At 43.8% G+C, this 72089-nt stretch overlaps 1 protein-coding gene across 1 annotated transcript; it reads left to right on the forward strand.

Annotated features, from left to right (window-relative positions):
* The first annotated feature begins 34026 nt into the window (after nucleotides 1–34026).
* Nucleotides 34027–56449, forward strand: LOC133377635 (alpha-1-antitrypsin-like). Its single transcript, XM_061612044.1, has 5 exons — nucleotides 34027–34146; nucleotides 43491–44146; nucleotides 50728–50998; nucleotides 52895–53042; nucleotides 55585–56449. The coding sequence occupies exons 2-5, from the start codon at nucleotides 43507–43509 to the stop codon at nucleotides 55783–55785; spliced, it is 1260 nt and encodes a 419-aa protein (XP_061468028.1). The 5' UTR covers nucleotides 34027–34146; nucleotides 43491–43506; the 3' UTR covers nucleotides 55786–56449.
* Nucleotides 56450–72089: the final 15640 nt, after the last annotated feature.

A 72089-nucleotide genomic window follows, 5' to 3' on the forward strand; every position in this document is an offset into this window, starting at 1 on the left:
GGCTAATATAAAGTAGGCATTAATGCCCAACAACAAGAACCAGTGATACTGGGAAGAGATGTTATGGGGGCGCAAGGGAAAATATATGTGGTGACCAGACAGCAACTTGGCAGAGAAAAAGAAGCCATGTTAAGGGGGGCAGAAGGAAACAGGGTGGAATCTGTTTGCGAGCCTCAGGTCCCCATAGCAACCCTTGGCAGGTCTGCTGAAGGAGACAAACTGTATCAACTGGTCTCTGGGGAAGAGACAGAGCATTTCAGAGAAGAACTGAATAAGGATACCAGTTTGAATCAAATAAAGGAGCAAGCCCTGGCCCAACAGATTCCTTTCACTGACAAACTGAGGAATCAAGTCGTGTGTGAGAATGGGATTTTATATCGACTGTGGATGCCTGCTGAGAGAAAGGATGAATGTGAACCAGTGAAGCAATTGATAGTACCTAGCAAATACAGAACCAGATTGCTAGAGGTAGCCCACGATGTCCCATGTGCAGGACATCTGGGAATAAAAAAGACCAAGAGGAGATTGGCTGCACACTATTATTGGCCAAACATCTCCAAAGATGTAAAACAACATTGTCTATCTTGTGGAATATGCCGAAAGGTGGGAAAAAGTGGAGTAAAGACTAAGGCACCCTTAAAGCCCCTTCCTATAATTGGACAACCCTTTTATAGAGTGGGAATAGATTTGGTGGGCCCTTTTTCCAAACCCACAAGGCATGGCAAGAAATATCTAGTGGTGGTGGTGGATTTTGCCACCAGGTACCCAGACGCAGAAGCGCTAAGATCTGTAGAAGCCCCTGTGGTGGCAGAGGCTTTATTAAAAATCTTTATGAGGCTGGGTTTCCCTCATGAAGTGCTGACGGATCAAGGCAGTGTATTCATGGGAGAAGTGATGCAATGTATGTGGAAATGTTGTGGTCTAAAACATCTAAAGACCACTACTTGCCATCCCGCCACTAATGGGCTAACTGAGAGATTCAATGGAGTTTTGAAGGGCATGATAAGAAGCTATGTTCAAGATCACCCACAAGACTGGGATGAACGTTTGGGATGCTTCTTATTTGCATACAGAGAAGTCCCTCAGGAGTCAACAGGCTTCTCACCCTTTGAACTGATGTTCACTAGAAAAGTGAGGGGACCTTTGGAACTGTTAAAAAATTCATGGGAAGGAACCCTGGGAGAGTACAAAACATCTGTAGTAGATTTTGTATTGGAATTCCGCAATAAATTAACATCAATGATGGAAGTAGTGAAAGAGAATTTGAGTCAAGCTCAGCAGAAGCAAAGTTACTGGTATGACAGAACAGCCAGGGAACGTGTGTATGATGTGGGAGATATGGTTATGGCATTCATACCCAGGAAACATGACAAATTACAGGCTAACTGGAAAGGACCATATGCCATAAGAGAAAGGCTTGACACAGTGACGTATGTAATCACCACAGACCAATTAAACAAAAGCAAAGTGGTTCATGTAAATATGTTAAAGCCTTACCATACCAGGGATGCAAAGGTGTTGCAAGTTACCTTATTCCCTGAGGGAAGTGGGCCTGAACTTCCAGATTTGGTACAGGAAATCAAAGACAAAGGAGGGGTAGATCAAGTGGAATGGTCAGAGGAGGTGAAGGAGGAAGTAAAAGAAGAGATTCTGAGAGTTTTGAAAAACTATGGGAATCTCTTTAGCAATAAACCTGGCTGAACCAGCATAGCCAGACATTCCATTGATACTGGAGATCATGCCCCAATCAGATCTATGCCGTACCATGTGAATGGGAAAGTTTTGAGTGAGATCAAAAAGGAGGTGGAAGATATGCTGGAACTAGGAGTGATCAGGGAATCCATCAGTCCCTGGGCCTCAAGTATTGTCCTGGTTCTGAAAAAAGATGGAATGACAAGATTTTGCATTGATTATCGGCTAATCAATAAAATTACGGTCCCAGATGCGTATCCTATGCCCAGGGTAGACGCAATGTTAGAGTTATTGGGGGCAGCAACCATTATCTCTACGTTAGACCTCTGTAAAGGATTTTGGCAAATGGAACTAGACGAGCAATCCAGAGCCAAAACTGCCTTCAGTACACCAGATGGGTTATATGAGTTTGTGACCTTACCCATGGGACTGAGGAACTCACCAAGTTCGTTTCAGAGGCTAATCAATACTGTGTTGTGAGGCATGGCAGATTTTGCAGTGGCCTATATCGATGATGTCATTTTTAGCAAGTCGGTGCCTGAGCATGTCCAACACCTAACAACAGTATTGGAGGCATTAAAAAAAGCAGGCCTCACAATAAAAGCGAAGAAATGCCAGTTTGGGTTGAAGGAGGTGGTCTATTTAGGACATAAGGTGGGGAGTCGAAAATCACCCCCTTATGGAGCAAGGTGGAGGCAATACAATCGTGGCCTATCCCCTTAACCAAAAAGCAAGTTAGGGCATTTCTAGGTGTGGGTGGTTTTTATAGAAAGTTTGTGAAAGATTTTGGGGAAATTGCAACCCCCTTGCATGAATTGACAAAGAAAAAGTGTTCTGAGCGTGTGGTATGGACGGATGAATGTCAGAAGGCTTTTGATCTGCTGAACCAAGCCTTGTGCCAAGGACCCATATTAATAGCACCACACTATGAACAACCATTCATCGTGGCTACAGATGCGTCAGACCTCGCGCTGGGAGTCGTCTTGCTGCAGGAGAGAGAAGGCACCAGACATCCAGTGGCGTATCTGAGTCGCAAGCTGACGCCGAGGGAGAAAAACTATTCGTCGGTCCAAAAGGAGTGCCTAGCGGTCGTGTGGGGACTGAACAAGTTGCACCCATACGTGTGGGGACGAAGATTCACGGTAACAATGGATCATCGGGCCTTGTTATGGTTACAGACTATGAAAAACCATAACACTATGCTGCAGAGGTGGTCCTGGGCCCTACAAGACTATCAAGTGGACTTCCAGTTCATAAAAGGCAAGGACAATGTACTGGCCGATGGACTTTCAAGGCAAGTGGCCAGGACTGCAGTGACATGACCCAGACGAACAAAAAAGACATTTTCCCCATAGAGACTTGTTATATTGTTAACGTGATGTATAAATCCTGGAACAGGAATAATACTCTGCTGTTGTTTTAAGGGGGGGGGGAATGTGATGTTCCTCTATTAGTGTATATATGGTAAGTGCTGTTTGTATAGGAGATACATGGTAAGTGGAATGAAAGAGGAGGGGGGAGTGAATGGGCAGTAGAATGCTGTATGATTGGCTGAATGTTTAAAATGGCTGAGAGTATAAATGGAAGGATGTCAGGTAAATCTGTGTGGAAGTTGGGGGATGTGAGGTGGATGTGAGAGGGTTGTTTGGTGGGTTTATGAGAGGAGAGTGTAGAGTTCGGATTAATACTAAGACCAGTACCTCAGGAATAGATGTAACCATATGCTTAAGTGCCTTTTAAAGTAATCTTTGTTATCTTTGTTATTTAATAAATACTTTTGGTTTACCAAAGGCCTGATCCTTGGCTGGGGTTTCACAGACCAGAAGGGAGGGTAAGGTAAATACCAAGGCTGAAGGGTAACAAATGGTGGCAGCGGGGAAGGGAAGAATAACACCACAAGTATTCAGAGCAAACCAGAAATATATGTATCTGCATTGATACAAAGGGAGTGGGACAGCTTGAGCACGCAGTCACAGAGGTAACCTGATTGAGAGAGACTCAGGCAGATTCTCTGGGAATACTGGTTATAGGACGTGACTGGTGGTGCTGCCTAGCAGGGGGATCTGGTGAGGTCTATGCTAGAGCGGGGAGAGAAACCATAAAAAGGGTGGTCTGGACTGGTGGAGTCCCTGGTGGTGCCTAGTGACAGGCAGTAGCCACGAGCAGGTAGTAACCTGACAGGGAGAGCCGGGGAAGGGGCGCCACATGATGCCATCCATCTTCCTTGGTGAGTGAATCACAAAAGTGCAATATTAATGTTGAAGATGGGGGGGACACAAAATCTTGTGGCACTTTAAAAATAAACAAATTGATTTTGTCAGATCCGCAGATTCCTGATACGTAGCTCACATTGTCAGAATGCCCACCAAAGTTTATGGTAAAATGTGTGACATCACTAGGGATGGAGAAGAAATCCGACTCAGTTAACATTTAAGGCGAACCTGCCAAATTCACATATTCCAAAACCATATGTGATCAGAAACACAGTCATCCTTTGTTTACAAGGCACTTTGAGGCTAAAGTTGCTTGCCCCTATAGCAATTTTGATGGCCCATCCACTGCTACTGTAGTCCCCAGTGAGGTGTCCAGTGCAACATTGGGATTAGTTTCAGTTGAGGTGGTCTGATGATGTGGCCAGCAAAGTATCGTATCAACCGTTCCCCTTCTTGGCTTATTAAAACTTGCTGAGGGGTTATGACCAAGTGGATCCAGGCTGTGACCCACACTTCTTTGCGGGAGGGAATGGCCCCAGCTGCCCTGAAATTAGGCAGTGCCCTGATCACTCCTGGAAAAGCCCACCTTGGATCCATTGGTTTGTGACACCTACTACCTGGGCACAAATACCCCCCTTTTAGGGAAAGTGGCCAAGAGGGTTGTGGTGCAGAAATTACAAGTACTCTTAGATGAAACAGATTATCTTGATCTATTCCAAACTGGGTTCAGGCCTGGTTTATGGGACTGAATCAGCCTTGGTTGCTCATAAGGCTGACCTTTGTCAGGAAAATGGCTGGGGGAGTGCAATCCTGTTATTCTTGATCTCTCAGCAGATTTTGATGCCACTGATCATGGTATCCTTCTTAGCGGACTTAGTGAGATGGGTATCGGAGGCATTGTCCTACAGTGGTATCTCTAGTGTCAGTTTCAGAGAATAGCATTGGGTGATTGTCCTTAGCCCTCATGGCAGTTGTGCTGTGGGATGCCACAGGGTACCATCTTGTCCCTGATGCTGTTTTACATCTATATGAAGCCATTAGGAGCAGTCATTAGGAGATTTGGGGTGAGGTGTCAGCGGTACGCAGATGATACCCAGCTCTATTTCTCAGTAACATCTGACTCAGGAGAGGCCGTGGAAGCCCTGGGCCAGTGCCTCGACTTGGAGGTAGGCTGGATGAGTCTAAAAATTGACTTCTGAATCCTATCAAGGCAGAGGTGTGGTGGGTAGATGGTTCTTGAGTCTGGATAATTGGTCTGTTGCCTGCTTCGGATGGGGTTGTACTCCCTCTGAAAGAGCAGGATTGTAGTTTCGGGGTGCTCCTGGATCCATCTTTTTCAGAAGAGGCCGGGTGACCTCAGTGGCTAGAAGTGCCTTTTACCACCTTCAGCTGATATGACAGCTGCAGCCATTTCTGGACTGAGACAGCCTGACCACTGTTGTCCATGCACTGGTAGTCTCCAGGATGGATTATTATAATGCACTCTATGTGGGGCTGCCCTTAAGGTTGGTCCAGAAGCTGCAGCTGGTGCTAAATGTGGCAGTGCAACTTGCTCACTGGAACAGGACATTGCCAACATGTTACCCCACTGCTGAAAGAATTGAACTGGGCTAAGTTCAAGATGCTGGTTTTGTTGCAGCAGTGAGTTTGCGCGTATGCCCAGTGACCGGTTGTACCTGGTCGTGCCCAGCAGCAGCGTTCCCCAGACAGATAGACACAGTCCGTTATAGGTTTAAGAGTCTTTACTGACTTGAAGTTACAGACATAAACGCATTCCCGGCTTCTCCTAACTTCTAACAACATCCCCCACACCTTGTGCTTTCGCTTTCAAGGATATATAGCTTTCACTGCCCTTCGCCAGCCGCATCTGCTGTGAGCTGACCTTGGCAGTCCTGAACACAGATTAATCCCTTTATAGTCAGTTCTGTACTGTCTTTCTGGAAAACTCTACACACATACTTCTAGGCAGCCTACAGCTCCCACCTTTTCCATAAAGACATACATTATCATTAACAATACCTGTTAGATACATTGTTTTACAGAGTTACAATCATTACAGACTTTCATGGTTTCACACAATCTAGATACATTATTATACATTGTTCCAGTCAAGCACACCCAGCATAGTAACCATTTTGCTAAACCGTTCTTCGCAGATGGGCTTGGTTATTATGTCTGCTAACATGTCTGCGGTATTACAGTAAGTCAAGGCAATGAATCCTGTCTGGATGCTATCTCTCACATGATGGTATCTGACGCTTATGTGTTTTGTGTGCTTGGTGTGCGCTTCTGACGTTGCCATCTTTATACACGTTTGATTGTCCTCATAAACTTGGATGGGCTTTCTAATTTCCATGCCCACTTCGTGCATGAGCAGCTCAAACCACCGTAGCTCATTGCATGCACTTGACCAGCCAATGTACTCGGCTTCTGAGCTTGAAGTAGCTACCACTGCTTGTCTTCTGCTGCACCAATCAATCACTGACCCGTGCAGCAGCACAACTATGCCAGTGGTTGATTTTCGGCTTGTGATTTCACCTGCATGGTCTGCATCCACATAACACTCCAATCCACCCTGGTCCTGCACAGAAAGCACCAGCCCGTTTGTTCGTGAGCCCTGGAGGTATCGCAGCACCCTTTTCACGCCTTGCCAGTCCGACTCTGAAGGCTTCCTACTCAAAATGCTTACTGCATTGTATATATCTGGGCATGTGACCTTGACTAGGTATTGTAGCTTGCCCAATATGTGTCTATAGAAAGTCGGATTAGTGTAAGGTGTTTCTTGTGTGTCTTGCTGAAATGTGATGGTCATGGGTGTCTTAACTGGCTTACAGTCTGACATCCCACTTTCTGCAAGGAGCTGCGTTATTTTTCCCTCTTGTCTCAGCATAAAGCCACCATCGTCAGCACGCAATATGTCAGTCCCCAAATAGTGCTTCACTGGCCCCAAGCACTTTGTATCTACATGCGGTCGCAGGCTGTCGTGGAATTCCTGCTCATCTCGTTCATCATGAAACATGTATAAGAACATAAGAAGAGCCTGCTGGATCAGGCCAGTGGCCCATCTAGTCCAGCATCCTGTTCTCACAGTGGCCAACCAGGTGCCTGGGGGAACCCCGCAAGCAGGACCCGAGTGCAAGAACACTCTCCCCTCCTGAGGCTTCCAGCAAGTGGTTTTCAGAAGCATGCTGCCTCTGACTAGGGTGGCAGAGCACAGCTAGTAGCCATTGATAGCCCTGTCCTCCATGAATTTGTCTAATCTTCTTTTAAAGCCGTCCAAGCTGGTGGCCATTACTGCATCTTGTGGGAGCAAATTCCATAGTTTAACTATGCGCTGAGTAAAGAAGTACTTCCTTTTGTCTGTCCTGAATCTTCCAACATTCAGCTTCTTTGAATGTCCACGAGTTCTAGTATTATGAGAGAGGGAGAAGAACTTTTCTCTATCCACTTTCTCAATGCCATGCATAATTTTATACACTTCTATCATGTCTCCTCTGACCCGCCTTTTCTCTAAACTAAAAAGCCCCAAATGCTGCAACCTTTCCTCGTAAGGGAGTCGCTCCATCCCCTTGATCATTCTGGTTGCCCTCTTCTGAACCTTTTCCAACTCTATAATATCCTTTTTGAGATGAGGCGACCAGAACTGTACACAGTATTCCAAATGCGGCCGCACCATAGATTTATACAACGGCATTATGATATCGGCTGTTTTATTTTCAATACCTTTCCTAATTATCGCTAGCATGGAATTTGCCTTTTTCACAGCTGCCGCACACTGGGTCGACATTTTCATTGTGCTGTCCACTACAACCCCGAGGTCTCTCTCCTGGTCGGTCACCGCCAGTTCAGACCCCATGAGCGTATATGTGAAATTAAGATTTTTTGCTCCAATATGCATAATTTTACACTTGTTTATATTGAATTGCATTTGCCATTTTTCTGCCCATTCACTCAGTTTGGAGAGGTCTTTTTGGAGCTCTTCGCAATCCCTTTTTGTTTTAACAACCCTGAACAATTTAGTGTCATCAGCAAACTTGGCCACTTCACTGCTCACTCCTAATTCTAGGTCATTAATGAACAAGTTGAAAGTACGGGTCCCAATACTGATCCTTGAGGGACTCCACTTTCTACAGCCCTCCATTGGGAGAACTGTCCGTTTATTCCTACTCTCTGCTTTCTGCTTCTTAACCAATTCCTTATCCACAAGAGGACCTCTCCTCTTATTCCATGACTGCTAAGCTTCCTCAGTATAGGATATCATCAACATAAACCGCACAATATGTGGTGCTTGTGCCTTTCGTTTTGACATACACACATGTGTCCACTTTACAGCGTCTGAAACCCATTGACTTTAACACTTTGTCGAGCTTTGCATTCCAACACCTCACACTCTGGCAAAGTCCGTATAAAGACTTGTGCAGTTTACATACTAGCCCCGGTTTGGTGACATACCCTGGAGGTTGCTCCATGTATATTTCCTCCCTTAGATCCCCATGCAAGAATGCTGTGCCTATATCATAATGATTGACTTGCATGCGCTTCATTGCTGCTATCTTCAGCAAAATCCGAACAGACTCATGTTTTATGACAGGGGCGAAGACAGCATCGTAGTCTGTCCCATACTGTTGAGTAAAGCCCTTTGCCACCAAGCGCGCTCTGTATCTCTGCACCTCTCCTGAGCCAGTCCTTTTCCTCTTGAAAACCCACTTGCAGCCTATGGCTTTCTTCCCTATTGGAAGACTGCCCAGTGTCCATGTACCATTGTGTTCCATGGCTTTCAGCTCCTCTTGCATGGCTGCCTGCCATTTGACCTGCTCGGTTAATGGTAACCGTCTTATTTCATCGATGGAAGAGGGTTCCTCCTGTATCACCTCAGGTGCTATTATGGCAGCAGTGAATGCCGAAGATGGCTTTATCACCGGGCACGTTACAGATGCACCCTCTGGGCTCTTGCTATTACCCTCCTTGTGCATCACCACATCATTATTCCTCCTCTTACTACATCTGATGACACTCATGTTTACATGAAACAGTGAATTTCTCAGAAACCCCTTCATACAGATTTTGTCTCCTTTCTGTATCTCACACGTCCCTTGTTTAAATGTTACAGTATATCCCATCGCATTCAGTTTCTTTACAGACATTATATAACACTCCAAGCCTGGAACATACAATACATCTGTCATAATTGTATTTAATACACTGAGTTTTACTGTACCTCTTCCCAACACTTCTCTGTGTGTGCCATCCGCCAGCACAACATCCTCTTTCGCGGGAAGTGAAGTTGTGAACAAAGTTCTGTCTTTTATTAAGCTATGGGTAGCTCCAGAATCAACAACCCATACAGCACTGTCTCTGTTCTCACAGCTTTTCGGTTCACTAGTCCCAGCACTCACCAGCTGCACACTTGTCGGCTTCCAGCCTCGTCCTCTACACTTCGTTGCACAGTCTCTCTGTAGATGTGTTTTCGAACCACAATAATAACAAGTTTTAGTCCAAACGATCTTGCTTCTTTGTCTTTGAAGTTTGTCTTCCTGCTTTCACTGTTCTCCACTCTCCTACATCCTTCGGCCTCCTGTCTTCTCTCCCATTCTTGGAGAAGCTTGCCCGAGACGTACTCCGTAGTCAAACCTGCATCTGACATAGCCTCTAATGAACTGACTAACGAATCCCAAGACGAATCCAATGAAGATAGGATACTATAAACTCTCTGCAACCGTGTGTGCTCTACATTCCGCTCCTGCAGCTCTGCAAACAGTCTCTGTAACTCCAATAAATGCTCTGACATTGTCCTGGCCTCAGCCAGCTTCATTTGATAAAGTTTACACGCTAAGTATATTTTGCTACTGGCTGTCTGTCTCACATGTACTTCGTTCAAAGCAGTCCACATTAGCTTCGCTGTTGCCGTTCTTTCACATGCAATAATTGAGAGTCTGCTAAAGCCAATATAATAAATTCTCTTGCCTTTTCATCCATGCGAATCCACGCTGGCTGCGGAGCTCCGGGTGGGTTGTCCTCGATTACCTGCCATAAATCTTCTTTTGTCAGGAAAGCCTGCATTCTAAGTCTCCAGCTGGAATAATTACATTCTGTGAGCCTCTCCAGAGGCATCCCGGCTGAAAGTGAAACTGCCATCTCTGCAGCACACTTCTCCTTCGCCTTTCTCGATCAAGCACTTAGCCACGTTACTGCTTCTCCCAAGCTCCCGGCTTGCTTGCTTCTTTACTGAACTGTATGCACCTGCTCTGGGCTGTTGCCTGGGTTTGTTTGCTGCCTATTCTGGGCCTAATCCTGGGCCCATAACCCCTGTTGCAGTGGTGAGTTTGCATGTATGCCCAGTGACCGGTTGTACCCGGTCGTGCCCAGCAGCAGCGTTCCCCAGACAGATAGACACAGTCTGTTATAGGTTTAAGAGTCTTTACTGACTTGAAGTTACAGACATAAACGCATTCCCTGCTTCTCCTAACTTCTAACATCCCCCACACCTTGTGCTTTCACTTTCAAGGATATATAGCTTTCACTGCCCTTCGCCAGCCGCATCTGCTGTGAGCTGACCTTGGCAGTCCTGAACACAGATTAACCCCTTTATAGTCAGTTCTGTACTGTCTTTCTGGAAAACTCTACACACATACTTCTAGGCAGCCTACAGGTTTTGGTGTATAAAGCTTGCTACCAGGACACCTGAAAGATTGCCTTCCTGTTTACATACCCATTTGATCACTGAACTCTGCAGGTGAGGACCTCCCTCCTGCAGATACCATCTCATCAGGAGGTCCATTCTGCACAACATAGGAAGCAGACTTTTAGTGCTGTGATACCTACCCTTTGGAATTCACTCCCCTTACATATTAGACAGGTGCTATCTCTGTTGTCTTTTGGGCACCAATTGAAGATATTCCAACAAGCCTTTTCAGTAGAGATCTTATCCCAGCCTGTGTCTGTGTTGGAATTGCTTTTTAAAGATGTTTTCAAATATAAATTAAAAATATTTTTATAGATGTTTTTAGTGTTTATCGCCTGTTTGCCACTCTGGGCTGCTTTTTATGATGTTTTGTTTTTACTGTTTTGTTTTAAGATTTTTAAAGTTTGTTTTAATATTTTATTGCTTGTTTGCCACCCTGGGCTCCTTCTGGGAGGAAGGGCGGTATATAAATTTTAAAAATAAGTTAACAAAATAATCCTTTGAAATTTGCACTTTTCTGAATTTTGCAATGCAGTTCTCCAGCCACAAAATGTGTATACTAGGTAAAGAGTGTATAAAAATGCATATACTGGTGAAAATAACATACAAAAATTCATTATACTAGGGGAAATTACTTTGCAAAAATGTGTGTGCATGTATGAACTGATGGATGGATGGATGGATATACACATAATTGTGATTAACAAAACAGATGTTTTTATTGTTCTACCAAAACATTTCGGCTTCCGCCTTCATCAGCTGCTAACACACAAATGCTGCTACCAAGGTGGCAGTTATAGAGCTTTGAGGATAGAATGCTCAGAGGGGCTTCCTTTGCACAAGCTAAGTAATGCTGGTACTGTCCTCCAGGTTCAGGCCATGTGGTGTCAATGTGTCCAGAGAATATATGCAAAAGTTCTCCCTCTCAGTCAGTGCTGCTGGGTCTGTTGGCATTTCTATAGGTGTTATAGAAAAGTCCAACAGGCTGTAGCCCTTGGTATTGAAATGTTTTGCAACTGGTTGCTCCACTTTTTTTGTCAAGATTGCTGATTTGTGGTTTCTGAAGCATGTGTGTAGGTCCTACACATGTAGTTTTTCCTACATATTGAATATGGCATCCTGGTCTTTTGCATTCAATGACATAAATTATATTACAGGACCTGCAGGTGATGTTCTGTTTGATGTAATATGTTCTGCCTGTCCTAGTGCTTTTGAAAGTAGCTGTCTCCCTGAGGTACACACAGGTGATGAAGTGTTTGCAGTGACAAGGATGAGACGCAGGATTGCTGATAGGTGGCTTTAGTACAGCTCTCACTAACAGTCTGCGTGAATTAGGAGGCTGGTACAATGCTACAACAGGACACCTGCTGATGGCTCTAGCAAGATGTTCAGAGTTTGCTAGCAATGGGTAGCTCTCCCTGATTGCTCAGTGATGGAGATGCTGGATGGAAATCTACCATAAATGGAATCTGTTGTTCTTTGTTCTTTGACACCTCATTATGATAGAGGAGGTTTTCTCTGGACAGAATGGAGGCTCACTGGCACACATGCAGCTCAGACGCTGAGTATATCCATATTTCCATAACAAAGGGTTATGGCTGCCCAGTAAGCTAAGTTGTGCCTGAAAGCTAAAAAGGCAAACGACTGTGTGTGATTTACAAAAGAGATCAAAAGGTAGGAAGAATCAGGACTTAAGGCAAGCATCCCATGGTTGGAGAAGGACAATTATGTGATTTGGAGTCTCCGAATGATGGCACTTTTGGAAAGGGAAAATCTGCATGGAGTCCTGACTGATCCTGAACCCTCAGCAGAGGATGAAGCAGCCACTGCATTCTGGAAGCGTAAGCATGCCAAAGCGAAGTCTCTTCTTATTTCTGCTTAACCAGATGAGGCACTAAATGCTTGCATGGGCTGTAGGAATGCTAAAGAAATATGGGGAAAGTTTAAAAATGTGTATCATAGAAAATCTAAAAATCATGTGATGTTTCTCTATAAATTGCTGTACATGCTGAAACAGGCTAGCATGAATCTGAATCAACATCTGGAGAGATTTACTAATCTGCTCCAAGAATTAGAAAGATGTGGAAGATTGTTGGATGAATATTTACAAAAGGTCATACTCCCCACCTCTCTAAATCAACATCATTATATAACGGCTTGCATACTTCAACAGACAGATCATAACTTGGATCACATTATGGCATATCTGAAAGATCTGGACTATAAAGAGAGACAGGAGCAAGCTTTGTCTGAAAAAGCAAATTTTACTGTGGGCAGAAACAGCAACCATAGGCAGAATAGAGAGATGAGACATGCCCTGAAACCACAGCAGGGTACAGATAAACAAAGGAAGAATTGCTTCAAATGCAAATCTCCTAATCACCTTCAAAAGATTGTCCTAGAAGGGAGAAAGGAGAAAGAGTTGATTTTAAACAGAAGCAAGCTGAAAGAAAAACTCATAGTGAAACTAAAGTGAAGCATTCCAGTCACTATGTATCTGATGGAAAGAATGATTATTATAAAACCAGATTTTTAATCGATAGTGGGGCTACCATACATTTAATAAATGGTAAAAAAAATTGTTTCAGAACTTTAGCGTCCATACACAGAATGTAATTGCAGCATCAGGAGACGTTTTCTGTTCTCAAGGAATAGGCATGGTGGAGCTACTTTGCAAAACACCAGAAGGCGCCAGACAGCTTGAACTGAAAAATTCCCTATTTGTTCCAGCATTTAAATATAATTTAATAAGTGCCACTAAAATAATGGAGTGTGGAGGTGAACTGCTTTTATATGCCAAGTTTTAGATGAAGGAGAAATATGTTGTACTGCAAAATTGAAAAATGGACTTTTGCATTTGGAATATTTTGAAACTATGCATGCAAATACAGCCAAAGAAACCTATCGTTCTGGATGTTTACATATTTGGCATCGAAGAATGGGACATGCCAGCTTAGCCAGAATCAGTGCTCTAGAGAAGGAAAATTTGGCTAGAGGCATCAACATTGGACAATGTAAATCCACAAAAAATTGAATGTTGTATAAAGACAAAAAGTGTGAAACCAAAATTTCCTAAGAAAAGTGAAAGGAGAACTACAAAACCTCTAGAATTAATTCACACAGACCTTTGTGGACCCATTATAACACCATCACAGGGCAGAAATTTATGCATGCTCGATTACTCAAGGTATACTACAATGTACCTACTGAGAGAAAAAAGTCAAGTACTTCAAAAATTGAAGGACTATGTCAGAATTGTATCCAACAAATTTATCAGAAGGCCTCAAATTGTAAGATCTGACAATGGAGGAGAATTTGTGTCCAGGGCTATTCAAGACTTTCTATGTGAGGAAGGCATACAGCACCAGACTACTGTTGTTTATACTCCAGAACAAAATGAGGTTGTGGAAAGCATGAACTGGACTCTTGGACAGATGATTCATTCCTTGTTGGAAGATGCATAGTTACCACAGAAGTATGGGAGGAAGCAGTGGTTATTGCCACCTATCTGCAAAACTGACTTCTGGCAGCTGCAACCAATAAAACACCTTTCGAGCTATGGCATGATCAGACACCAAGCATGTCTCACCTTTGTGTATTTGGCTGCAAGGCATTTATACACATCCAAAACAAAAGAGGTCAAAATTTGACACCACTGCCAAGGAAGTAATATTCACAGGATATTCTTCAACACAGAAGGGATACCGAGTCATAGATCCCAAAACTGGCGAAGTTGGAGTATACAGAGCTTTCCACTTTGATGAAGGAAAGTGTGCACACCAACGAGAAGGGGCACCACACCAAACAGATGACAATGAAATGGAAGAAGAAACTGAGCTATTCTTCCACAACAGAAGGGATCACAATAATACACCAGCAGAGGGAGACAAGGAGTCTGAGCCACAAGAGGCATCAGAGCCAGAAGTGACAGTCGAAGCACCAGCACCCAGACACTCTGAACTCACCAACAAAGGTATACCATCAGAAAGACTTGCTTACCTTGTGAGAGAGGAACTTCCACGGCCAGAGACCTGGAAAGAGATTGAAGCCTTACCCAAAGCTGAAACTGAGAAGTGGAGGCAGGCAGCCAAGGAAGAGCTGGAAGCTCTACACAAGAATAAAACCTGGACATTGACCAAGCTTCCTCAAGGAAGAAAAGCTGTAGGCTACAAGTGGATATTCAAGAAAACGTCAGATGCTGAAGGAAATGTTGAGAGATACAAGACAAGACTAGTAGCCAAAGGATACTCTCAAAAGAATGGACAAGAATACTATCAAACATTTGCTCCTGTGGTCAAACACACAACCATCAGAACTCTTCTGAGTGTTGCTGCTAACAAGAAAATGCAGGTGGAGTGCATGGATTCTAGCATGGAGAAATAGAAGAGGAAATCTACATGCAACAACCACCAGGGTTTGAAGTTCCAGGAAAAGAAATCCTACTGTGTAAACTTCAAAAATCCATCTATGGACTTAAAACAGTCTGCCAGAGCCTGGAATGAGAAACTGAGCAAACTGCTCTTGAAAGAAGGCTTTATACAAGGCAGAGCCGAGCCATGCCTGTACAGCAGATTCAAGAACAATAAATTGACTTACTTACTGATTTATGTGGATGATCTTCTCTTGCATTATCAAGATCCAATGGACAAACAACAACTAGTGAATAATCTCAACAAGGAGGTTGAAGTGAAGTGCCTAGGTGATGTCACTTGCTACCTTGGAATACAGAAAGAGAACATGATGAATCAAAGACAAAAGATCCAAGACCTTAAAGGATGCACATCCAGCACCTACTCCAATGGAAGCAGGATACCTGAAACTGGACCACAACTAACAATCATGGCAAGACCATGAGAGCTACAGACAAGCTATTAGGAAACTTCTGTATATCAGCACTGTTACCAGGCCATATTTGGCAGTTGGAGTGGGATACCTCTGCAGAAAAACCAGTTCACCAACTAAGAAGTGTCGTGCCAGCTTGCCAGCCTTGCCCTGGCCTGCATTTAAAATGGCTGTACACCAGAGCCTTGTGGGGATTTTTTCCCCCTTGACATCTTTTTCTGTAACCTGCCAGTAAGCAGTTAAATGTTTAGTTTTGCCTCATCGCTGTGACTTGGCAATTTACAACCCCAGCTGTATGAGATTACAAGCTAGCTTCACACCTTGTTATCAGTAGAAGGGGCCTGGTTCCATCAAGGCCATAAAATTCAAGGAACTGCCTTGGGAAACCAACAGGAGGCGCCTGGTGTTGTGGGAACATAGTTTTTTCATCCTTTGGATAAAATCTTAATTGGTTAATTGTCTCCGGCTGGGCAGAAGATTTCTTCCATAAGAAGGAGCTCAGAACTTTGGGTTTTTGTGTCCCACTTCAGAGCACCACCTTGTCCCATAGGTGATGTTCTGTTGTGGCTCCATTTCCATCCTGACTCGCAATTCCCTGAGGGGAGAAGGCTATTCATCTATAGATCCTATGGTTTGTAAGTAGAGCTTAGGCAAGAATGCTTTGTTATTTTGATTTGTGCCAAAAACTGTCTTACTTGTATTTCTTACCAAACCTTACCCTGTTTGGGCGTATGGTAACAGGATTCGATTTGCTGCTAAACCTTCTTGTGTGCACCTCTTTTTTATCTGTAATATTTTTATGCTTTTCTTATTCTTTTTAATAAACTTTAATTACTTTAAACCAACGTGTGTTCAGAGGGGGGTCAGTTCCTAAATTCAGTCCTTGATATTCGACTACAACTACCATGTAACAAGTAACGTTTTGCCTGAGACTTCAGAAGGGGCAAGGAGCGTATAAAGGCTCTTGTCCTGAGAAGCTCTGGTGTTTAAATGGGCTCTGAGGTTCCCTTCACCACAGAGTGGCTAACCAGTAGAAGGGTGGTGGCAGTTACTACCTTGCAGGGTTGGTGTGAGCGTGCACAACCTTGGCAAACCAGGATTTGCTGGGATCAATTGCCCAAGGCTGGGAATTGACTCCTGGAACAGTGAGAGCAGACAGGGAAGGCTCCCTGCTTTCACTACAAGAAGGACTGGGAAGCAATCAAGAGAGTGGTGAGATATCTAAAGGGCACTGCTACCATGAAACTGAAGCTAGCAGCTACCCAAGATCCCAAACTAGTGGGATATGTAGATGCTGATTGGACTGAAGACACTACAGATCAAAAATCCACCAGTGGAAACATCTTCTACTCTGGAAATCAACTGGGCAAGTAAGAAACAAGAGACTGTAGCACTCTCTTCCACAGAAGCATAGCATATGTCAGCTTCTGAAACTACCAAACAGTTGACATGGCTACTTGAACTGTTCAAAGATTTAGGCATCTCTATACCTGGGCCTGTCATGGTGCATGAAGACAACCAAGGATGCATCAGATTCATGGAGTCAGAAGGGGTGAGTTCACAAACGAAGCACATAGACGGGAAGCACCATTTCATTAGAGATACCTACCACAAACGACTACTCAAGATGGAGTATTTTCCAATGGAAGACATGACTACACATGCTCTGATGAAGGTGATGGGCAAAGTCAGATACTGCAAGCTGTGAGACAAGATGAACCTCGTGGGCTGAACCAAACACTTGTACAGAAGGGGTGTTGGAAGTGGGGCAAGAGCAACTCCTGTTTGGGTTCTTTGTTTGTATTCCAGAAGGAAGATAGAGTTAGGGTCCTCCAGCTAGCTAGGCTTGTCTACCTTTACCTGTGCTCTTCTCTATCTAACCTCCTTCCCTTGTAAACTGATATGCTCAGGGATGCTGACCTGCCCCTCCATCTTTGTTTTTTTTCCTTCAACTGTCTGAGAAGAGAGGAGACATCTTTCTCTTTGCTCTCTCTCCTAGCCATGAGGCAATACCCAAGTCTGAGCACTGCGCTTCCAACTTAGTTAATTTGAACTAGATATACCTTTCTTATCTACTATGTATTTCTGTAAATAAAGTAGCTTTTGTTATTTTACTAAGTCTTAAGTCTCAGTGATCTCAATCCAGGGTAACTTAGTAAATACACACACTGGCCTGCTACTTGGTAAATACACACACTGGCACACACTGCCACACATGCAGCTCAGACTGATATGAATAAGGCATAGTTTGGGAACCATAGTATGTAGTGTTAATTTGACACAGCAGAGAATGAGTTAACCTGATCCACATAGAAGCAGAAAAACAAAAATTCCTAACAGTGCCTGTGAAGGCTAGATGCTCAGTTGGTGTTTGATACTTAAAAGCTAGCCTGTTCACCCCATGTAACGGGACACCATCCAAGTAGATAGTGCTAGGAACATGGAGGAGCGATCAAGGCTAGCTCAACGCGAGACAATGGAGCTCACTGAAAACTGTTGCTAACAAGCAATAAGGGAGGGGCTGTGTGTTAGAACTTGAGAGTGTATATCAACTGTACCTTTTGTAATCACGCTTCAGACGGGTTTTCAGACGCGAGTCGGATACCTGGTCTCTCTTTTGCAAAAGATATTGGTAATCAATAAAGGTGTTGTTTTATATCCTGGTTTCCCATCTGGTGATTATTTGGAGCTTCCCCCAGATGAAAAGAGCCTTTTGGGTGTAACAATTCTGGCGAGCCAAGCAGCCAGGAGATTTGGTTAACCTGCTGACCTTCTGCGTCGCCCCTGGAGAGTCAAGGGGAGCTCCAGGTTGTTTGAACTTGCCTTAAGGCCAGGAAGCAGAGAGCAGAGGGTACAGCAGTTTCAACCGGAGCTCCAATAGTGAAACCAGAGAAGCCAACACCTTAGGGAGTAACAGGAGGCTGTTGATGACTGTGTGTGGTTGTGAGAGTGAAAAGCCCGGTAAGATCTGCTTGTAGAAGCGGGAATAGGGGGTGACTTTACGAGGGACTTGAAAGACGAGGGCCTGCTGAAAAGCCCAGGGAACTGACCTATAGCAGGCAGTTGAAAAACCCAGTAAAATGGGAGCAGGGGCGTCTCAAGAAGAAAAGCTGCAGAACCCGTTACGATGTTTTTTGAGAAATTTTAAAGATTTTTAAAAGTATCATAAGTGCTGTGTACGCAAAAGTCACAAAAGAGAAAGAGGATGGTGGTTGAGCGCAAGATGTGGTTGGAATGGAGTCAGTTGTTAGGCTCCCATGTGTGTAGTTTGTAGTATTTTCTGGGAAATAAGAGTGGTATTAGGAATGATCTTGTTTAAATAGAAGTGTATGAATTGAGTACTCAGGTGTGAAGGTGTGAAGGTTTCTTTGAGTGTCTGTGTGAAGGTGTGAAGGTTTCTTTGAGTGTCTGTGTGAAGGTTTGCTGTGGGAATGCTATAAGGGAACTTTCTTCCCTTTACTATCACTTCCTAGAACATGTTGACTTAATCTGTTCTTTTAGTAGCTTTTAGCAATCTTTTAAGATTGTGTGAAGGGATTTGCTCTGTTTGTTTAAGCAAGTGATTAAGAGAGAAGGGGAAAAATGATTGTGAGGGTTTGAATGAAATAGAGCGCCTCCATCTGACTGAGGCACTGGAAAAGGAACGGGAGATTTTTGCCAGAGAGAAAAGTATTTTAAAACCGAGGCTTGCAGAGAGATAGAGGAGGAGAGGAAGAAAGAGGAAGGGGGGCTGAGGAACATCAGAGCTCCCACACATGTGTATTATGCTCTCAAGGAATGCATCAAGGACTGCTGGGACAGAACCGGGGAGACTCTGGGTCTCGGTGCAAAACCTTGAGACCAAGAGATTCCTTCCTGGTTTTGGATCAGAGCTCTTCCACATAGCTTCAGCTGTATTCAACTGCCCACTCCGGGCATAGGATAGGTAATCTCTCTTACCTTTTATCTCTTATAGTAATAGGGTCCTTTGATTTCTTAACTTTAAAGTTATGAATGAGTTAGGATATTAATGATAAATGCTGCCACGCACCCAAGTAATTCTGTAATGCTTTCCTACTCTTTCTCTCAATTGAATCAGACTTTGCTTTGTTTTGGTTTGGACCTGCATTTCTTGGGTTGAATATATGCACCATTTGAGCACATTTCAGGGCAAAGCGCTTGTTTTATCCCTAGCAAAAGATCCCCTCCTCTCAAGGAGGTGTGTTTCATGGGACATGAGGGTGGCAAATGCACACACTCAGGTTCCCAAGAGCACTTGTCGTAACAAACTGGTGGAGAATCAAGCGGGCAGCAAGGGTTGCAGGAACAAAGTAACATGTGAACAGTCCTGCAATCCAGGGAAACAGGTAGCCAAGTTCTGAATGTAACTGGAATGAGTGTAATTTCCTTTTCTTTCTTACTATGTTTTGCTGTCTCTTGTTTTAAAGTGAGTGGGGAAATGTCCTTTAAATGCTGTGGTAAATCCAGAGGTTAAGGTATAGAAATTCCCTGGCACATTCTAATCCTCCTCCCCTTCTGTCCTTGGCAACAAAGCTTTGGCAAACGGTGGTTGTGATTGTGACACAGCAATTAGCCAAAGTTGATACTGGAGAGAAGGTTAACCTATTACTGGCCAGAAGTTACTAAGGCGGTTCCCTAAACTGGGTCCCATCCATTTTGAAAGCCCTTGATAACAATTGTGTCTCCCTCCCCTTCTGCAAAGTCCTGGGGAACGAAGCTTTGCAAGTATTTTGCGCCGGTGGGTCTAGGTACTTGGAAAAGGTGGAAACAGGATTTGCACTGGGAATGGTCAGTGCTCTGGCTGGCAGAGACTTCTAACTGGTTCCTGTCCCTTTAGATACCCCCCTCTGTTTTTTCCTTTTGAGAGTCAATCTGGGAGAAAAAGCTGGTGACAACAGCTTTACTCATGAGTGACTTGATTTGGGAATGTGGCATTTGAAGGTGGCTCATCTCTGAACTTATTTTGAAACTAGGTTTGGTTGTTTTGTGTGTGCACTGCTTCATTCTTTGCATTTGGCTTTTGGTGTTGGAGATTTCTAAGCTATGGCAAAAGTGACAGCCATGGAGGGAATACAACGCTTTATGAGTCCAGTAGAGTGCCTATCGAAAATAGAGAAATGGTTGATTAAGAAATGAAGGTGCGTGTGGGATGATGATTGTTTTAAGACAGATGACCCTATGAAAACCATGACTGAGGCCTATGTGGGATATTGCAAAGAGTGCAAGCCTTCCAAATCAAAGAAAAATGCTGCAGCCGCTTGGGGACTTCATAATGCATGTCAGGATTTGTCAGATTTGTTAGAGGAAGAACGCAAGAAAAGTCAGGGGTCAAGGAGTAAGTTGGCTCAGGCAGAGGAAGCCTCTGAAAAAAAAAGAGTGTTTGGAGTTAGAAGAGAAGGGTGGTACGTGGAAGGAATCCCAGTTTCTATGGGGCAGTTGTAAGATTGAGGCATACAGGATGTAGGCAGAAGGTTTTGAGATACATAGAAAGACAGTGAAAAGGTTAAAAAGAACCAGTCGTGATGGGTAAGAAATGTCTTGGGCAAATTAGTGGATTATTTTAGAGAGAAGAAAAAGAATAATGTTAGTCTTTTTTTCTCTGCTCCAGTACGGGGTTTAGTTCTCACACTGCAGCTCGTTCTCTGTGTATGTGTGTGTCTAAGATTACAACCCCTCCTTCCTTTCCCCCACTTGATAGGCAAACAGCCAAGAGAGGAAAGCAGCTCCTTGCAGCCCAATATAATTTTGTTATATCTGTCAGTTCATTGTGTAATTGTGGTTGTTTCCTTGCATATAAATCATGATTTAATTACAGGAATTAGTTCTTGACTGACCTGAGATTTTCTGCTGATAACTGTACGGACAGAGGGTTTTCTTTATGCATTTGTACATGATCAGAAGTCTTAGTGTTAAGAAATTAAGAAGTTTTTTATTGTCTGATTTAAAGCATAAGTATATTTTGGTAATTTAAGAATGCAGCTGCAAATTGTTTCTTTCTAGAATGTGTAGTCCTGTTGTGTGTTTGTCTGTCTGTTGCAACACAATATTTTGGTTTTTGTCCACTTTTGATCAGAAGTCTAATCTGTGGCCATGGAAGTGTTTTATTTTTATATTTTCTTTCCTGTGCTGAAGCATTTTCCCCCAAAGGAACGTTTTCTTTTTGTTTGTGTCACAGGAGATTTATTGCAGGCATTTTTTACTGGAGCCTCACAGCAACTGGTGTGCCATTCTCCAGCATGTGCTACCATAATAGCAGAGGGGCCTGCTTCAGTCTTCCCCAACTACAGAAACTGGCAAGTCTACTTTGGCCATCAACCTGAAATGGACAGCACTATTTCTTTTGGCGAGGTGTCTCACGTTGTGCAAGCTTGCAATTTCTATTACAGTCACTCGGGGGAGGGGAAATGATTACTCTTTATGATTCCAGTTTTTCTGCCTAGGATTGGCAAATCATACACAGTTCAGTTATAGGTTCTACTGAACATAACCAGCTGATTTCCAGAGGATGAACTCTGTACAAGCTACCCTGCAGTATGATTCAAGACCATGATACTTGTTTTATCTCCATTGTAATATTGAATGTAATGTTTTATGCATTGTCCTTCAAGGATGTGTTGACTGTTGTTGTTTTTTTCCTTTCATAATTTATATGTTATGGCTGTTTTGCTCCTAGGATGTTTTTTACTTTTCCAATCCCTTTGAGTGATTTCGTAACAGGGGATTTACAGAATTTGGCTATCTCAGATGTGGGATTCATCAGTGTAGAGTCTTGACCCATTGCATAATTATTTTCACGCCCATTTGTTTACTTTCCCATTCTGTCATAATGATGGTTAGGAATAGTGCAATGTTCAGCAGTGCAAGTTACACGTCAGATAATACATGATCATCATGCAGTTACTCATATCATAGATAAGCTCTCACAGATAGAGGCACATGGATGGTGGAATTCCCTGTTTGGCTGGGGTGAGAACGCCAAAGGAGGTTTCAATCTTATACTGCACCCCGTTGTGGTGGTTTTGGTTCTCCAGAAAATTCTGATCTTTGTCTAATTAGCCCTTGTAATGTGTTTCCATCTCATATGGCACAGTTACACCGACTGGAAGTCAGCATTGGAGCCTGGGGGTAGAACTGTGAAAGGATGTATACGTCTACATTTCAAAGAGGGGGGAGTGGTACGGCTTGGCTAATCCCATGTGAGTTCAAGTGGACTCTAGGAGGTGCAAGGCCAAGAGCTATAACTCACACCCCCATTCTCACACACCCCCACCTGATGGTATGGCTGGTGATGCGTTCCAGAGGTTTTGTGCAAAGGAAAACAAAGGGCAGAGTTAGACGCTGTTGCATAAATGTTATCTTATTCCTTGGCATATACACCCCCACCCACAGTGAATCCCATTGTTCGTTAGAAAGAGCCTTAGTTTTTTTAGTGTCAATTAGAAGCACACATGTAGATATATACACACACATGTATCATAAGCTTGTGGATTGGGGATGTACAATCCCAAAGACATTGGACTGCCCAGATCCTTTTTGGTATGATGTAACTCAAATACCAGAAGGACCGGTAAAGGTAGAAATTGCAGACCGTCTATGTCAAAAAGCAGCAGTGGTATTGCAGCACAATCATACAGGGAAATTCGCCAGCTTGAACGGGAAATGATGGGGCATGACGAAGATTCAGAATGAAGGTGGTCAGGCCTGTCCCCCAAGAGGCTAGAAGAACCAACAGTGCCTCTTAGAGTCAGGGGACAAAAGTACAATGCCCTCATTGACACCGGGGCAACGTATTCTATTTTGCCAGGGGCACAGCCTGACCAAATAAGCCCCCACTTTAAGAAGGTGGAAGGCATTGATGGGATAAAGCAAAATCTTCACTTCACTTGGCCTCAGTTGGTCAAGATTGGAGAGGGACATATACAGCATGAATTTTTGGTATCCCCAAATTGCCCTGTTGCCTTACTGGGCAGGGACATTTTAACAAAACTGCAAGCTTCCATTTCCTTTGAAGGGAACCTGATGAGAGTTACTATTCCTAAATGTTGTAGCTCTTCATATGAAATGGCCCTGAGGGGGGTGATGCAACATAAACCTACCTCAGTCTTGGGCCTTGAATGAAAGAAAGCCCCAAGCCCCATAACTCCAAAAGAATTGAGAGCTTTTTGGGACTAGTGGGGTTCTGTAGGCAATGGATCCCTGAGTTTGGAGTAAAAGCAGCTGTTTTGTATGAGTCCCTGACAAAGGAGGGGCTAAAGGATTGGAAATGGACTAAATTAATGGAAAAAGCATTTAGGGAGTTGAAACAAGCCCTAAGCAACCCTCCTGTGCTAACCCTACCAGAGGGACAGAAGCCATACAAGCTGTATGTGAGCGACAACAAGAGAGTAGCTTCAGGAGTCCTGACGCAGAAATGGGGAGACAGATGGCGCCCCATATGATATTATTCTTGGGCAAGGTGCTGGAACGTGTGGTTGCCGGCCAGCTCCAGGGGCTCTTGGATGACACTGATTATCTTGATCCATTTCAATCTGGTTTTAGGCCCGGTTTTGGCACTGAAACAGCCTTGGTCGCCCTGTATGATGACCTTTGTCGGGAGAGGGACAGGGGGAGTGTAACTCAGAAAATTCTCCTTGATCTCTCAGCTGCTTTTGATACCATCGACCATGGTATCCTTCTGGGAAGACTCACGGAGTTGGGAGTTGGGGGTACTGCTTGGCAGTGGCTCCGCTCCTACTTGGTGGGTCGCCACCAGAAGGTAGTGCTTGGGAAACATTGCTCGATACCCTGGACTCTCCATTGTGGAGTCCCGCAGGGATCGGTACTGTCCCCCATGCTTTTTAACATCTACATGAAGCCGCTGGGTGTGGTCATCAGGAGTTTTGGGGTGCGTTGTCATCAGTACGCTGATGACAGCTCTATTTCTCCTTTTCATCCTCTTCAGGTGAGGCTGTTAACGTGCTAAACCGTTGCCTGGCCGCGATAATGGACTGGATGGGAGCTAACAGACTGAAGCTCAATCCAGACAAGACTGAGACGCTGTTGGTGAGTGCCTTCTCTGCCCAGATGGTGGATGTTTATCCTGTTCTTCATGGGGTTACACTCCCCTTGAAGAAACAGGTTCGTAGCTTGGGAGTTCTTTTCGATCCTTCCTTGTCACTTGAGGCCCAGGTGGCCTCGGTGGCACAGAATGCTTTTTACCATCTTCACTTGGTAGCCCAGCTACGTCCCTATCTGGACAGTGACGACCTTGCCTCAGTTGTTCATGCTCTGGTAACTTCTAGATTGGACTACTGCAATGCGCTCTACGTTGGGCTGCCCTTGAAGACTGTTCGGAAACTACAGTTAGTCCAGAATGCAGCGGCCAGATTGTTGACGTGGACCAGAAGGTCCGCTCATATAACACCTGTTCTGGCCTGTCTGCACTGGCTTCCTATTTGTTTCCGGGCTAGATTCAAAGTGCTGGTTTTGACCTATAAAGCCTTACACGGCATGGGACCGCAATACCTGGTGGAACGCCTCTCCCAATATGAACCTACCCGTACACTGCGCTCAACATCTAAGGCCCTCCTCCGAGTGCCATCCCATCGAGAAGCTCGGAGGGTGGTGACTAGAAGTAGGGCCTTTTCAGTGGTGGCCCCCGAACAGTGGAACAGTCTCACCGATGAGGTGCGCCTGGCACCGATGCTACTATCTTTTCAGCGCCAGGTGAAAACCTTTTTATACTCCCAGGCATTTTAAAGTGTATTTTAAACTGCATTTCACTATTATTTTGGATTTTGGATGTTGTTTGGTTTTTGTTTGTTTGTTTGTTTTGTTTTTGATTTATTGTATTTATTGTATTTATACACTGTGTTTGTTTTTATCTTTTTTTGTACACCGCCCAGAGAGCCTTCGGGCTTAGGGTGGTATATAAATTAAATTAAATAATACAATAATAAATAATATTCTAAAGTACTGAATCCTGTTGCCAAAGGGTGGCCCACCTGCTTAAGAGTGTAACACATAAACAAATGCTTATGATGTATTATAGCCTTCCAAAAGAGGGAAATGATTAAGTTTCAACCCCTAAATTGCTCTTTGAGGGGGGATTGATATGAATAAGGCATAGTTTGGGAACCATAGTATGTAGTGTTAATTTGACACAGCAGAGAATGAGTTAACCTGATCCACATAGAAGCAGAAAAACAAAAATTCCTAACAGTGCCTGTGAAGGCTAGATGCTCAGTTGGTGTTTGATACTTAAAAGCTAGCCTGTTCACCCCATGTAATGGGACACCATCCAAGTAGATAGTGCTAGGAACACGGAGGAGCGATCAAGGCTAGCTCAACGCGAGACAATGGAGCTCACTGAAAACAAGACCACTGAATCACTCTAGATAAATATTTCCATAACAAGAAGTGTTCCATACAAGACAATAAAATTGTTGATAGAACAAAATTAACATTTATATATTTATAAACACAGTAGTTAGAGAATTGGACTAGGATGACCAATTCAGCCATGAACAACACTAGAAACTCTTTTACACAACTGTCTCCTTCTCCCTGCCTACGCACACACACATGGACAACATAGTGGCTACTCGTCTTTCAAGCTACATCTGGTTATATGCAAAAAAATCAATCAACCCACCACCACATTCACACACAGAGTGATCCATTTGGGTCCTGCTTTTCCATCCTCCTCTCCCTTTCTCTCTAACAGTCAGCAAAAGGCCCGCCAGGGCCAAGGTCACGTGATAACCACCACTGCCATTCTCCTCCTCTCCTCCCTCCTCCTCCAACAGACAGCAAAAAACCCATCAGGGCCAGAGCCAATGCCATCCCACACACTGCCATCCTGCTTCTCCTCCTCCTCTCCATGTGTTAGCAAAAGGCCCATCAGAGTCAGGGACAAGGTCTACCCTCTGCGCCACTCTGCAGCTTTCTCCCTTGCTCTCTGGCAGCCCATCCACCTACTCAAGGCCATTGCCAGGCATGCTGTGGCCCTTGGGTACTAACCTGCCCTGGGCCCTGGCACTCGCACGTATGCATGCCCCACCTACCTAACTACCTACCTACCGAGTGAGCAAGGACAGGCAAGCACAAGGGTGCACAGGATGGTGGGTGAGCGGGAGAGCGAGTGAGAAAGTGAGCTGGTGGGTGAGCGATCAAGTGGGCAGGCAGAGGGAGCGGACGAGCATGTGAGCAGGCAAGTGAGTGGGTGGGCAGGTGGGCAGGCTGTCAAGCAAGCAAGTGGGGGCCAGTGAGCAAGCAAGCAAGCAAGCAAGCAGGCGGCCAGGCAGCTCCCTCCATGCGATCTGCGGCAGGAACCCTGCCGAGGATCCTGGAAAGGGAGCGCTGCTCCCCCATCCTAATGAGGGGCCCTTCTGGGGGCCCTGGGGGCCATGGCCTCGCCTGGCCGCCCTGGGGGCCATGGCCTCGCCTGGCCGCCCTTTGGCACCGGCCCTGCACCTGCTCTGCACAATGAAATACTGAACTGAAGTCACACAGAAATATTGCTGCTGCTTTCAATGGCTAGCTGTAGAGAAAGAATCATGATTCCTATTGCTTTCGACTGCTGCTTGCAAAAGTGAGGGAATAGCAATGGAAACTCAGAGAGGAATTGAAATGCATTGGCTCAGATTGAAATGCATTGGGGAGGGTCTTCATAATCCTACCCTAATGCTATGGAATGTCCAATGCATTTCTGAGGGACTCCTCCTGATCGGTTAGAGCTTATTCTATGCGAAATAAAATCAAAAGGGAGGTGCTGAGGGGACCCCTCTCCTCCTAAGCTTCTCCTACTAGAAATTTACCCTTGGAGACAGGGGTGGGACCGTAGCATTGATTGTGATTGGCTGTGCTATCCAGAGATGATTGGCCAGAACAATGAGGGGCCTCCACTGTTCTGAGCAGACCTGGCTTTTATCAGTGCCAGAGAAGGGGATCTGTCAACTGGCATCCCCAGATTACGAAATTCAGGCAGTCAAGAAGCCGGAGCAAGAGCCTTGATGTAGCTAGCCGAGGGCTTCCGGTTCCGGCCTCGATCACGGCAAGTAATTTTTTCGCCTCTCTCCACCCTTTACCCAAATAACCTTAGAGAATAATTCTAAACAGCCCTGAAGTTTTCTAAAAACCTGCCGACTCTAAGGACTACTTATCAAGGCCATAAAACAAAACAAGCGACAGCTCTTAATGTTTCCTTTCCTCCCCCGCTATACTGTGCATACTGTGCATTCCTGAGTCGCCTTGCAAGTCCAGATGGTTTTAATTTACAGTTGGGGGAACGGCCGTGAATATTGGAACGCTGGCCGTTAATCTCTCAAACAGTATCTGTTTCATGCCCAGTAACACCACAGATAACAAGCTTCCCTACGCTAACTGACTACTTTGGCCTATTCAAGGGACATGATGCTCACAAGAAGGAAGTGCAAAGACTTAGGGCTCGATCTTGATTCTCAAGCTACCCACAAACCCTCTAACTCTGTTTCGCAAGCAAAAATCACCCCATTTTTTGCCCCTAAACAATGCAACACTCAACCTGAAATGCTGTCTCAGTCTCCTCCTCCATTGTCAGAACCAGAGTCCGTTTGGGAATGGTCTCTGGCCCATAAATCTGTCCCCCTGGACTTAAAGGAGGATCCACCCCTGACAAGCCTAGCGGTAAAAATAAAGGCCGCAGAACAACGACTTGCGGGCTCAGCCGCAGAGCACCCCCGAAATGATGTCGTAGCATCCCTAGCTGGCATAAAAAGCCAGGTCAACGTTGACTTAGACAAGGCAGCGGGAAATGATTTTCACCATCTTTCCTCAAACATGGACACCTCCCTCATGGGCTGGACATTACTGTTGTTGGAGGAGCTTAATCGCATCAAAACCTACCTGGAGGAAACAAATAGTTTATTAACTACCCTGGAAAAGGTAAATGGACTATCAAGCGTAAGGGGAGTGATCAGAGGGGTTTCCCCTCAGACGCCCCCAATTCAAACTAACGCCGACCCTGTGAGTAAAATGCCCTGTTGCCACCATACCACAGGAGGAGTGATCCAAAAGACTGGCCCCCTGGAGGCCCGAGGGGGAAAAAATCCAGAAGGAAAAAAATAAAACAAAAAGAAAACCAAGAACATCAAAAACCCCAAACTTCCTCGTTACAAAAAAATGGACTTTAGACCTCTTTTCTCACTAACTACCACAATGGTTCACCAAATCCAGGGAACACAAACAACAGAATCAATGCCAGTCCCGACTCCAGAAGAGACAACAAATGGAACAAATCACATGCTTCCAATCCTGACCATAGAGTCAGCCCCACTGCCAGGGCCTTTCCCATCATGTCAACATCATCTCCCCGTGATGTCGACGACAGAGGATTTCCCAACAGATACCAGTCAGAAAGATCATGTTAGCACAAATTGGAATCTCATTTTAAACTAAAAAAAAATGGTTTTTGAACAACCTGCGAAACACATGAGTAGCCCACTGCAGCCTACCTTTAAACAACATCTTGCAGACTTGATGGAGACTATCTTCCCAGGTTGGTTTCCACTGGAAGCTATAACTCAGGTTGACCCTCTAGCCAGTAATAACATCTGGGCACGCTCTATAATTACTTTCTTAGACTCTAATAATGCCAAAATAGTTTATGACTGCAGAGAGAGCCTCCTAAACCAAGGTATTACAGTAAGGAGACTCTTTACAAATATGGCCCCGCCCCAACGTCTAATACAACATCATTCTGGGGTGAAAATCCCCAAGGCCAGCGTGTGTGGGACCAATCTTCAAGCACCTTGCGACACTCTTATGAGTTCCCTAGGAACACAGAGAACCAGTACTCGACCATCGTCTGCCGCCGCATATTCTTTTGTCCCAGAAGAAATTTGGCTGATTGAAGTCTTTAAAGAATTGCCAAATAACGACCAGAAGGACATAATTTCAAGACTCGGTCACCTTAAATTCCATCTAAATGACATGCAGAAGGGCAGCAGCCCAGCAAGCGATGCTGGAAAATCCTCATATTTGGCTGTCGAACAGGACTTCAGACCTCCTCAGGAAGGATTAAGCATTGATGGTGTATCTTGGATAACGGTGGACTCTCTAAACCCCGATGATTCATCTACATCTGCCGTTCCACCAATGAGGCCCACCTCTTCGAGTCCTCCTCAAGGCCCCACATCAGCTGACATGGTAGCCTGGCCCACGGCCCCGACGCGGGCTCTTCCTGAGGTCAGCCCACCATATTGACCAAGTGTGACCTCAGCTCAATTCTACCCCACCTATTGGGGATCCTCTCTACATTCAGTCCGGCGTGCCCATAGCCAGCCATCCTCCTCCTTGAATTTACTCTCATGGAACATCGCCGGCTGGAGGAATAAGATGAATGACCAAGAGTTCATAGATTATCTCCACCATTTTGAAATCCTCTGCCTACAAGAGACCTGGCTTCTGGATTCTGCCCCTCTTATTTTACATGGGTACAAAGTATGGGAAAAACCAGCTAAAAAGTTCTGTGCCAAAGGCAGGGCGAGTGGAGGCTTAGCAACCTTGGCCACAACAACCATGGATAGCCTTGTAGCCTTGCCAACTGGCACACCTCCAGATGTCTGTTTGCCACTAATCTTTTCCCTCCCTGGGCTACCCTCCATTATATGTCTCAATGTATATTTCCCTCCTAATCCTTATTGTCGCACAGCCCCTATGTTGCTGGAAATGGAAAATTACATTGAAGGCTTGTTAAGTCGATATCCTCAACACCAGATGCTTATTTGTGGCGATTTTAACGCCAGGATGGGTACATCTGTTCCGGATCCTAGTTCTCCCCACTGGCTCCTCCCTCTTTACTCAATATCACCAACGAGACAGTCATGGGATAAAACTGCCAATAGGAATGGGCAAGCCCTTGCACACTGGCTAGTAAATTTCCAACTGATGTGCCTCAATGGCTCAGCGCTTGATGCCTCTAGGGTTTTTTTACTTACATCTCTGACAAAAGGGCGAGCGTTGTGGACTACGTCTTGGGTTCCCTTCCCCTGGCGCCACTGATAAAGGAATTTTCAGTTGACCCAAGACCAGACAGTGACCATCTCCCGCTCAGGCTATCCCTCTTTAACAATCATTCCCCCACGCATGAGCCTCCAAATCCCCAGGTGGGCTGTCTCTTTGGTTCTACCTGCCTTAAATGGTCTATTTCTATAGGATCTAATGTAATCCAACACCTGCAGTCCTACCCAATGTTAGATTTGCACCAGTCAGCAGTGGCTAGCACATTGAACATACACAAAATATACGGCCAGATTGCAAAAGATTTAAAAACTCATGTAACCACCCACGGCCAAAAAAAAAGCAAGCCAAACCTAGATCATGGTATGATGCCAAATGCAGAACAAAGAAAAAAGAAATCCACGACCACATTAGAATAGTACGACGTGACCCTTCACCTGGGATGGTAGAGTTTCTGATACAAATAAAAAAAACAATATAAAGCTATGCTCCAGGATAAGAAACAAGCTTTCATCGCCGATAACTGGCGTGCCCTTGGCCTCGCTCTTTTTCAGAACAACAATGTAGATTTTTGGAAAATAATTCAAGAGGGACTACATCAAAACTCCTATGTTAACATTCCTCCTATTCTCCCGGATGTCTGGGTGACACATTTTCATGCCATCTTCGACTCCCTTACTCCTTCTCATCAAGGTCCCATTGATGATATACCATTTGTTCCTCTCCCGATTTGGCCCCCGGTCACCTGCCTTGAGATCGAAGAGTTAATTGCAACTCTTCGCCCAGGCAAAGCCCCAGGAGAGGACATGCTCCCCCCGGAGATTTTTACAGTAGATCCCTCTTGGTGGACTCCCATTTTAGCTACCCTTTTCTCTGCAATTAATTCCACTGCTAACATCCCGAAAGGGTGGCGTACTAGTATTGTAGTCCCAATATACAAAAAGGGCGATCCAACCGACCCTCGGAATTATAGGCCAATTAGCCTCCTTGATGTATCTTCTAAATTATACGCCCGTTACCTATTGAATAAACTAAGGTCATGGGATACTTGCAATAATGTAATCCAGGAAGTTTTTAGGCCAGGAAGAAGCACAATAGACCAACTCTATACTCTATATCACCTAATTAGCAAGTCAGCATTGGCCCCACCGAATTCCCTATATATGGCCTTTGTGGATTTTTCAATGGCGTTTGACTCAATAGACAGAAACCTCCTTTGGACCAAGTTAGGTCAAACTAATTTGGACAAGAGGCTTCTATGGCTTATTAGGTCATTGCATCAGGACAATTTCCTCCAAGTGTACGTCTAGGACTGAATGGAGCTCTGTCACACCCGATTCCTGTGGCCAGGGGAGTAAAACAGGGCTGCATATTGGCCCCTTTCTTATTTAATTTTTACCTGAATGGGTTAGTTCCTGCTCTATCTTCCCCAGCCTATTTCCCTCCTGCCATTGGTACCAGGAAAATTTCTATCCTGTTATACGCTGATGACCTCGTATTATTGTCCATAACAGAAATAGGCATGAAAAGATCATTAATGAGGTTGGCTGAGTATTGCAAGGAACATTCCCTTGTGATAAATCACTCTAAAACTAAAGTTATGATATGTGGGAAGAATAGGAGGTCTACCCCCAGATGGCTAATAAATGATCAGTGATTAGAGCAAGTCCACTCTTTTAAATACCTCAGCCTTCACCTCAGCCATAACACCTCCTGGAAGAAGCACCTTGATGAAACCAAACTCCTGAGTGCCAGAACCTGCGCCCAAATCCGCAGATTCTTTTACTCTCATGGGGGACAGTTAGTTAAACCCATGCTGAAAATTTACCAGGCCAAGGTTCTTCCGAAGATCCTATATGGAGCAGAGCTATGGGGTCAGGCGGTTAAGTCGAAGCTTGAGGTAATCCAAAATTCCTTAATGAGGCAGCTAACTGGTCTCCCCCCTGGAGTGCCCTCGGCCCACCTGAGAGCCAAGTTAGGCCTCCCTTCCTTGGCAGCCAAAGTTCACCTGGCCACTTTGAGATTCTGGCATAAAACTCTCCAAATGGACGATACTTCCATAGCCAGGCTCTGTTGGCAGGATCAGTCTAGTGTAGAGAGACTAGCCCAATGCTGCCCAGCTTTATTGGCTACATACGAACTCACTTGGGACGACCTTTTAACCCTCCCCCCTACTGCACTTTGGAACTGAGTCTTTGATTTTGATGCGAATCAAGACAGAGCCACAATTGCCGTTTCCCCCTTTTCCCCATGGTTTCCACACCTTAAGCCTAACCATGCTGTTTCCCACTATTTTGAGACAATTATGCGAGCTCCACTCCGGAAAGCTTTCACGGAACTTCAGTTCCAAACAATGCCATCAGCTTACCTGGAAGGGAGATATAGGAAAATACCCTACTCACAGCGGCTTTGTATTTTAGGCTGTGGGGTGGTCGAGGACATAACGCATTATTTATTATCCTGTCCATTATATGACGACCCAAGAAGGAAATTTTTAGTGCAAATCATAAACTCAAGTGGGGAGAGGTCCCCTGTGAACCTTGTGCATATCCTCCTGGGAGACACAGATAGACACATCACTTCGGCCGTAGCCAATTTTGCCTACCCGGCTAGGAAACTAAGAGCCGCACATGTTAAGTCCATTTCGATTTAACTTTGGAAAGAGCAAGGGGCCTTATATTGTGTTATCCTGTGTATTTTTTAATAATCTGTTTTTTATGTATTTTTATGTTTTTATTTTACTTGCATGCTATTGCAATGGCCTAAGGCTGTAATGCAATAAACTATTCGATGATGATGATGATGATGTAGCTAGCCCTCCTCTTCCCCTCTGTGTACCTTTGCCCACCTCCTCACCGCCCTCTACCAGCCACCATGGGGATGACACCCACACTCTTCACCCCCTTTCCCTAGCATAGCTCATTTGGCCCACCACATAACATATTAGGAAAGAGACAACACTCAAGCAAATGACATGTCAGGAAACCTCATACTGGTATTGTGGGATACCCACAATATAACTTTATCAGACACAACCCTGCATCCCTCGCTCTGGTCTCCCAAGCAGGGCACAGTGCCATGTTGGATCAGTGGGTCCCTCTTGCTCCAGTAGAAGGAACTACTTCCTCTGTCTCTCACCACTCCAGACCAGCTCCAGACTCTCACCCTGAAAATGGTGAGGCTGAACATGCACAGAGACTTGACTCTTCACAATATGTAAAAATATGAGAGTCACTAGTGACAGGCTGAGTGGGTTTGTGCTTCCTGGGAGGAACCAGGAAAGAAGAAAAGTAATATATACTTCCACTGGTCTAAGGATACAGAGGCCACTAACTGAGCAGGCTCTGTACAACTTTTATTTAAAGAAAACATATCTTGGTTTCTAAAGCACAATCTGTCTGATGCTGTAAGCAATCATACTGTCTTGAAACACACATTAGCCCCATCCAGTGAATCCTCACTCTAGGGGAGAGTAGGCTCTGTGGACTTGGGACTGCTGTTGTCCAGAAAGGCAACTCCTGATCAATATTTGTTGTTCTTGGATCTGTTTAATGGAGAGCATACATTTCTCAACAGTGCCCTGACTTTATTTATTTTACTTTATTTTTTATTGGATTTATATCCAACCCTTCCTCCCAGCAGGAACCCAGGGCGGCGAAGTCACACAGACTTATATAAATGATAGCCTAGTGCAAAGACCTTGCCCAGATTCTTCAGACAGTCACCTCTAAATATAACGTAAGTATCAAATTAGCTTGTTCTGACACTGCAATGCTAGAGATTTGCCTGTGTTTGGTGTCCTTGGGCAAAGTAAGATCCTGGGCTCCTCTGGGTGGATGGGCTGGATATACATGCTGATGATGTAGTCAACACTTCTGATTTGCCAGGGTGACCCCTTTTTTATTGTGTAGACCAATCTCTACAAACTATACCCATACGTGTGTATTATAGAGTGTATTATAGAGCAGCTCTCTTTCTTATGTCTCTCCCACACCTCTTTGGTAGATTGCCTGCTTCACCCATCACTCCTTCCCTCGAACTCTTTGCAATTGTGCTCTTCTCATTCCTTCAGCCCCCAGAGTCTGCCTCTTCTTCCGCTTCATCCACTTCAAGCTCTTCCTTCTGCCCCTCAGCTGTAGCCAACGGTAAAGTTATGGAAATACGGAGTAAGGGGGTGTATGTTTTAAATCAGGGGTTTCCAAACAGTGGTCCATGGACAACCAGTGGTCCACGAGCTTCGTTCAGGTCATCTGTGATGTGTCTGTGAAGATGACAGTTACCATTTGAATTATATGGAATTCCAAGGAATTCAAATGTAATACATTAAAATACATTAAAATTGTAATACATTAAAATACATCATCAGAAAGGCACAATACACATGCAATTAAAGATATTTAGCACTGTGCATTACAATTGCTACATCAGGATGAAAAACCATTAAGTGGTCTGCAAAGATCCTCAGCAATTCTCAAGTGTTCAATGTGGGGGAAAAGTTTGGAAACCAATGTCCTAAATTATCAACAACCTTTCTTCTTTGTTTTGCTAAATCTCTGGAGAATTTGTTTTGGGTATCCAAAGACCTTCCTAGTCCCAGCCCAAATGCTCACCAGCAACTGCTGCTGGGTCTGTCGCTGCCTTTGCCTCCTCCACTCCCCTCACCATTCCCTCTCTCCATCATCCTTATAGTAATTGGTGAAAGAAGCAGCAGGGAACAACAATGCAATAACAACAACAGCAAAGAGGACAACTTCCCCATGATCTGGTTGATGTCTGGATGAAAGGAGCTCATAACAGCCCACCCCCAATGCGATATTTTCCCTCCCGTTTCCATTGGGCTGAAGCAGGCAGATTTGCACAGCTAGGAAACAAAAGTTTACAGTATTTTGTTTCCATGTAAAACAGAAATGTGGTCAAGTTCAACTGCCAATGTGTGTTTCTGTTGAGCAAATGATGTTGGTTTCCTTTTCCCCAGACTGGGATTTCTTTTGCTTGCAAAATCCTGATTGTCCTCCTCAGTATTTGGGCCACCACAAATCATGCACTCACGCCTACAAGGGAGTGTCCCCTACAAGAAACTAGGGGTGAGCTCCCCACAATAAGCTTTGTGTCACCCTAAATGATGCACCCAAAGGTCCCTTACAATCCATCATACAACAGTGCCTGACATTAGTGCATTGTCTGAGTTCAATGTTATGGATGAAGATGCCATAGTTTATGAGAATGGTGCTGCATAAAATTCCTGGTGGCAATTTCAAATAAATAAATAAATGACACTCTCCCCCTACACTCATTTTTCCATGAATGCCAGTGGAATCCTACATGTCTCCTCTGAAGTCAGTCTCATTGAGTGCAACAAGATTCACTCCCAGATAAATGCTGCGTATTGGGCTTAGCAGTTGCATGGGGCAGGAAAGAGAAAGTCTAGGAGTTTACCATAGCGTGGTGGCAAGGGGGTGGTGAGCAGAGTGATCAGGAGACAGAGCCCCTACAATCTTAGTTATCTAGAGACATCCAGGGGTTCAACACAGCTGGACCAAGACTTAAACACAATCCAGCCCGTGAACATGTGATAGACAGCTGAAAATCATTATGTATAAATTGTACTTCATTTTGGGGGTATAACTTAGCACTACTATTGGGGTAAGAAAGATTTTTTTCCACTACATTTGGTTGGCTTTGGAATTTCTTTCTTTTTTTATGTAACATAGTTCAAACAGTTGGGCCTTCAGGACTGTTTTAGGGAATCAGTAGCAAGGAGAAATATCCTTGCAGTGCTTGCAGTTTCTGGCCCGTTTGTATTCATAACTGACTACAGATTTGTGAAAAATCCAGAGTGGATATCAATGAACATTTTTTAAAAAATCTCTATGTTTGATAGAGGGCCACTGACTTAATTTTAAGATATTGTAAGTGTATGTTTAAAGTTAAACTTGCTTAAAAATCATTTATTTATAACCAGACTGTTTAAAGAACAATACAATTTTGTTTAAAATGGGGTTTTTTTTGTAAAAAAACATGTTTCTTATGTTTAAAATTGCCTGGCCACTATTACATCTGGTTTACAGGCACATGTAGGGGCAAATAAATTCTGGTAGACATCTAGGTGTACAAACGAAGAGCTTAGTGTGGCATGCCCCATTCCTCCTGTCCCATAATTCTTGTCTCATACCCCTGATTTATGGGGTGCTCATTGCTTTTGCAAACTGTTTGCCCAGTGCTGGGGTCTGAAACATTCTGTTTAGAGCAGTAAGCTTAAAGTGCAGGCTTTCTGACCCTGGGTAGGAAGAAGCTTGTTTGTCTTGGCCAATGCTGACAGCAGAGGCTGGGAAAGACTGTTTAATTAGTCAAAACAATGAACTCATCACAGCTGCATTCTCAGCTCTTGCGAGCGCAACTTCAAGGTCACTGTGAGATAAACAAAGTCTGAGGTGTGAGATCTAAAGACACTTGCCCCTGGGAAAGATAAAAACTCACAGGAATAGGTGCCAACTATGCCCCCTCCCAGAGGGTCTTTTTGGGTATAAATACAGGGTCTTGGATCTGAGCAGAGAAGCCTCAACACCGGCCAGAAGCCTGGGCACCAGTCTGCAGGGAACAGCGGCTCAGTATAAATCAAAACAGGTCATAAAGGGAACTCTCCTGCTGTTTGGGGCTTCCAGCAAGGAAAAGGAGAATGTGAGACAAGATCGGTGCTCATTAAGTGCAAGTGCCTGCTTGCCATAACCATAACTATTGGTTGCTATAATTACCATAATTATTAAAGCTTTTGCTTTAATAAAGTAATAAATTTTCTTTCCTCATCAGTGTGTTTCATGGTCATTCCAATCTTGAACTTACTTGCCTCAAGGAAGGGAAAATACTTTTGGCAAAACAACATGTGTTTAAACCTAAACATGTTTTTTTTAATGAAGTCAGTGGCCCTCTTACAAACATTTGGAATTAAATACTGTTTTTCTTTGTAAATAAAAAAGTTGTGAAATGGATTTGGAAGTCAAGTTTTATAAATATGACAATTGGGGCATATCATGTATAAAAGGGAAATAAAACAAAACGTTTCATTGTGGAGTGATTCTCTTCACTGGGCCAGTCATTTAGCCACCCCATCATCTAGGATAAGGAATGGGAGAGAAATCTAGTTCCAAGACTACTTAATTTGCACTTCCCAAAACAATACACAAGTGGAAACAAAGCTATCCTTCAAAATCCACACTTCTCTGACTTATGCAATGCAGTTTTCCAAAAAATGATGAGGACAATGTATGTATATTAGGAGCAAATGTGCATAAAAATCCATATATTTGTCAATATAAAGTATAAAAATGAAACCCATTCTCTGAGCTGTGAGGGACTTCCAGGGGTTCCAGTGCTTACTGAGAGTTTGCTTTCCTTGGAATGATGGTTGGTGGAGACTGTGGTGTCTTTAGGATATATGGTTTTATTTACACATATATACAACCTGAGCATCAGATGGAGGGGCTCACAGCATTAACACCCACAACAGAACTTACTTCTCCATTTGGCTTCTAGGGGAAACTTCCCAGAGCGATAGCTCTGAATTCAGCCCAGAAAGTGAGGCAAGGCTCTCTGTGTCTTTCCAGCTTCACCCCAGACTAACATAAGAATTACCTCCCGCCCCAACCAGGTGAGGGGAGAGGATAGCTTGTTTTTATGGCAACACATTCCTTTCCTCCAAGTCTTCAGACATGTAAATCAGGTTCATCAACCAAAAGGACAAAATGACAGGCTAAAAGGGGCACACACACATCATCCAGAGTAAACCCTAATCCTAAAACAATACTAGGGAAAATTGCCTGTATATGTTATGGAAAATGCACACCAAAAAACGATGGATTTTTATGAGGACTATTTTTTATTCAGAAATGAACTTAGATCCATTAATTTCAGTGAGTAAAATTGAGTTGAATGCAACCCATGGTAAAAAATTAAATAAATAAGAAGTGGGTCCATAATGCATATTTGGGCTACCGGTGGGTCCCAGGTCTGAAAACGTTGAAGACTACTGCAATAAAAGCTTCTGCCATAATAACACTGTTAGGCTGCAATCCTAAGCCGAATTATCTGAATTTCATAGGACTTACTTATAATAATAATAATAATAATAATAATAATAATAATAATAATAATAATAATAATAATAATAATAATAATAATAAAATTTTATTTGTGCGTCGCCTATCTGGCCGAATCAACAGCCACTCTAGGCGACTTACAGTTACAATAAAATACAATATAAAAACAACACCAACATACTCAACAATTAAAAATTAAAAACCTCTTTCAAGTAATCAATAACATTAAAAACTAACCCATCCCAGAAATCCCATAGGCCTGCCTGAACAGCCAGATCTTTAAGGCTCGGCGAAAGCCTATCAAGGAGGGGGCATGGCGAAGATCGAAAGGAAGGGAGTTCCAGAGGGTGGGGGCCACAATCGAAAATGCCCTCTCTCTGGTTCACACCAGCCTAGCTGTTTTAGCTGGAGGAATCGAGAGAAGGTCTTGTGAGGCTGATCTTATTAGGCGGCCTAATTGGTGATGCTGGAGGCGCTCCTTAAGATAAACTGGGCCGAATCCGTATAGGGCTTTAAAGGTCAATACCAGCACCTTGAATTGGGCCCGGTAAACAACTGGTAGCCAGTGTAGATCTGATAACACCGGATCTGCTAACTACTTCTAAGTAGATATGGTTTGGATTGCGTTACAAGTCTTTAACCAGCCATAAGACCCTTTAGTGTGTTTTGCTGCAATGGTATGATACTTTTTTTTCCCTGTAGAAAAAAATCAGTGACATTATTTAACAGAAAGAAGAGAAATGCCAAACACCTGCTTGTTAGAGATAGAGGTGAAAGAGGTTTCCTATACTGTATTGGTAGTTCTTCTCACAGAGAAACTCAAATTTGCACACACAAAGAATCTTGCTGTGTTTTCCCCTATATTCGGCTAAAAGAAAAGACAGTTTTTTTAAAAAAAAAATTGTCTGGAAAGGCATATTTATTTATTTATTATTTGATTTATATCCCACCCTTCCTCCCAGCAGGAGCCCAGGGCGTCAAACAGAAGCACTAAAAATACTTTAAAACATCATAAAAACAGACCTTAAAATACATTAAAACAAAACAATGTTAAAAACATTTTTAAAAGCTTTAAAAACACCTTTATAAAAGGGTTAAAACATTATTTTTAAAAGATATTAGCAAGCAATTCTAACACAGATGCAGACTGGGATAGGTCTCAACTTAACAGGCTTATTGAAAGAGGAAAGTCTTCAAAAGGCACCCAAAAGATAGCAGAGATGGCGGCTGCCTAATATTTAAGGGGAGGGAATTCACAGGGTAGGTGCTGCCATACTAAAGGTCCATTTCCTATATTGTGCAGAATGAACCTCCTGATAAGATGGTATCTGCAAGAGGCACTCACCTGCAGAGCGCAGTGATCGACTGGGTATATAAGGAGTAAGACGAAATCTGCCTCACCCGTCTGGCCAGTCGCTTTAACTTGGCAATCCTGAATGGCCTGTCGCAGGCTGACAATAGTGCAGAGTTTACTTTCGTCTCAGGCCGTGGCAGCAGCGTAGTTGACTATGTTTTGATCCCTAACCCCCTGATTCGTTATATCTTTAATTTTGCCGTGGGGTTCAGGCAAGATAGTGACCATCTTCCATTAAATTTTTCTTTCCTGCTCCCCACAAAAGACTCCCCGGTAGTCGAATGTGCTCCTGAGGATAAAATTTTATCCTTGAAGCACTGGAGAACTAAATGGACAACCGGGATGCAAAACAAGATCACCTCTTTTATAGACTCTTACCAGGGACGGAGCTTTAAAAACCAAACAATGGATGCTCCTGATCCTTGTTCTGTCTTAACTGCCTATTCCTCAATGACTTCGGCTTTGAGCACAATACTGAAATCTAACCCACCAATTCCCAAATCCCACCTAGTGAGAGACCGCGCTAGGTGGTTCGATAAAGCCTGTCTTGACGCCAAGCTGACTCTTAGAAATATATACCTTCATTACAGAAGGGACAACCAAAACTCACTCCCCTCAGAATATTTTTCTACCAAAAAACAATATAAACATTTGATAACCGTTAAAAAAAAGACAGGCCACTCTAGAGGGATAGAAAGCTCTGATTAATGCCTCCCAGATTAAAAACTCAAAAAAAATTTGGTCGCTTGTCACCGATGCCCTAACCTCTTCCAACCCTATTTCCTGTAATATTCCTGCTAGCACTTGGGAGCAATACTTCGCTGACCTATTCGCAACTCAAAATGGCCAGTCCTCGATATTTCTCCCTCTTGAGGACTCTCCTACCCAACCCTTTTGGCCGCCGGTTACACAGAGTGAGATTTCCTTTCTGATTGGCACTCTGAAACCCGGAAAGGCGCCTGGTCCAGATGCTATTCCCCCTGAATTACTAAAGTCCAACCAAGCCTGGTGGACGCCTCTCCTAGCAAATTTATTTACCTCAATTAATAACACCGGCCATTTTCCTATCACCTGGCTTGAAGCCATTGTCATTCCTATTTACAAGAAAGGAGCCAGAGACGAGCCGGCAAACTATAGGCCCATCAGCCTCCTCTCGGTAGTCGGCAACCTTTATGCCAGCTACTTAAATCTAAAGCTGACCTCTTGGCTAGAGGATGAAAACATTATAGGCTGGGAACAGGCTGGCTTTAGGAAAGTGAGATCCACACTGGACCACTGCATCCTATTGAATCATTTGGCAGAAAAATACATGGGCCCCTTGGGTAATGGCTTATTCGTGGCCTTTGTTGACCTTAAATCTGTGTTTGATGCCATCCCAAGAGACAAACTCTGGGCCAAGCTCTATCACTCTAACATCGATAAGAGACTTCTGTACCTTATCCATCATCTCCACCAAATGACTACCATCCGTGTTCGCTGTGGTTCCGATGGGACATTAACAAATTCTATCCCTGTATATAATGGCGTCAAGCAGGGATGTATTTTGGCCCTTGTACTTTTTAATTTTTATTTAAGTGACCTCAATGTATGCTGTCATTCTCTCGCTTTCCATCCCCCAAAGGTGGCTGACCAAAAATGTCCTCTGCTTCTCTATGCAAATGACGCAGCCCTTCTTGCCTTGTCTCCAATAGGCCTTAAAAGATTATTCCGCGCCTTCATGACCTACTGCTCTCTAAACTCATTACTCATAAACTTTGACAAAACTAAAATTTTGGCCTTTTCCCGCCGTCGTACAACTTCCAAATGGACAATTAATGGGGAAAAAATTGCCCAGGTTAGACAATTCAGGTACTTGGGGGTCTTGTTCCACTCCTCCCTATCCTGGTTCCCCCATATATATTCGGCGATGCAAACTGCCAGGAATACAATGAAAGCTAACTCACACTTTTTTTATACTAGAGGTGGACAGTACATTCCCGCCGCCTCTCAGGTTTTTAAATCAAAGATTTTTCCTCAACTTTTGTATGGTGCTCCCCTATGGGCCCCAAGTTTTAATCCTAAAATCGAATCAATCCTGTCAACTTTTTTAAGACTAATTTTTGGAGTCCCACGTTGTATTCCGGCTGCAGCCCTCAGGCTGGAGGCTGGTTTACCTTCCCTTGAATTCCATGCTTGGGTATTAACTTTTAGATATTGGGTCAAACTAGCCTATATGAATCTTCCCCCCGGCCACTTAAATTTTCTTTGGCGTGATCCCTTCTCAAGTTCATGGTCCAAAGTCCTCCTTGCTAAACTGGCTTTATTAGGCTTCTCAGTGGATTATTCATCCTCATTGGATCCTGAGACAGCCAGATGGACCATAGAGACTCGATTAAAGGACACTTACCGATATCTGTCGGAACGCCTCTCCCGATACGAACCGGCTCGTACACTACGGTCTACTACGAAGGCCCTCCTCCGGGTCCCGATGCATAGGGAGGCCTGGAGGGTGGTGACGAGATCTAGGGCCTTCTCAGTGGCGGCCCCCGAATTGTGGAACAGTCTACCCAAGGAGGTACGCTTGGCACCGACACTATCATCTTTTCGGTGCCAAGTTAAAACCTTTCTCTTCTCTGAGGCATTTTAATCTTAGTTAAATGTTTGTAACTTGGTTTTAGATTGTGTAGTTTTTATATGCTTGTTGTATCAGATTCTGTAATTTTATTGTATTTTATGTTAACCGCCCAGAGAGCTATTGCTAGTTGGGCAGTATATAAGTTTAAGAAATAAAAATAAATAAATAAATAAAGCTCCTTGACAAATGCGACTAAAACTTGCTCTCCCTTATACTCCAATTTAAGTTTCCCCTTCCCCAATTCAGCCCCCTATCTGGAATACCCGACTACACCTAAATTCCGCCACACCTTTTCTAGGGTGCAGTTTAACTGTATTTTTTCCTCGCTTATTGTGGGTCGATACCAGGGTACCCCCTTTGATCTCCGTTTTTGTCCCTGTAATACCGTAGACATTGAGTCCTTGTCTCATGTCCTTTTTGTTTGCCCTTATTATCGCATGGCACGTTCCAGATACTTAAATCCTATTTTAATAAACCTTCCTGGCAGGTCCAGGATAGTTTTATTGCAATATCTTCTGGATGGCAAGGACAAATCAATAACCTTATCCATTGCAAAGTTTATTTTTACTGCCCAACGGATCCGAAGGAAGATCCTCCCTCCCTCCTAGTCAACCAGGCTATTCTAAATACATATATATGTTTTTATTCTTGGTTTTCTATTATGAGTAAATTCAACTGTATATTGTATTTCGGGTCTTTGACCGCAAATAAACTTGATTGATTGAGTAGGACGGTCTTTCAGGCATCCTGGTCCCGAGTTGTATAGGGCTTTGTACACCAAAACTAGAACCTTGAACTTGAAATATAAGATTTGAATAACTCACAAATGCAAGCCAGTGCCCTCCACTGCACAAACTCTAGAAATCAACCTGCACAATCAAGCCTGCAGACAGAAGAAACAGCTCAAGCAACAAATAGAAATTGTTTGCTATGTTAATATCAGACAGATAGAAACACAGTACAAACATCCTTCCTTATATCATTGTAATGAGAAGTTTTGAATGTGATTCTTTCTGTACAGATTCTTTCTGAACACAATGCCTCAGTTCTACCTGAGCTTACTTCTTGCTGGGCTCTGTGCTTTTGCCCACTCTCACCACGTCCCTGACCACCATGAGGACCATGACTACCACCTCCATCCTCCTGCTGAAGATCACAGTGATCTCCCCTCTTCAAAGATAGCCTCAGCAAATGCTAAGTTTGACTTTAAATTATTCCACCAGCTTATTTCAGAGGGTGCTAATACGAATGTTTTCTTCTCACCTCTGAGTATTTCCAATGCCTTGGCCTTGCTGTCACTGGGGGCTAATTCCACCACACAGAGTCAGCTTTTGTCAGGACTTGGCTTTAACCTGACTGAAATCAGTGAGCAGGAAATACATGAAGTGTTCCATCATCTCTTCCAACTGTTAAACCACTCTGATGCTGATATCCAGTTGAGCCCTGGGAATGCCCTTTTCACAGACAACCAAGTGAAACCCCTAAAGAAGTTCTTGGATGATGCCCAGCATTTTTATGAGACAGAAGTTTGTCCTACTAACTTCAAGAATTCAACAGAAGCTGAGAGCCAGATCAATAGCTATATTGAAAAGAAAACTCATGGAAAATTAGTTGATGTTGTCAAGGTTCTTGGCACAGAGACTAGAATGATCCTTGTAAACTATATTTTCATGAAAGGTAAATCAGATGGACTTTTTTATACCCTGTTGTAATGGGAGGTTACTTCCCTTTGCTTCTTCTTAAAGGTTTACAGTTTATGGTCTAGTTGTGGTTCTAGGTACTGTAAGCATCGGAGGGGTAAACTAATTAGCCAGCAGTTAGCTGGATTGTAAATCTGCCAAGGCTGGGCAGATAACAGGAACAGGATGGGGGAAGGTCGGAGGAGAGTTTCCAAGCAACATACCAAAATCAGTGTCCAAAAGCACGGTCAAGGAAAGCTGGGTCCAGTGAGCCAACAGTTCAGTCTGAGGGTCTGGGTTCTGGAAGCTAGTTCTTGCGTGGAGGTCACGACCGATGTTGTAGTCAGCAGCCTACTGCAATCATGAACTGCCTAAATCCCACTCACTAAGACAGGTGCAGGTAGTCAGCCTCCCGGCTTCTAAGAACTTGCTTGTCTTAAACTGCGAGAGCGATAGCATTGTTGCAATACTCAATGGTGTCTTTGCTGTGCAGGGGGAGGGGAGCCTCCTGTTCATTCCCTGAATCCGACTGAGGGGCTTCAGCCGTGTCCTGGACACTCTCCAGCTGAAGGACAGCTGGAACTGCGTCCTCAGGGATTCTGCTTGTTCCTTCTCCTGGGTCTGTTGCTGCTGCCCCCGAGTCATTCTCCTCCTCCTGTGAGTCCTCCAAAGGGGCCATGACAGGTACAGGTCTGTTGCTACTTAGGCTGAACCCATGATATGAGCTCAAGCTTCTCAGATTTCATCACAGAGATGCTCCCTAAATCAAGAACATAAAATGACATTCTCCAACATTATGAAGACATACTGAATCTATTGCTGTTACCCTTGTCCTGGTAATAAGATGCAGTATTTGGGAACTAGAATAGGAATAGACCTACAAAGACAGGCATTTCAGCACAACGTGCCAATAAAAGAGCAATTTTCCACAATGGCTGTAACTATTATGCAGCCACGAGTGGCTGTATACTATAGCCAGCATGGATTTTTCACATTCCAAAATGTTAAATTGAAAATACCCCCATGCTATTCTGATGCTTCCCATAAGCTCATTTCAAAAAAAACCTTACAAAACTTATAGTCCTGAACCCAGAAACGCTTGCTTAACATCCCTCTAAGTTTTCATGGCGATACACAAAACAGTCAGAGAGAATCGAGAGTTCAAAGTGTAAATAGAGAGGAAAAAACCCAGAGCCCTTTTGCACTTTTTTCCTGTCAGAGTTCTCATAATCTGTTGAAATTCATTAAAAATCAGCCATGTTCACAGAGTACCCGTAATCCTATTACTGACCTTGCCCCATACTCTGACCTTCATCTTCTGCAGTTTAAAAGTTTAAAAAATGCCTGGCTGATTTTTAATTAATTAAAGAAATTTTGGCTGGAACCCTATGATAACATCAGGCATGCTCAGTAAGAACCAACTGTCAGAGTTCTAAAAGCCAGACTCACAGCCACTAGGCTTGCCTAATCAGGGGGCCACATCCACACCATATTTCACTTGAGACAGTCATGGCTTCCCTCAGAGAATCCTGGGAAATGTAGTTTGTGAAGGGTGCTGAGAGGAGACTCCTATTCCACTGACAGAGCTCCAGTGGCCAGACTGGTTTAACAGTCAGCCACTCTGATTGAAGGTCTGTGAGGGGAACAGGGTATCTCCTAGCAACTCTCAGCACCCTTCCCTAACTACACTTCCCAGGATTCTTTGAGAGAAGCCATGACTGTCCAAAGTGAAACAAAGGCCTGGTGCGGATGTGGCCAGGGACAACTTTGGTTTAAATTTCAGTGGGAGGCTACATGTGCCTGCTGTAGGATAAAAAGGTGGGGGAAACCCTGAAAAGCAGTGATACTGTTCACAATGTTTTCCTTTTGGAAAGGAAAGGGGCTTCCCTTCTGCCCAGTGCCCACCCACACAATCTCCTCCCCTCCTCCTCCCCTCCCTTCCCCTCCCTGCCCCTCCCCCAGGTCAGTGTTGGACTATGACCTGGGAGACCAGAGTTTGAATCCCCACACAGCCATGAAGCTCACTGGGTGACCTTGGGCCAGTCACTGCCTCTCAGCCTCAGAGGAAGGCAATGGTAAAACCACCTCTGAATACCATTTACCATGAAAACCCTATTCATAGGGTCAACAAAAGTCGGGATCGACTTGAAGGCAGTACATATCCAATTCCATCCATGATTGCACAGAAATAAATCCCATTGAACTCAAAACGTGTGCAAATGATCAAATCCACCCTCTCTTCCCCTCCCTCCTCCCACTCTTTCTTGCCCCTTCACTCCCCCTTCCTTTGCCCCTCCCTCCCCATCCCCATCCTCTTCCAATTCCCCCTCCCCCTTCCCCCTCCTCCCCCTCCCCTTCCTCCTCCCCATGGTCAGTTTTACCTTTCTTAAGCATGATTGCATGGAAGTAAATACCATTGAACTCTATAAGCATGCAAATACTCAAACCTGCCCTCCCCTCCCCCTCCCTTTGCCACCCTCCAATATGGTCCTTCCCTTTCCCCCTCCCACTCCTCCCCCATGGTCAGTTTTTCCTATCCTAACCATGATTGCATAGGAGTAAATCCCATTGAACTCAATAAGCATGCAAATGATCAGACCTAGCTTTTCCCTCTCCTCTCCCTTCCTCCTTCCCCCCACTGTTCCTTCTTCCTCCTCCCCTGCCCACTCCCGCTCTCGCTCCCTCCCCCCTGGTCAGTTTTACCTATCATAAGCATGATTGCACAGGCGTAAATCGCACTGAATTCAATAAACATGCAAATAATCAAACCTGTCCTCCTCCCCTCCCCTCCCTGCCTGCTCCCATCCCAGTCCTCCCCTCTGCATTTCTTCCCTTCCCTCCTCCTCCCCTCCCCATCCCCTGTGGTCAGTTTCACCTATCCTAAGCATGATTGCAAGGGAGTAAATCCCACTGAACTCAATAAGCATGCAAATGATCAATCCATTCTCAGCAAACTTGCACAGGATCCCATTTCTTACCTCCCGGATTAAAAAGCAGGGGAAATTCACTAATAGGCAAAAAAAAAAACCTTGTGGTTTAGGAATGTACCTATAGCCCACAGATATTTCTATCAAACTTTAAAAAGCAGGGAATTGGGCAGCTATAGTGAATGCACCAGGGGACCACGAGACTTGACCTCCTCTGAGATATTGTACTGCCCTACAAATTTGTCAAAATGCAAACACAATTTGGGTTGGTCTTTCACAGTCCAATCCACTTCCTGTGTAGCTTGGAAGAATTTGGTAACGTGCCTCTGAGCATATGGTGAGTGGTGGCAACACTTGCAATCATCCCAAATAATACTTTGCAATTATAGTGAAGTTTCTTACAGGAAATCATTTTCTTTTGTTTCTATTTCTGTGAATATGTGAAGTACAGCAACACTTTACAAAATTTACACTAAAAAAACTCCAAACATAATTGTGGAATAATGGCACTGACTTCTGCAGAACAGCCCACCTTGCCTTAAATGATGTGGTTTAAACATAGTAGGCTGAAAACATGCATCCTCTTTTTTCCAACAGCTAGAGTCATTGCTGAAGTAGCAACATATTGTAATCAGTCCGATCTTACATCAAACTGCAGTTTCAGACTCAACTGTTAATGCACCCAAAATAGAAAGAGAACATAACCTCCAATTTGAAACACAAAAGGCTGTCTTCACCATCATATGACATTGACCAATAAAAAGGCTCTGAAATCAATAAAAATAAATTTGACACAGATTGCTAGGATGAATAATGAGGGAAATAAAATTTTCTAGTTTAGATTCTCTGTAGAAACAGTAGTGACACAGGAAAGAAGCAAAGTAAGAACACCAACCAACATACAAAAATATAATTCTCTTTGGAGATGGCAGGTGTTGCCACCACTCACCATATGCTCAGGGGCATATGTTACCAGATATTTCCAAGCTACACAGCAAGTGGATTGGACTGTGAAAGACCAACCCAAATGGTGTTTGCATTTAGACAAATTTGTAGGGCAGTCCAATGTCTCAGAGAGGAGGTCAGGTCTCCTGCTCCCCTGGTGCATTCACTATAGCTGCCCAATTTCCCTGCTTTTTAAAGTTTGATAGAAATATCTGTGGTCTATAGGTATGTTCTTAAACCACAAGGTTTTTTGCCTATTAGTGAATAATTATTATTTATTAATTAAATTTCTGTAATGCCCTTCCTCTCAGAAGGAGCCTAGGGTGGCAACAAGGGGCAAAACACTAGAAACATCTTAAAACATCTTAAAAACAAAGCTTCTTAAAAATAAAATATCTTAAAACATGTGTTTTAAAAATCCTTAATAACATTTATTTATTTATTTAATATTTTATTCATACCCTGCCCTTCCTTCCAGCAGGTGCCCAGGGCGGCAAACAGAAACACTAAAAACACTTTAAAACATCATAAAATGACCTTAAAATACATTAAGACAAAACAAGGTTAAAAACATTTTAAAAAAAGAAATCTTTAAAACATCTTTTTTTAAAAAGGGTTAAAGATATTAAAAGACATATTAAAAGCAATTCTAACACAGATGCAGACTGGGATAGGTCTCAACTTAAAAGGCTTGTTGGAAGAGGAAAGTCTTCAAAAGGTGCCAAAAAGATAGCAGAGATGGTTTTGTGTGGTATATCTCCTACGCTAGTCCTGCTAGGAGGCCCTCACCTGCAGAGCACAGTGATCAAATGGGTATATAAAGGATGAGACAATATTTCAGTTATCCTGGTCCCAAACTGTATAGGGCTTTGTTCACCAAAGCCAGCACCTTGAACTTGGCCCAGAAGCAAATAGGCAGCAAGTGTGATTATTCCAGCAGTTGGTAACATGTTGGCAATATCTTGCCGCAGTGAGCAGTCACGCCACAGAATTTTGCACGAGCTGCAGCTTCTGGACCAACTACAGGAGCAGCCCCCACCGAGCACATTACAGTAATCCAGGCTGGGGGTTACCAGTGCATAGTTAACTGTGGTCAGGCTGTCCTGTTCCAGAAATAGCTGCAGTTGTCTTACTAGCTGAAGCTGGTAAAAGGTACTCCAAGCCAATGAGGTCACCTGGGCGTCTAGCAACAAAGGTGGATCCAGGAACACCACCAGACTATGAACTTACTCTTTCGGAGGGAGCAGGCCAATTATCCATACAGGGGAATCACCTACCCACAGTGCCAACATATGGCAATAAATATATTGAAGATTTAAATAGCTAATTCAGAGCTACAAAGATAGGCATTTCAGCATAACAAAGTGCTCCTAAAACACAAGCTTTTCCCAATGGCCCTTTAGTATGGCAATAAATATATTAAGGATTTAAATGGCTAACTTTATTTATTTGTTTGTTTGATTGATTGATTAATTTACATCCTGCCCTTCCTCCCAGTAGGAGCCCATGGCAGCAAACAGAAGCACTAAAAACACTCTAAAACATCATAAAAACAGACTTTAAAACAAATTACTATAAAACATCTTTAAAAACATATTAAACCAAAACATCTTTTTAAAAAAAGCTTTAGAAACATCTTAAAAAACAATTCCAACACAGACACAGATTGGGACAAAATCTCTGCATAAAAGGCTTGTTGAAAGAAGAAGGTCTTCAGTAGGTGCCAAAAAGATGATGCCTGTCTAATATTTAAGGGGACGGAATTCCAAAGAAAGGTCCCACAACACTAAAAGTCGCTCCCTATGTTGTGCGGAATGGACCTCCTGATAAGATGGTGATTGGCTGGGTGTATAAGGGGTAAAATAATCTTCTTACAGAGCTATCCAAACCATTGGCTGGCACAATTGCCACCACTGCGTCCACAGCTCTGACATTTGTGCCTGCCAGAGAAGAAGACAGGGATCAGGAAAAATGTCATTTTACTCTACCACCTTGAAGGCTGGCATGGTACAAATGCCTGGTTTGGGCCTGCTCCTGTCACATGATGGCACCAAGGCCAGCTCAGGATCCAGTGGATCCATGGCTGACCTAGTTCCACCCCCTCACCTCCCTAAAACACCCTGTTTCAGGGGTTTCCACTGGCTAACACTATAAGGGTACAGCTAGCAATAGCTTCCATCCACTGTTTGGTTGGATGCATTGAGAAGCTCCATACCTGTGGAGCCTGTCACAGTGAGGGAGGACTAACTGGAGGGACACCTCCACTTCATGCAAATCCCTACCAGCCAGGTGGATCAAGGGATAAAATCTAAAATTTTCCAACAGTTAAAAACAATTCTAGCAAAACCTGCTTACAAGATTTAAAATGTTTTTTGACTATACCTTTTTCATCAGTCCTAGCTATAGGAACCATTGAATTTAAGATCTCTAAAAATGAAAAACAGAAAACAGCAGAAGTATTAAGAATAGCTGATGATTAATGTTCATGCCCTGAAATCTATTAACATGACTTAAGATTTATGTGTATCCATGTAATTCAGTCCGGAATTTCCAAACGGAAATTTTTTTACACTTTAAAATATGTATTTTCAAACTCCGACATATTACTGAATTTTGAATTTGGGTAAAGTAGTTTTTTCCCCTTAAACATGAACAAATTGTTTCGCACTCATTCCAACAACCTGTGTACTCTTGTTCTTTTCATAAGCCTATTGGAAAAATCCTTTTGATTATCTAAGCACTAGAGAAGATGACTTCTTCGTAGATGAGCAAACAACGGTGAAAGTCCCTATGATGAACAAAGACAGCATCTTTGAGACTTACTATGATCAGGATCTGTCCTGTCGGGTGGTGAAGCTCCCCTACAAGGGCAATGCTTCAGCATTATTCATTCTGCCTGACCAAGGAAAACTGAAGCAGGTGGAAGATGCTCTGGGGCAAGACGTTTTGTCAAAATGGTTGAAATCACTGAAACCAAGGTATGTAAGTGTGTGGTAGGGGAAAGAGTGTATGACCTGGAGTGTGTATGTTTGGGTGTGAGTGTATACACTCAGAGAGTTGTATTTAATGTTAGCCCTACTTAGCACAGACCCATTGAAAGTAAGGGATCAAATTTAGTCATGTCTGCCTCTCAGCCTCAGAGGAAGGCAATGGTAAACCCCCTCTGAATATCATTTACCATGAAAACCCTATTCATAGGGTTGCCATAAGTCGGGATCAACTTGAAGGCAGCCCATTTCCATTTCCATTTATTTGAATAGATTATCTCTGAGTTGGACTCGCATTAGATCAACCCAATTGTTATAAAAAGGACACTATGTTCCATTTAAATTGCTTGCTTTTAACAAGTTATTCTCAACCATTCTGAATCTTGTTGTTTGTTGTTATGTGTCTTCAAGTTGATTAAGACTTTTGGCAACCCTATAAATCAGTGACCTCCAATAGCATCTGTCGTGAACCACCCTGTTCAGATCTTGTAAGTTCAGGTCTGTGGCTTCCTTTATGGAATCAGTCCCTCTTTTTCGGTCTTTTTTTACTCCCTTCTGTTTTTCCCAGCATTATTGTCTTTTCTAGTGAATCAGACTTAGACTCCAGTGTTATAGCAGGTGAATCAAGCGAGATATCCAGAGCACAGCCTTGTCCCGATTTCTTGGATGAGTTTCAGTTGGTACAGCTTGAGGATGTTGACAAGGCGCTTGGACAGGTTCGTGCAACCACTTCTGTGCTGGATCCTTGCCCTTCTTGGCTAATAAAAGCTAGCAGGAATGGAACTGTGGGCTGGGCCAGGGAAGTGATAAATGCCCTTCTGAGAGAGGGAGTGGTCCCTGGCTACCTGAAAGAGGTGGTAGTGAGACCACTCCTGAAGAGACCCTCCCTGGACCCAGAAAATCTTAATAATTACAGGCCGGTGGCAAATGTTCCATTCCTGGGCAAGGTCCTTGAACATGTGGTTGCAGGCCAGCTCAACACTCTTGGATGAGACCGATTATCTGGATCCATTTCAGTTGAGTTTAACGCCTGGTTTTGGCATGGAAACAGCCTTGGCCGTCCTGTATGATGACCTCTGTTGGGAGAGAGACAGGGGGAGTGTGACTCTGGCTTCAGTTGTCCATGCTCTGGTGACCTCCAAGTTAGATTACTACAATGCGCTCTATGTGGGGCTGCCTTTGAAGATGGTTCGGAAACTGTAGCTTGTGCAAAATGCAGCGGCCAGATTGGTAACAGGGACCAGATGGTTCGAACATATAAAACCGATTCTGGCCCACTTGCATTGGCTGCCTGTATGTTTCCAAGCTCGATTCAAGGTGCTGGTTTTAACCTATAAAACCTTACATGGCTTGGGACCACAATTCCTGATGGAATGCCTCTCCCAACACGAACCCACCCATACACGACGCTCAACATCAAAGGCCCTCCTCCAGGTGCCTACTCTGAGGGAAGCTGGGAGTCTGGCAACAAGGGAGAGGGCCTTCTCAGCGGTGGCCCCCAAATTATGGAATGATCTTTCTGACGCGCCATGCCTGGCGCCAACACTGTTATCTTTTCGGGGCCAGGTCAAGACTTTCCTCTTCTCCCAGGCATTTTAACATGTGTTTTAAATATGTGTTTTTAAATTTGTATATTTGTTTTTATGTTTTAATTGTAAACCGCCCAGAGAGCTTCGGCTATGGGGCAGTATACAAATGTAATCAATCAATCAATCAATCATGTCTTCTCATTATGTGTCCAAAGTATGATAACCTCAGTTTTATCATTTTAGCTTCTAGCGATGGTTCTGGTTTAATTTGTTCTAATACCAAATTAAATTCCTATTATTTGTATTATGTATTTTCTGAAAGTGTCATCTCATCAGCTACTGGTTCTTCTTTTGACAGAGTAATACGTCTATCCCTTCCAAGGTTTTCAATCTCTGGCAGCTATGTTCTCAAAGGGATATTAAGAAGAATGGGCATTACTGATGTATTCACAGACCAAGCAGACCTCTCCGGAATTACTGGGAAGCCAGAGCTGAAGGTTTCCAAGGTGGGCTTCTCAAAGTTCATAATGCTGCAAGAAGCATTGTTAGGCATGTTTCTTTGTAGACCAGAGGTGCGATCCTGTCTGAAAGTTCAAAGAAATGTCATTTAGGGACTACAGTACTTGCATCTGCCTCTGAGTGTTGTTTCACCCATGAAGATTGTCTCCATGTGAAAAACAAAATCCATGTGCACATTAGCTTGCCAATGGATGCAAATGCAGCATCATATACACTTGCACAATTTGTCACATGTGGATGGATGCACACCTTTCTATCTTTCCAGAAGTTATCTCAATGTAAGAAAAAGTTATGTGTGAAGCAACTTAAAGAGAAGATCCCTGCTGAGGCAATGCTGTCTAGGCATCCACCTCCTCCAGTTTCTCAATTGCTAAAGAACCTCCTCCTTGCTCCATGTTCTCCAGACAGAGCCAGATGTATGGCAACACCCACGACTGTCTTTACAGCCCTGAACTGAAGTGTGTAGGGCTCATTGGTGTCATTGGACACAGCCCAGTGTCCTGTTCCTTGAGCTATCCCGCTAACGCTCTGGCCAACCTCTGCCAGAGGCCAAACAAAATCATAAAACATTATTTGTGTGGCTTATGTGCAGTTCTCAGTCAGAGCAATGTTTGTGTCAACATCTGCTGAAAGACCAGCCATTGGTTTTGTTTATTTAGTACCTTTATTTTTTTCCCTTCAGTGACATTTCTGGGTCACACAACAGCCACAACAGTGGGGCTGTGCACCAGATTCAGCCAAAGACCAAGCCTCAAACCAAACAGGGAGGATTCAGGCCGACCTGGACTTTGGCCAAATCAGCTTGAAAAAGCCCCAGATCACCCTGGGTTGAGGCTGCCTACTCCTGAGACTATAATTTGTGCGACTATTTTTAGTAGTGACTTTTAAGGTATTTAACCCACCCTGGTACTGCTGGGCAAGGGAGGGTGATAAATGGAATACTAACACTTGGTAGTGGAGGCAGTCAGGCAATGGGTGGTAAGGAGGGACAGGCACACATTCTTACTCGAAGGTAAGCCTCCTTTATCTCTGGGTTTTGCCACCCTGGGCTCCTTTGGGCAGAAGGGCAGGCTATAAATTGAATAAATATATCTTGCTGGGAGTTCCTTTCAATTAAGCATGCATGCCATAGGAGCTGGTGGGACAGCGTGGGTAGATTTCATGGCTTTCTTGGCTTCCCAAGGCCATCTGCCATTTCTGGTTGGGGAGACTTGAGGCAGCCAGCAGTTCTGTGTAGTGCGGGCGTAGTTGTGGAACCAATCAGATGCTCCAGCTCTTGCGTCTGCCCTCTAAGGAGCTCCCCACTGCCTTGCCCCTCCCTCCCTTAGTAATAGGCAGCAACGCACAGCATTGCAAAGCCAGGTAAGCAACACTACCCTGCCTGCCTCCCCAGCTAGCCACAATTGCTCCTTTTTTCTTCCGCCTCCCTCCCTCCTGACTGTATGTTTAATTCAGATATTAAAAACCTACTTCAACATGTGGTTGGGAGCAGGAAAGGAAATGCAGCTTCTCCTTCTTCCCCAACTCCATAATTAAAACCCTAATTTTAAGCATCAGGGTGGGCTCTTGAATCAATTCAGGGCCTGGATATGGGCTGGGTAGGCCACAGGTTGGAGCGGGGGATCATGCACAGCTCTATATGAGAGTTGTTTATTATTATTATTATTAAGTCAAGATCATTCAGACCATGGTATTCCTGATCTCTATGTATGGATGTGAAAGCTGGACAGTGAAAAAGGCGGATAAGAGAAAAATCAACTCATTTGAAATGTGGTGCTGGAGGAGAGCTTTGCGCATACCATGGACTGCAAAAAAGACAAATAATTGGGTGTTAGAACAAATTAAACCAGAACTGTCACTTGAAGCTAAAATGATGAAACCGATCATTTATCATACTTTGGATACATCATGAGAAGACAGGATTCACTAGAAAAGACAATAATGCTGGGAAAAACAGAAGGGAGTAGAAAAAGAGGAAGGCCAAACAAGAGATGGGTTGATTCCATAAAGGAAGCCACAGACCTGAACTTACAAGATCTGAACAGGGTGGTTCATGACAGATGCGCTTGGAGGTCGTTGATTCATAGAGTCACCATAAGTCATAGTCAACTTGAAGGCACATAACAACAACATTATTATCATTATCATTATCTATTCCTTCCAGTAGGAGCCCAGGGCGGCAGTTAGGTTAGGATAACCTAACTGTTATTTAGCAGTTACCTGCTAACTTGAACTTTTCAAAGGAACATTCTGAAAGGTCAAATTATTGTCCAGCCAAGGCAGAGGGAGAAGGATGCATATCACAAAGGATCATCTGGGAGCAGGGCACTTCTAGAGACTAATTGTTGCACGAATATGATGCTGAGAATTGTTTTGGAGAGTGAGAGCAATAGACCAACCAGGCAAGAAATGACCATGTTGCAGTCTCTTAAGTTATTCAATGTGTAGGTCTGTTTTGAAGGACTAGATGTTTGCATAATAAAATCTGGGTCTCTATCTTGCACTAATTCTTGCTTACTCTGTCTGCAGGCTATTCACAACGCTTATTTAAATGTCCGTGAGAATGGCACTGAAGATGCAGCCACCATTGTCCCTGAACTGGTTCCCCCTAAACTGGTTTCAGGGTCCGTTTCCCCTAAAGTCATATTCAACAGGCCCTTCCTGGATATATTCCTTGTAAAAGGAAAAATACTGTTTATGGCAAAATTTAACAATCCTGCAAAGGCATGATTTCTTATATGCAGCATGCGTGAAGAGATCCAGTCCCTGTCATGCATTCCCAAACTACTTAAACACTGATTGAGTCTAAATGTCACAGATTGGGATGGAAGGATTTGTCACTTGTGGTTCTCTCTGTTTCTCATTTTTCCAATCTTAAATTCAGTTCTCCACATTTCTACAGCAATTTGCAATTTTTAAAAAAGAAATCATTCAAATTGTACAGCATTTATGCACACTTTCATCTAATATAGATAGACAGACAAACAGACAGACAGACAGATAGATAGATATTATATATATTATGCAAAATATTCAATCAAGCTTTCCTATCTCCTGTCACCAATGTAAAGATAATACACTTCAGTTGAAACAAGTACTTTGCACATTAATCTGCATATAATGGAATTATATGGTAGCGTACAGGGTGAATCATCTCTAAGATCACAGTCTTGAAAAACATAAGAGTTAATTTCATGTGAGCAACATGCACTGTACCGCAGCACACTTTCACTTCACAATGAGTTTGTAGAAGTGGATGCTGCTTGTAAAATCAAATCAAAAGCCTTTTGTTTATGCATGGTTCTGTGTTCTCATGTCACATGTGACATGATGTGTATTGTGCATGGAGTGTTGCTCTTTGGCAAACATAATAAACCACCTAGGATGTACAGTATGCCTGAACTGGATATATGAGTATTCATTTAATATATACGCTGCGTGTAGCACATGATGTCAAGACAAGATATTCGGGAGCTGTCAAGGTCACTTGGGCAGGGAATGGTTCTGCTGTGTGACCACAGATTAGCTGCATTCAAGGCTAAATGTTTGTAATAGGAGCTAAGGACTGTGGATCAGAGAAAATGCAGTTCTGGATCAAAAGTCGTTTCTGACACCAAACACACATCTCAGTTCCAAGAACTGAGGTAGAGAAGTTGGAGGGAGGAAGGCAAGCAAGTAAGTGGGAGGGCAGCTCCCTTCCTGTTATCTGAACGCTACTTCCCCACCCTAATGAGGGGCGCCTGTGGGCCACGGGTCCCTCATCCAGGGCCCAACCTGGCCACCCTTTGGCACCGACCCTGGCAGCTATAGTGAATGCACCACAGGAGCAGATGTGATCTCCTTTCTGAGATATTGTACTGTCCTACAAATGTGTAAAATGCAAACACAATTTGGGTTGGTCTTTCACAGTCCAATACTCTTCTTGTGTAGCTTGAAAGAATTTGGTAACATACCTCTACGCATATGGTGAGTGGTGGAAACACCTGCAATCTGTCCAAATAACAGAAACAAGATGTGCTATGCTGTGCTGGTCTCATTTTAGCAAGGAGAAAGCAACAATAGTTGCTGTAGTTCAGATATTCACTTTAAATATTTTTGATTTACTTTCTTCTCTTTCTGTGAATATGTGAAGTACAGCAACACTTTGAATTAACACACGCGCACTCTCAGCCAACAAACATCATCTCTCTCACTCACCCACCTCCTGGACTCTGCCCTACCACCAACTAAGGCATACCCACCCAAGCTAACTTTTTTTTCCTGGGGCGCAAAAACATTAAAACACTGCAAATGCAGCAAAGTAGCCACAGAGGGTGGCAGAGGCTGCTTCACGCACTAAGTGCAAACACAGTGTTAACACACACACACACACATCATCTTCTCTCACCTCCACAGTACTTCATCTCCATTCCGCTGCTGCCTCCTCCTCCTTCATCGTAGGGTGGCCAGGTCAGAAGCATCCCAAACCCTGAGATTTGGGGGTGGGCCCCTAGTGATGTCATGGGGTGAGCCCTAGTGTGACTTCCTCCTCGCCTCCTCCCCACTGGCATGCAGCTGGTTCCATAGCTCAACAACAGGCCCAAATCTCTCTTCCCCAAGTCCTCCTGGACTCCAGGGATTGCTGGTTGGGCAACGGAGGCTGTGGAGTACAAGGCAGCCTACCTGCAGACAGTTTGTCAGCCACAAACGACCTTAAAAAGCCTAGAGTAACAACACATGTTGACAAGCGGAGGGAGTGGAGGCAATAGATAAGTCATGAACTGTGTTGCATTCCCAGAGATCCCTGGGAAGGGGGAATGGTTATTAAACCACTCTGGGAATTGTTGCTGTGTGAGGGGAATAGGAGTCTCCTAACAACTTTCAGCAGCTTAACAAACTACACTTCCCAGGATCCTTTAGAGGAAGCGGTGGCCATTGAAAGTGGAATAAATGTATGGTGTGAATGTAGCCAACAAGTTCTAGTGTTATGAGAGAGGGAGAAAAACTATTCACTGTCCACTTTCTCCATGCCATGCATCATTTTACACATGTTTTATGCATATGTATACACACATTTTATGCATGATGTCGCCTCTTACTTGCCTTTTCTCTAAACTAAAAAGCCCAAAATGCTTCAACCTTTCCTCATAGAGGAGTTGCTCCATCCCCTCAACAGTTCCAGTTTCCGTTTTCTGAATCATTTTCTGAAATGGTTTAAACCCATATCTGTTATGATTCCACAGGGATAAAGACTATTACAATGGGAACACAGTTAATCAGAAGTCTTCTACTCCTGATAATTTATACCACACTAAATGCTAGTTTTTCAAAACTGTCAAGGGGAAAGAGTGACACTCAGTGGCAGAGCATGGAGCAGGGCCATCGTTCAAACCCCGGCATTTCCAGTCAGTACGGATCTCGATGGACCAATGGTCCGACTAGGCAACTTCCTGTGTTGAGCTGCCATTTGTTATTCTCCTGTTTTCACTAATTTTTTTATTATAACAATCTTAACAATTACTGATACCGAGATTTCCCCTAGTTTCCCTAATGGCAATGTTTAATCAAACACACCTTCTACGCTGTGTAACCATTCTATTAAGCTAAGGTAAAACATACAGAGATGTGCATCCAAGGCTGTGATCCTATGCAGACATACCTGGGAATAAGCCCACCAAACGCAACTGATATATACAGCGCTACAGTAGATATAAACAGCCCAACCAGAGGCGGCTCTAGAGTTATGGAGGCCCTAGGCAAAAGTAACATTCCCAAGTCCATAGGATCATGCTGTACCCATAGGACTGCAGTTTAGCTGTGATTTCACACACGTTTCCTCAGAAACAATTGTCAAGCCTGGGGGGAGAAAGGAAAAAAGGGGGAGGGTCATGTACTAATTGTAATTACATTCTTGCAAGCACTCCTTCAAACCATGCTACAACAATCTTGCGAGGTTGGCCAATGTCCATACAAATGATTTCATGTAGGGGTGATCCGAAAGGGGGTAGATCCCTGATAGATCTATTGGTAGTTCCCTGGGAGGTTTGTCGTTGATTGGCAAGAGCTTCTGACTTCCAGGTGTTTAACAACAGAAACAAAATGACACACACCTGTTTGGAAATTTGACAAGTTAAATTAAGAGGACTTGTGGAAACTAGGAATAGATCCATGAATGGAAAGACTTCTCAGACACGCCATGTTCTTTCATGTTAAATATGTGTCTTGTGCAACTGGCTGTAGCTGGGGCTCTTAAGAACATAAGAACATAAGAAGAGCCTGCTGGATCAGGCCAGTGGCCCATCTAGTCCAGCATCCTGTTCTCACAGTGGCCAACCAGGTGCCTGGGGGAAGCCTGCAAGCAGGATCTGAGTGCAAGAACACTCTCCCCTCCTGAGGCTTCCGGCAACTGGTTTTCAGAAGCATGCTGCCTCTGACTAGGGTGGCAGAGCACAGCCATCATGGCTAGTAGCCATTGATAGCCCTGTCCTCCATGAATTTGTCTAATCTTCTTTTAAAGCCATCCAAGCTGGTGGCCATTAATGCGTCTTGTGGGAGCAAATTCCTCTTGTGGTTCTGGTAAAACACAGGGTAGAACCCAGACTCAGTTCCTTACATTTGCCCTCCCCTGGTGTAGTGAATATTTAAGAATGTACAGTAAAGACATCAGGAACCCTTTTTGAGATTTTCCAGTTGGGACCTGCTGATAAATCCTACTTTAAGGTTGCAAACCTAGACACATTTGCCTGGGAGTCATTGTGTTCCAAGGGACTAACATTGTATGCCATGGGACTAACATCCTTCCTTACCTCAAGCTCACTCATTGCCAGCACACAGAAGCTCCGCCCCACTTACCTGGGAGTAAGCCCTGCTGAACTCAGTGGGATTTACTTCTGAGTAGACATTGTTAAAAGTCAAGTGTGAATCCTCCAAAGGTGTCTCCCCCCCCATTTTTTCCTCCCTCCTTCCCTCAAACTCACTCATTGCCAATACAGAAATGCTCCGCTTTAGGGATGCTCTTTCTTGCCCTTACCTCCAGTTGAACCGTATTCCTCTTGCCCCCTCCATGGCTCCTAGACTTTTAGAATGCAAGGAGCAGGAGGGAAGGGAAAGGAAAAAAACTCTTGGTTTCAACTGCGCTTGTGGAACATTATAATTGACTCTCATGTTAATTTTGGATAAATTAATTTAAAAAATCAACCATGGAGCTTTTTTACGTTAAAAGTCCTGAATATTAACTTCTGAATTTGGGTCAATCTCAGGAATTTGATTAGAGATACTCTACTATCATCTCTGATTTTTAATGAATTTCAATAGATTATGAACCTTTCTGCCGAAAAATGTCCAAGAGGCTTCTTGATTTTTTTCCTCCTGTTTTTCACTTCAACTTGTGCATTCTCTGTAGGGGGGCTGTGTATCATGAAAACCTTCAGGGTTGTACAGCAAGCGATTTTGAGTCCAACAGTATAAGGCATGTACATTTTTGTTTTGAACTGGGGCTATACAAAGCACCAGAATAAAAAAACTCTTACTTTTTACTGCAGGCAAACAAACATGCCTCTTTATTGCTGGCTGGACAGAGAACACAAGTGAAAATGAAAAAGAAAAGCAGAGCAAAGGAAACTCTACCCCTTAATACAACATTCTAATAGTAAACTCTTCAAGGGTCATGTTACAATCCTGGCTGTTATTTTCAGGATCACTTAAGTCATTATAGGGTGACTGTGATAATGAAAAATCTACCCTCAGTCAGGGAAAGTCTTGAGTGAGCAGACTTTTGGGGGCTATCCTAGATTAGGCTTTTGTTGTGCGTTTGCCCTGCCTTATTCACTGAATTTTTCAGAGGGTCCTATTCTTAAGTTGCTCTTGTTCTTAAAACAAGCTATCATTCTTTAAATGGAGGTTGTCATTGTCTGTCATATCACAAGACAATTTTCACCAAAACTCCAGGAGGGGAAAGCACTGCTCTAGAGGGGGCGGCACCCCCATTTGTCTCCCCCTTGGATACAGGCCTGCTTGGTACTAATATATGTGTTTTTATAATGGAGATTATTTTTCATTAACTTTGTTTGACTGACCAGGATGCTCCCTCTGTGGTTATGAATGCCAGGTACAGGTGGTGACGCCAGACTTCCTACAGGGTGAGAGCCTGTTTGATGGGGATAGGCTTAATCTTCCTAGGTGAGAGATTGGAAGAGGGTGTTTGTATGGTCCCTGGTGAGTGATGTAGTAAAATGCTTTTTCATTCTTCTCTGTTAATATTGAATTGTTTTATTCCATGGATTTGGGTTTTTCATTTTATTATTTTTTTGTAATTGATTATTGACCAGTTGAATATTTGATTTGTTTTATAAAGTGAGAATTGAGTGGCAGAAATAAGGTGACTGGCTGGAAAGAGAGTGTGAGTGTTGAATGACTGTGGGGGGGAGAGGAGGTGTACGTTTAGATTAGTTTGTGTATGCAATGGTGAATTATTTTGGTGACTTTATTATGATATGTGTTTCTTATTGTAATATGATTTTTATCATGATATATTGTAATTATGTTATTGTATCATGATATAGAGAGCCAGTGTGGTGTAGTGGCTAAGGTGTTGGACTACGACCTGGGAGACGAGGGTTCAAATCCCCATACAGCCATGAAGCTCACTGGGTGACCTTGGGCCAGTCACTGCCTCTCAGCATCAGAGGAAGGCAATGGTAAACCCCCTCTGAATACCGCTTACCATGAAAACCCTCTTCATAGGGTCGCCATAAGTCAGAATCGACTTCAAGGCAGTCCATTTTCATCTTGATATATTTTGATGGTTTTTACATGATTTCCTTTGTGGTTCTTAGGGTGCAATCCAACTCACATTTATGCTGAGCTGAGGAGAGTTGGATGTGGTGGATCTTCAGCTCAGCCAGCTGAGTTCCAGTTCAACCGGGCTATGCCAGCATAAGTCCCTCAGCTCAGCTGGGGCCCAGTGGTCCAGCCAAGACCAGCGTAAGTGAAACCAGCATAAGTCTCAACAAAGGGGTATTCAAGGGGCATGTCAGGGGAGGGGCTGAGATGAGGAGACTTAGGCCACATCCAACACATGTTCAGAGTGCTTCTGCAGGCCCCAATTCAGGCAAAAGTTACACCGGGAAAAGGTTGGTCTAAGAAAATAAACATAATATAAGTCAATTGAGAGAACTTACTCCCTGATAGGGGTATTTGGGAGAGCAGGGTTTTACTTTCTGGTCCCTGCACTCAGCTTCTGAGTTGGCATTCAGCCGACCTAGAGCTCCTGAACGTCAGTTGGATGCGGCAGAACTTTACGCCAGCTTCTCTTGCACAGGCATCACTTACACCAGCTTGCCCTGAGTTGGATTACTCCTATAGTTGTTCAGTTATGTATGTTGTTTGAGATTTATGTTTCATTATGTTATTTAAATGTGGAAATACAGTATTGCTTAGTTCTGAATGTACATTTTCATTCTATTTCTTATACTGAGTCTTCTACTGGTGTATGTAAACCACTTAGAGATTTCTGTTGAAATAGAAGTGCTATATAAGTCAATTAAATAAATAAAGCTACTAGTATCACAAAGCATTACTATCTTAACACACACAATCACATCACGAAGAGCTATACAGGTAGGGAGATGGGATAAGAAACATAACAACAAATGTTAATGGCTACCATCATCACCTCAATAAAAGAATTCACATTTCAGCAGATTAACATTAGTATACAAATCATAGTTAAATATGGCATGGGTTCGAAAACAGTGTCATTAAGTTCATCATATATACATATAGATATATAGATACATACACACACATACTTAATTGATATAATTAAAGATTACTACACTCTCAGGGAAAGCAACCAGCTCAACACGTTGGAGAACAAGCAAATAGCTGCAGAGCTTGTATTCACATTTGATTGTTGCTAAATTCTCCACCATCTCTAGTATGCTCCTTAGAGTTAAAGCACATTACCCCCCCAAGAATCCTGGGAACTGTAGTTTGCTATGGGCACTGGGAACTGTAGCTCTGTGCGGGATATGGTTGTGTACACAGTCTCATGCCATTGGTCCATTTAGCTCAGTATTGTTAACACTGACTGGCAGCTGCTCTCCAGGATTTTAGGCATGAGTCTCTCCCAACCCTACCTAGAGTTGCCAGGGATTGGATGGGGGTCTTTCTACATGCAAAGCAGATGCTCTCCCACTGAACTACAGCCCTTCTCCTGAAGCCTGTGGGGATACAGACATACTTCACAAGAAGAGAACTATGCAACGGGTTCAGAACTCAAGCCCTGTTAGGTGCATACTCTGGGGCCTAAATCCTGGACCCAAAGTCTGCAGAGGCCACAAACTTCTAGCAAAGACACTGGCACAATCACTTGATGACCGTTCAAATCAGGCACAGTGTTAGCAGTAGAGGCGGGTGCCTCCAATGTCAGTGGGGCAGTGAATTGGCACCCAGGAAACTGAAACATACCACCATTTATAACATTAAAAACACAAATAGGCAAGGAACCTATCATGTTGGGGAAACGGATAACTCACTTGCTCCCCAGCTTTTCAGGGTTCATGGCCTTACAGAGGGGAGATAACCTGGCATCATCCAAACTGCACTGAGGTGACTGCCCATAACGGTGGCTGCTCTTACTTCCACTCTCTTACCGAGCATGTGCAGAATTATTAAAGTAATACACACCAGTGGGTTACACTTCAACTCAGAATGGGCATATATAGTAGGGCTAACACTGGCCATCACCTCACCTTACTTAGGACTGGGACCTTGAAAGGTACTCTGCAGCACACTTCACTCACCCAGCTAGATTTTTATATATTTATAAAGGACTCGCTTCCAGCTTCCTCCTCTGGGCAAGTTTATTGGGGCAAGAGAGCAGGGCAGAGCAACCAGAGTTAGCTTTTGGACACAAATGGACACATAAAATTTAATCAATAAACCAAGAACACACATTCAGATTGGAAGCTGCTAAAACCCTAATTAGAGATATGAAATTTCAGTGAAACTGATTAGGAACAGTACAGTAGGGCCATGCTTTTCAGCACCCCGCTTTTCGGCATTCCGCTAATATGGTGGTGCCAGCGGGGCAATCAGCTGTGGGGAGCTCCAGCTGCCGTGCTCCAGCTGACAGTGATCAGCTGTAGTGCGAGAGCTTCCTGTGCTACAGCTGATCACACACAAGGCAGATGCTCTGCCACTGAGCTGCAGCAGGTCCCCAAAGAAGTCCCCAAAGAAGTACATAGGGGCAGGCACATTAATAATGAAAATATAGGGAACCAGACAGCATAACCAGATCTAGTGATCTGTTGTACAAAGCTGGAAGGAGTTGTTCAGCTTAATAGGATATGAGTTGTATAGGCATATTCAGCAGTTAACACCACAAAGAGCAAAGATTTCCATTTAAAAGCACATGGTAAGGGCATGTCTTGCTCACATGTATTCCTTCCTCCCATTGACCTAGGAGGGACAGGATGCAGCAACTTTATTTATATGCCGCTTTCCCAGGCAAAGCTAAGCAGCTTTGGTCAGTGCCTGAAGAGGAGAACAACTAGAGATCCAGTGTTTGCTGTCTTGATTTCTTTCACTGAACAAAATCTGATATTCACTAATGGAAATGGAAATGGACTGCCTTCATGTCGATCCTGACTTATGGTGACCCTACGAATAGGGTGTTCATGGTAAACGGTATTCAGAGGTGGTTTAGTGAATAACAATTCACTATTAGTGAATTTCTCTGCTTTTTATTCCGGGAGGTAAGAAATGGGATCCTGTGCATGTTTACTGAGAATGGATTGATCATTTGCATGTTTATTGAGTCCAATGGGATTTACTTCCCTGCAATCATGCTTAGGATAGGTGAAACTGACCACGGGGGGATGAAGAGGGGAGGAAGAAGGGAGGAGGAAGGGACAGGAGAGGGGAAGGAGGTAAGGGGGGATGGGAAGGAGAGAGAGGGAAGAAAAAAGAAGGAAGGAGAGGAGGAGGGAAAAGGCAGGTCTGATCATGTGCATGCTTATTGAATTCAATGGGATTTACTCCCATGCAATCATGCTTAGGATAGGTGAAACTGACCACAGGGTAGGAGGAGAAAGGGGGTGGGGAGAGGAGAAGAGAGGAGAGGGAAGGAGGAGGGGAGGGGAGAGGGGAGTGGAAGCAGGGGGAGGGAGAGGAAAGGGGCAGGGAAAGAAAGGGAAGAGGAGGGGCAGGAGTGAGGGTATAGGAGGAACAAGGGAAGGATAGTTTGATCATTTGCATGCTTATAGAGTTCAATGGGATTTACTTCCATGCAATAATGCTTAGGATAAGTTACACTGACCATGAGGGAGGAGGAGAAGGGGAAGAGAAGGGAGAGGGAAGGGGGAAGAAGAGGAGAGGGATTGGGAGGGGAGGGGAAAGGAAGGGGGAGGGAAGGGGCAAGAGGGACCATACAATCATGCTTAGGATAGGTGAAATTGACCTGGGAAGGGGCAGGGAGGGGGAGACTATAACAGACTTCAATGTTAATGTTTTAAAATTAATAAAGAAGAGCCAGGCTTTTTTTTTACTTTTAAACTGCAGAAGATGAAGGCCAGAGTATGGGGCAAGGTCAGTAATAGGATTACAGGCACTCTGTGAACATGGCTGATTTTTAATGAATTTCAACAGATTATGGGCTTATCCAAACGGAGCGGGATAATCCACGGTTTCCATATTCAGTTTGTCATCTGATAGTCCTCACTTTGCCTTTTAGTTCGCTCTTTTCCAATTTAAAAAAAGCTTTTTTGCACCCGCAACGGTAAGACCTCTACATTCTTTTCGCTTTTTCCAAGCTCTAAAACCTCCCCCATCAACCAATTGGTTAGCAAAAAAATTACATATGCTCCTCTCCCCTTTGAAACAAAGCACAATATGGCTGTAAAGGAGTTCTCGCCTCGGAAGGAAAGGCTGCTGGTCGGTTTCACGCCTGCCTTGTTTGTATTTGCGATATTACACTTAAACGAATGTATGCTTTTCTGCCTTTATTGATATTTAAGGAGATACACACGCTGGCAATTGCACTTATTTCTCCAAAAAAGCAAGAAACTTGTCACCCCCCCTCCTTCTCCCTTTCCTTCCCACAGAGAATGAAATTGACAAAGCTTTCTGGAGCAGGCTTGAAACCAACCAGCAAACATTTTCTTCTCTGTATTTGCGATATTACACTTAAATGAATGTATGCTTTTCTGTTTTGAAGCAAAAACCCCAGCAAGTAGAATGAAATTGAGAAAGCTTTCCAGAGGCAGGCTGAAACCAACCACCACCCCTTTCTCACTTGCTGTGCATTGCAGATCTCACCCAGAGTGGCCGCCCAGTTTGCAGGCTGGCAAAAAATAAAATGCATCTGCGCAGTAGTTGCAGACCCCCCCCCCAACACCCCACCATTGCGATGATTGGTTCAATTTTCCCAGGCTTATTCTCGGCTGGAATGAGGAGAAGGGGCAAGGGGAAACGCCCAAGAACCGCCCATCAGCTGTAAAGTCCGCAGTATTGCATCCTAACTCCTAAAGGCACAGCAGATGATTTCCGTTTTTAAACAGCAAATCGCATTTTTGCCGGTATTGCAAGGAGCGGATTTAACCCACGAAAATGCGTAACAGCGTGAGACGTCATTTGGACGACCAAAAAATAATGAACACACATAGCAGGCGTTTCACACATTGTACAGTCGTCTGGATGAGCCCTATGAGAACTCTGACAGAAAAAAGTGCAAAAGGGCTCTGGGTTTTTTTCTCTCTTTTTACACTTTGAACTCTCTATTCTCTCTGACTGTTTTGTGTGTCGCCATGAAAACTCAGAAGGATGTTAAGCAAGCATTTCTGGGTTCAGGACTATACATTTTGTACGGTTTTGTCTTCAAATGAGCTTATGGGAAACAACAGAACATTGCAAAATCTCATAAATTCACACTTGCTATAGTATACAGCCACTCCCCTGGCTGTATAATAAGCACAATAATAAAATATTCTAGATTGTAAGCTCCTTTGGGCAAAGACCTGTCATTTCCCCACAAAAAGAAACTTTGTGTAACTAACTGGTGGCATGGTAATAATAGCAATAATAGTAACAATGACCACTTACAGTATCTGCAGTTTATAAACATGTGGCAGTCAAACAGAAATTTATGTTTTCCACGAATGGCATTGTAAGGCAGCTGAGGACAGTTAGCAAGGCAATGAGGGAAGCGCTCATTACTGCTGCCGCCGCCACCCAACACGGGGCCTCCTGCTCGACAACAACAGACGCTGCAGCATCCACCTCCTCCTCCTCCAGGCAAGGCCCAGGCCCCCCGAGCTCAAGCTGCTGCAGCCGCTGCCCGACATGAACCACCACTAGCAACAGCAGTGGCAGCAGAAGCACAAAGAGCAGCAACGGAGCGAGCCCGAGGACGTGGAGATGGAAGCAAGCCTACCTGGACCCTGGGGGAAGACACTGTCTGTCTTAGAATTGCTTTTTTAAATGTTTTTAAAGCTTTTTTTTTTAAGATGTTTTAAAAGATTTTGTTTTAATATGTTTTAAAGTCTTTTCTTTTTAAGATGTTTTAGAGTGTTTTTAGTGTTATTGTTTGCTGCCCTGGACTTCTTCTGGGAGGAAGGGCAGGATATAAATAAACAAACAAATAAACAAATAAAATTGAGGTTTTGAAAAAGCTAGTTCATTGCAGCAGAAACAGTAGCTTGAGGAGAGGCACCAAGATCCCGTAGAACAATTGGGAAATAAAAATGCAATCACTGATTTAAAAAAATAAAAAATGATAAATTGCAGGTGCCCTTAGATACTTGAGAGATTTCGGAGGAGGGAATAGGGAGGTTATAAAATCAGAGGGAGATATTGACACTAGAGGGCACCAAAGTAAATCTTATTTCCTCCATGCACTTGCAGAAGTAGCTGAAACTTACAAACAGATTTGAGAAACAAAAATACGGTTCTTAGGTCTAGCTACTGAATATCTGAAATGTGAAAATAGCTTTTACATAGAAAGCCTTTGGTTTTTTCAAGGTCGTAACTAATCTGCTTTTTCAAAGGTGCTGAGAAGTCTTTGTTAGGGATGCCAAGATCCCACTCTGAAGTTCTCTGTGCTTGGAGAAGAGTGGAGAGAGGCCTTGTTTTATGTCTTTACATGCGTGTCTCCTCATACTCCTTTTGAGCAGGGGTAGCCAATACAGCAGCCTTTCCCAACCAGTGTGCCTCCAGATGTTGTTGGACCACAATTCTCATCTTTCCTGACCATTGGCAATGCTGGCTGAGGCTGATGGGAGTTGTGGTCCAACAACATCTGGAGGAACACTGGTTGGGAAAGGCTGCAATATGGTGCCTTCCAGATGTTACTGGACTACAAGCAGTCATCATCTAGCCTGCTGGCTGGGGCTGATGGGAGCTAGCCTGGATCCAACAACATCAGGAGATCACTATGTTAGCTAACCCTACCTTTGAGAGTACATCTCCTCAAACAATGAGCAACGTCCTTGATCAGTGAAGCTGTTAACTCTTACGTGTGAATTTCTGCTTGCATCTTGCAGCCTAAGAAAAGATTTGCCAAATTTTGCCTGTATGTTGGGCTACAATAGTTGATTTCCTCTCATTTCCTTTAGACCTTATTGTTATGTAAGTGAGCTGTGCAATCAAATGTTGCAGTGTGGAGTGCTCCTGTTCAGTGTTCCAGCCAGCCATGCCCTTGTGATGCATCCTTCCCTGGCTCTCCCTGTCAGGTTCCTACCTGCGCGTGGCTACTGCCTGTCACTAGGCACCACCAGGGACTCCACCAGTCCGGACCGCACTCTCTTATGGTTTCTCTCCCCGCTCTAGCGCAGATCTCAACAGATCCCCCTGCTAGGCAACCACCAGTCACGTCCCAATACTAGTATTCCCAGAGACTCTGAATACTGGTATTGTTATTCTCTTCACCGCTGCCACCATTTGTTACAGTTCCCCTTCACCCCTGGTCATTACCTTACCCTCCCTTCTGGTCTGTGAAACCCCAGCCAAGGATCAGGCCTTTGGTAAACCAAATTAAGTATTTATTACAGATAACAAAGATAACAAGATTAACAAGATTTCTTCTTAAGGCACATAAGCATATGGTTTTACTCAATACTAATCCAAACTCCACCTCCCTCCTTCTTCACGCTCTCCTGGCAAACAACTCTCTCAAACCCCACCAAGCAATCCACTCTTTCTCTTCTCCCCCCCAGATTCCACTCTCACTCTTCCTTTTATACATTCAGCCATTTTAAACACTCAGCCAATCATCTCGCATTCTACTGCCCATTCACTCCCCCTCTTTCACTCCACTTACCATGTATCTTCTAAAACAACAACACTTACCATATATACATTAATATAGGAACATCACATTTCCCCCCCCTTAAACAACAGCAGAGTATTATTCCTGTTCCAGGATTTATACGTCGCGTTAACAAATAAAAGTCTCTATGGGGAAAATGTCTTTCTTTGTTCCTCTGTCTGGTCACGTCACTGCAGTCCCAGCCACTTGCCTGGAAAGTCCATCGGCCAGTACATTGTCCTTGCCTTTTATGAACTGGAAGTCCACCTGATAGTCCTGTAGGGCCCAGGACCACCTCTGCAGCATAGTGTTGTGGTTTTTCATAGTCTGCAACCATAACAAGGCCCGATGATCCGTAGTCACTGTGAATCTTCGTCCCCACACGTATGGGCGCAACTTGTTCAGTCCCCACACGACCGCTAGGCACTCCTTCTGGACCGACGAATAGTTTTTCTCCCTCGGCGTCAGCTTGCGACTCAGGTACGCCACTGGATGTCTGGTGCCTTCTCTCAGCTGTAGCAAGACGACTCCCAGCACCAGGTCCGACGCATCTGTAGCCACGATGAATGGTTTCTCATAGTCTGGTGCTATTAATATGGGTCCTTGGCACAAGGCTTGCTTCAGTAGATCAAAAGCCTTCTGACATTCATCCGTCCATACCACAAGCTCAGAACACTTCTTCTTTGTTAATTCATGCAAGGGGGTTGCTATTTCCCCAAAATTTCTCACAAACTTCCTATAAAATCCAGCCACACCCAGAAATGCCCTTACTTGTTTTTTGGTTAAGGGGATCGGCCACGCTTGTATTGCCTCCACCTTGCTCCATAAGGGGGTGATTTTCCCACTCCCCACCTTAGGTCCTAAATAAATTACTTCCTTTAGTCCAAACTGGCATTTCTTAGCTTTTATTGTGAGGCCTGCTTTTCTTAAGGCCTCCAATACTGTTGTCAGGTGTTGGACATGCTCAGGCACCGACTTGCTAAAAATGGCCACGTCATCGATATAGGCCACTGCAAAATCTGACATGCCTCGCAACACAGTATTGATTAGCCTCTGAAATGAACTTGGTGAGTTCCTTAGTCCCATGGGTAAGGTCACAAACTCATATAACCCATCTGGTGTACTGAAGGCAGTTTTGGCTCTGGATTGCTCGTCTAGTTCCATTTGCCAAAATCCTTTACAGAGATCTAGTGTAGAGATAATGGTTGCTGCCCCCAATAACTCTAACATTGCGTCTACCCTAGGCATAGGATACGCATCTGGGACAGTGATTTTATTGATTAGCCAATAATCAATGCAAAACCTTGTCATTCCATCTTTTTTCGGAACAAGGACAATACTTGAGGCCCAGGGACTGATGGATTCCCTGATCACTCCTAATTCCAGCATATCTTCCACCTCCTTTTTGATCTCATTCAAAACTTTCCCATTCAGACGGTACGGAACAGATCTGATTGGGGCATGATCTCCAGTATCAATGGAATGTATAACTATACTGGTTCGGCCAGGTTTGTTGCTAAAGAGATTCCTATAGGTTTTCAAAACTCTCAGAATCTCTTCTTTTACTTCCTCCTTCACCTCCTCTGACCATTCCACTTGATCTACCCCTCCTTTGTCTTTGCTTTCCTGTACCAAATCTGGAAGTTCAGGCCCACTTCCCTCAGGGAATAAGGTAACTTGCAACACCTTTGCATCCCTGGTATGGTAAGGCTTTAACATATTTACATGAACCACTTTGCTTTTGTTTAATTGGTCTGTGGTGATTACATATGTCACTGTGTCAAGCCTTTCTCTGATGGTATATGGTCCTTCCCAGTTAGCCTGTAATTTGTCATGTTTCCTGGGTATGAACACCATAACCATATCTCCCACATTATACACACGTTCCCTGGCTGTTCTGTCATACCAGTAACTTTGCTTCTCCTGTGCTTGACTCAAATTCTCTTTCACTACTTCCATCATTGATGTTAATTTATTGCGGAATTCCAATACAAAATCTACTACAGAAGTTTTGTACTCTCCCAGAGTTCCTTCCCATGAATTTTTTAGCAGTTCCAAAGGTCCCCTCACTTTTCTAGTGAACATTAGTTCAAAGGGTGAGAAGCCTGTTGACTCCTGAGGGACTTCTCTGTATGCAAATAAGAAGCATCCCAACCGTTCATCCCAGTCTTGTGGGTGATCTTGAACATAGCTTCTTATCATGCCCTTCAAAACTCCATTAAATCTGGTTCTGTATTTGCTAGGTACTATCAATTGCTTCACTGGTTCACATTCATCCTTTCTCTCAGCAGGCATCCACAGTCTATATAAAATCCCATTCTCACACACAACTTGATTCCTCAGTTTGTCAGTGAAAGGAATCTGTTGGGTCAGAGCTTGCTCCTTTATATGCTTCAAACTTATATCTTTATGCAGCTCTTCCCTGAATTGATCTGCTTCTTCCCCAGAGACCACTTGATACAGTTTGTCTTCTTCAGCAGGCCTGCTAGTGGTTGCTATGGTGACCTGAGGCTGGTTAACAGATTCCACCCTGTTTGTTTCAGCCCCCCTTAATATGGCTTCTTTTTCTCTGCCAATTTGCTGTCTGGTCACTACATAGATCTTTCCTTGGGTGCCCATTACATCCCTTCCCAGTATTACTGGTTCTTGTTGCTGGGCATTAATGCCTACTTTATATCGGCCCTCTCGGCCTCTCCAAGTCATATCCACCAGGGCCACAGGCAAACTTTCTGGTTGACCCCTCACTCCT

The sequence above is a fragment of the Rhineura floridana genome, chromosome 2, assembly GCF_030035675.1.
Source record: "Rhineura floridana isolate rRhiFlo1 chromosome 2, rRhiFlo1.hap2, whole genome shotgun sequence".
NCBI classification, from domain to species: Eukaryota; Metazoa; Chordata; class Lepidosauria; order Squamata; family Rhineuridae; genus Rhineura; species Rhineura floridana.

Bases quoted from the DNA above. Each gene is read 5' to 3' on its own strand.
- LOC133377635 (XM_061612044.1), top strand. From the start codon at position 43,507: ATGCCTCAGTTCTACCTGAGCTTACTTCTTGCTGGGCTCTGTGCTTTT. The intron at 44,147-50,727 runs GTAAATCAGATG...TCTTTTCATAAG, and splicing joins AAACTATATTTTCATGAAAG to CCTATTGGAAAAATCCTTTT. The intron at 50,999-52,894 runs GTATGTAAGTGT...TTCTTTTGACAG, and splicing joins TTGAAATCACTGAAACCAAG to AGTAATACGTCTATCCCTTC.